The sequence below is a fragment of the Miscanthus floridulus genome, chromosome 6 (assembly GCF_019320115.1).
Source record: "Miscanthus floridulus cultivar M001 chromosome 6, ASM1932011v1, whole genome shotgun sequence".
Classification (NCBI taxonomy): domain Eukaryota; kingdom Viridiplantae; phylum Streptophyta; class Magnoliopsida; order Poales; family Poaceae; genus Miscanthus; species Miscanthus floridulus.
The window spans coordinates 125,151,929-125,223,340 of NC_089585.1; the positions used below are offsets into that span (position 1 = coordinate 125,151,929).

General features: G+C 45.1%; 3 protein-coding genes across 6 annotated transcripts; 2 read left to right on the top strand and 1 right to left on the bottom strand.

The window, feature by feature from the left end:
• The first annotated feature begins 17,225 nt into the window (after positions 1-17,225).
• LOC136456872 (auxin transporter-like protein 1) lies at positions 17,226-24,198 on the top strand. Of its 2 annotated transcripts, none has more exons than XM_066456856.1 (8): positions 17,226-17,683; positions 17,870-18,096; positions 18,218-18,403; positions 18,901-19,013; positions 19,125-19,308; positions 19,474-19,571; positions 21,526-21,991; positions 23,381-24,198. In XM_066456856.1, exons 2-8 carry the CDS (start codon positions 17,902-17,904, stop codon positions 23,612-23,614), a joined length of 1,476 nt encoding a protein of 491 aa, XP_066312953.1. In that variant the 5' UTR covers positions 17,226-17,683; positions 17,870-17,901; the 3' UTR covers positions 23,615-24,198. The 2 variants fall into 2 exon arrangements, with proteins under 2 accessions (XP_066312953.1, XP_066312954.1); XM_066456857.1 differs by having other exon boundaries at positions 17,226-17,567.
• A 4,680-nt stretch (positions 24,199-28,878) lies between these two features.
• On the bottom strand, positions 28,879-37,853 carry LOC136456873 (nuclear pore complex protein NUP62-like). Of its 2 annotated transcripts, XM_066456858.1 has the most exons (9): positions 36,190-37,838; positions 35,835-35,919; positions 35,673-35,757; positions 35,370-35,492; positions 34,427-34,504; positions 30,603-30,706; positions 30,047-30,134; positions 29,878-29,976; positions 28,879-29,171 (listed from the first exon to the last, which is right to left on the bottom strand). In XM_066456858.1, the coding sequence occupies exons 1-9, from the start codon at positions 37,673-37,675 to the stop codon at positions 29,079-29,081; spliced, it is 2,241 nt and encodes a 746-aa protein (XP_066312955.1). In that variant the 5' UTR covers positions 37,676-37,838; the 3' UTR covers positions 28,879-29,078. The 2 variants fall into 2 exon arrangements, with proteins under 2 accessions (XP_066312955.1, XP_066312956.1); XM_066456859.1 differs by lacking the exons at positions 28,879-29,171; positions 29,878-29,976; positions 30,047-30,134; positions 30,603-30,706 and adding an exon at positions 30,716-34,173 and having other exon boundaries at positions 36,190-37,853.
• A 17,446-nt stretch (positions 37,854-55,299) lies between these two features.
• LOC136459469 (pleckstrin homology domain-containing protein 1-like) lies at positions 55,300-59,328 on the top strand. 2 transcript variants are annotated; one of them, XM_066459316.1, is made up of 2 exons: positions 55,300-55,890; positions 59,313-59,328. In XM_066459316.1, the coding sequence occupies exon 1, from the start codon at positions 55,425-55,427 to the stop codon at positions 55,881-55,883; it is 459 nt and encodes a 152-aa protein (XP_066315413.1). In that variant the 5' UTR covers positions 55,300-55,424; the 3' UTR covers positions 55,884-55,890; positions 59,313-59,328. The 2 variants fall into 2 exon arrangements, with proteins under 2 accessions (XP_066315413.1, XP_066315412.1); XM_066459315.1 differs by lacking the exon at positions 59,313-59,328 and adding an exon at positions 56,401-56,645 and having other exon boundaries at positions 55,301-55,890.
• Positions 59,329-71,412: the final 12,084 nt, after the last annotated feature.

The window sequence follows — 71,412 nt, forward strand, 5'->3', positions numbered from 1 at the left end:
ATGCAGCCTGGTCCAGGGAAGATGTCCTGAGAGCCCGACAGTTCGAGCTGGGACAGCAGCTGGCCAATGCGGAAGAATACAACGATAATTTGCATGAAGAGGTTCACCTACTGCACAATCAGCTCCACCCTTATGTACCACCTGGAGCCGCAGAAATGGATCTAGAGGGGTACGAGGAAGAAGAAGAAGTGGCACCTGAAGCAGAAATACAACCTGGGGAAGAAGATGATTCTGCATCTGACCTCGATAGTGATCATGATGAGGATTAGATCACTTAGCGTGTAGTGGGAAGATTAATGTATCACCTTTATTTATGTAATGGACCTGTAGTCCAAGTTGGCATTAGTAACCAGACTATCGTGTAATGTTAATCGCACGTTGGGTAAACGTTAATGCAATTTTAGTTCCTTGTCGGTCATCACGCTTTAACTTGCATGCGTTATGAGCACGATAAGTGGTCAAATTGGCGATGTCATGTTGCGAGAATGAATTATTATGCCTCTGTTTTTATTGTGCTTTCGAGAATTTTTCTCCAGTAATTTCAGTTTGGCATGAGTACCTAATTCGTCTGCAATCTCTTGGCATCGACCCATAATCGCTTATTGTTGCAACTTCGCAGATGACGCGCACCCGTGCAGGAGCTAGCAGCAGCCAGGATGGCAACCATGATGACTTGCCACCCCCACCGCCACCGTCTGCTCAGGAATTCTTTACCCAGTTCTTGGGTAGCCAGAGGACAATGGAAGAAGCCTTGCGCCTCATCGCGCAAAACACTGCTCGTGGCCACCCACAGCAACCAGGGGCCGAGCCAAATCAGCACAGTTCATTCAAGGAGTTTCTGGACACGAAGCCTCCGATCTTCAAGGTGGCTGAGGAACCACTGCAGGCCGATGAGTGGCTGAATACCATCGAGCAGAAATTTCGTCTGCTAAGGGTCACCGAGCACCTGAAAGCGGAATATGCTTCTCATCAATTGCAAGGACCAGCAGGAATCTGGTGGACGCACTTTCTGTCGTCTCTGCCTGCTAATGCGAGAGTGACCTGGGATCAATTCAAGTTGGCTTTTAGAGGACACCATATTCCCCCGGGCCTGATGCACATGAAAGCAGCAGAATTTATGAGGCTCACTCAGGGAACCAAGTCACTCACAGAATATATGCACGCATTCAACAACTTGTCAAGATATGCTCCCGGTTTCGTGGACACAGAAGAGAAAAAGATTGAGAGTTTCAAGCGAGGGTTGGGTACCAAACTAATGAAGACTATGGCAAATTCTCGATGTGCCACGTACAATGAGTTTATTAGCGATGCCTTGACCCAAGAAAACCACAACAACCTGCATGCAGTTGCTAAGGGTCGCAAGAGGGCATATGAGGCCAGTGCATCCGGATCTTTTCAGTCAAAAGCGCCTATCGCAGCTAGGCCATCATTTCGTCCACCTGCATCCAAGTTCAGGCCTCCACCCCCGAAAGCTCAGAATAACCGGCCACAGAAACCGTTTCGTAAGGCGTTCACTATTGCCTTACCAAAAGGGAATGGTAATCAGGACAGCTCCACCGGATTCAAAAGTAATCAACCTTGTTTCAACTGCAACCAACTAGGTCACTGGTCCAAGGAGTGCCCCCACCCCAAGAGGAATGGCAACCCAAATCAGAACAATCAGAGGCAGGTGAATGCCAGGGCACGTCAGGGACAAGTGCATTATACCGCTGTGGAGGAAGTGCCCGCCGGAGAAGTTGTCACGGCCGGTATGTTTCTTGTCAACAAACACCCCGCTGTTGTTTTATTTGATTCAGGAGCTTCTCATTCATTTATGAGTCAAGCATTTGCATCTAGACATGATCAAGAAATAATTGAAGTAAGTAAAGGGGGTTTTAACATAAGTTCAGCAGGGGGAACTGTTACTACCAAAAAGATAGTCAAAAATGTACTCATCTTGATACAGGGGCGGGAGTACACCACAGATTTGATAATATTGCCGGGGTTGTCGATAAGTGTAATCTTAGGCATGAATTGGATGAAGTATCATGGTGCTCTTATTGACACTAGCACCCGTACTATCATGTTGAGAGAACCCACGGGAGGGAATGCTTTTCTAGTTCCACTCTCCCGCGATTTCGAACCCCAACATTTAGCCTGTGCTATCCAAGCCACCACCATATGTGATATCCCAGTGGTTTGTGAGTTTCCGGATGTATTTCCAGAGGAATTACCAGGTCTACCACCGGATAGGGATGTGGAATTTAAGATCGAATTAGTGCCAGGTACCGCACCCATATCCAGAAGGCCCTATAGAATGCCACCCAATGAGTTAGCAGAACTCAAGGTTCAATTGCAAGATCTATTGGACAAAGGTCTTATCCAGCCTAGCTCATCTCCGTGGGGATGTCCAGCATTGTTTGTGAAAAAGAAGGATAAGTCACTAAGGATGTGTGTAGATTACAGACCACTAAATGCTGTGACCATCAAGAACAAATATCCGTTACCCCGCATCGACATCTTGTTCGATCAGCTAGCAAAGGCAAAAGTATTCTCCAAAATTGACTTAAGATCAGGTTACCATCAGATAAAGATCAGACCGGAGGATATACCGAAGACTGCCTTCTCTACTAGGTACGGCTTATACGAGTATTTGGTTATGTCTTTCGGACTAACAAATGCTCCAGCCTACTTTATGTACCTAATGAACTCGGTATTCATGCCCGAACTTGATAAGTTCGTGGTCGTGTTTATCGATGACATATTGATTTATTCGGAAACTGAGTCAGATCATGAAGAGCATCTGCGGATTGTCCTATCCAGACTCAGGGAACATAAGCTTTATGCCAAGTTTAGTAAATGTGAATTCTGGATGAGCAAAGTACCTTTCTTAGGTCACATTTTATCCAGAGATGGAATCTCAGTAGACCCATCAAAGGTGCAAGAGGTCATGGATTGGAAAGCCCCAACTTCGGTGCATGAAGTTCGGAGTTTCCTAGGGTTAGCAGGATACTATCGTCGGTTTATTCCAGACTTCTCAAAAATAGCTAAGCCTATGACCAAATTACTTCAGAAGGATGAGAAATACAAGTGGACACCAGAATGTGAAACAGCTTTTCACACCCTCAGAACTTTGTTGACTACCGCACCAGTGCTAGCACAACCAGACATTGAAAAGCCTTTTGATGTATTTTGTGATGCATCAGGAATAGGTTTGGGATGTGTACTTATGCAAGAAGGGAGAGTAATTGCATATGCCTCTCGGCAACTGAGAAAACATGAAGCCAACTACCCTACACATGATTTGGAACTTGCAGCCGTTGTCCATGCACTAAAGATATGGAGACATTACTTGTTGGGTAATGTATGTCATATCTTTACTGACCACAAAAGCCTCAAGTATATCTTTACCCAGCCAGAACTGAACATGAGGCAACGTAGATGGTTGGAATTGATTAAGGACTATAATTTGGAAGTGCATTACCATCCGGGTAAAGCAAATGTAGTAGCTGATGCACTTAGTCGGAAGTCCCATTGCAACACTATGGAAGCACTATTGGAAGATGGATTCAACTTGCTACATCCTGCTGTACTACACAATATCACAATCAGTTGTTCGCTTGAAGGCAAAATCATAGAGCTACAACAGACTGATGTAGGAATAAGTCACATAAAGAGAAAAATGCAAGAGCAAGAAACAAAACATTTTAGATTGGACGAAAGAGGTGTATTATGGTTTGAGGACCGACTAGTGGTGCCAAAAGACCGTGAGCTAAGGAATCAGATTTTTGAAGAAGCTCACTCGTCCAAATTGTCTATCCACCCGGGTAGTAGTAAAATGTATCAAGATCTAAGAAATCGTTTTTGGTGGACTAAGATGAAGAAAGAGATCGCAGCCTATGTTGCAAGGTGTGATAACTGTAGCAGAGTGAAAGCCGTCCATATGAAAACCGCTGGATTACTTCAGCCACTGCCTATCCCAGGATGGAAATGGGAGGAGATCAGTATGGACTTTATCACAGGCCTTCCAACAACGCCCCAAGGTCACAATTCGATCTGGGTCATTGTTGATCGTCTCACGAAGTCAGCCCATTTTGTACCAGTTCACACAACATATCACGCGGGTAAATATTCTGAGTTATATGTTTCCCATATCGTGAAGTTACATGGAGTACCCCGGACCATAATATCGGATAGAGGACCGCAGTTCATAGCTCGTTTCTGGGAACACTTACACCAAGCTTTGGGAACCAAGCTAATCAGAAGTTCAGCTTATCATCCGCAAACTTCAGGACAGACAGAGAGAGTAAACCAAATCCTAGAAGATTTGCTTAGGGCTTGTGTTATATCTTCAAAAGGGTCATGGGAGAAATGGTTACCGTTAGCTGAATTCTCCTATAACAACAGTTACCAAGCGAGTATCAAGATGGCCCCATTTGAAGCCTTGTATGGCAGAAAGTGCAGAACTCCATTGAATTGGATTGAGCCCGGTGAAAGGAGATATTTTGGTATTGATTTTGTCAATGAAGCCGAAGAACAAGTACGTATCATCCAACAACACATGAAGGCAGCTCAATCAAGACAGAAGAGTTATGCCGATAGAAGAAGAAGACCACTAACTTTTGAAGTAGGTGACTATGTGTACTTGAGAGTATCACCCATGAAAGGTGTGAAGAGATTTGGGATGAAAAAGAAGCTTTCACCAAGATATGTAGGGCCATACAAAATTTTGGAACGAAAAGGAAATGTTGCGTATAAGCTACAACTACCACCAGAGATGAGTGCAATCTTTGATGTGTTCCATGTTTCGCAGCTAAAGAAATGTCTTCGAGTACCGGAAGAAGCTATTGCGCCCACCAACGTGCAGCTCCAATTGGACCTGACCTATGAAGAAAAGCCAATTCGAGTATTAGAAGTGATGGAGAGAGTAACAAGGAGTAAGATCATTAAGTTCTATAAGGTGGTGTGGAACAATCATAGTGAACAAGATGCTACATGGGAAAGAGAAGATTATCTGCAAGAAGTTTATCCCGCCTTTTTCCAAGAATGGTAGGTCTTGCAAATCTCGGGACGAGATTTTTATAAGGGGGAGGGGCTGTAACACCTCGGGTGTTAGCCTTGCATAACTTGACTTGCATAACATGAGCATGAGCATCAAGCATTCATAAATCATCATTTACAATTGAAACATCTGGTCGAAACATATGAAACATTGCTTGTTATTTCATGTTCCTTGTAACATATGCATATGATCATGTGCAAATAAATGCTAGTGTGTAATGTTGGTCACTATAACACCTTAGCTACACTTAGGTTAACAAAAGGAACCTTGTTCATGAAGGCCACATTTCTTGATCAAAGCATTTAAGTGTTATTTCATGTGTCGACCTGAATAGCTATATGAGTGACTACTACATGAAATGCTTAAATGATCTTGCAAATTGTTTTAACATGCTTAGAGTATCATCATGAACAACTTTGGTATGTAGGGCTAGGGCTAAATTGGTCATTTAGCCATAGTTTGAATGTGTATCTTGATTTCAAAGTGACATGTTTGACTAAAGTTGAACTAGGTGTTAGGGACCTTGCATGGAGGAGTTCACTAAAGCAAAGTTGTAGTGTTTGACATAAGGAACAACTTTCATTTTTATGCCATGGACTGATTTTGCTTCTAACATGCTTGAATGGGTCCCACAAAAACCAGCAAAATCCAGTTTTCAACACTTAACAGATTTTTTCTAAGTCTTGATCACTGACAGTGCTGTCAGCCCGACTTTGGATTGGATTTTCTCCCTAGCTGTTGCGAATTAGCACGAGGTGATTGAACAACATTTGTAGCTGGTACCTTGGGCTACAAAACTCATGTTGGGCATTTGCACGAAGGAGCCAAGGATCAGCAGAGATATCGACTTGGAAACGCGCTGTCAGGCCTCTCCGATCGCGTTCTGACGAAACTGCATCGCGTTTGATCATGGCCGACCGGTTTCAGGCCTTGTGCGCCGCGTGTCCCCGGCGGCGGCCGCGCGTCGCCAGCGCCCTGACCGCGCAGGCCACGCCGCGCCCGGGCGTGCCTTCTTCACGCCAACGCCCGCCCGCACTCACTCGCGCTCCATTTCAGCTTCGCCTCGGCCTCCTTGCTTCGCCGCAGCAGCAGCCGAGCGCCCTCAGCTCCGCCGTCGCCATAGCCCCGCGCAGCTCACGCCCGGCCACTCCCGCACCACCGTGATAGCTCCACCGTCTTCCCCGCACCCCGTAGCTTCTTCCCGTGACCGCTGACAGCGTTTGGTAAGCCATCGCCGCGCGCGCATGCTCGCCGGAGCTCCGCCGCAAGCCCCGTCACCGTGGCCGCAGCGCCACAGTCCCCTTCTCCTAGCGTTAGCTAGCGCACTAGGACCGCCATAGTACCCTCGTGCTTGTACGAGCCTGTGATCGAGTCACCGAGGACGCCGCCGGCGTTTTGCCGTGGTTCAGCTCCGCCGTTCCGCCATGGCCGCCGCCGCTAGTCCTAGGGTCAGCAATAGGGTCGGCCAAGTGGCTCAATAGGTTCGCCAGGTCATGTAGGTCCTACCCTGATGACCTCACCGCCGGCGAAGCTCGCCGTCGTCGAGCCGCAGTCGCGCAGTGCCCAGCAGCGCCGCTGCTCTGCTTCGGGTCGATGACATGTGGGGTCCCCTGACCACCGGGTCCCACCTGTCAGCGACTGCAGTAGTGAAGGATGGCTCATTTTGATTCCAGTTTTTGATTTGTTTTGTTATTTTTGTATCTGCAGTTTGCTAACTCCAAAAATGTTGAAATAAATATGGTTGTGTTCCTTAAGAAGTGTAGTATTTAAGAAAAATATGTTCTTGAGTTCAACAGTAGAAATTTCTGGAGATTTAAATAGGGATTTCAAATGTGCTTTTGAATGCATTCAAATTTGTTCATTTTATATCTAGAGTTCCTGTGCTCCAAAAATTATGAAATTTTTGTGGTAGGCTATTCTTGTCATACCTAAGCTTGGATAAAAGTTTGAGGACCAGTGCATGTGTAGATATATAGTTATAGATTTTTCTTTTATAAATAGTTAATCCTTGCATGAATTTTTATAAATTAATTATGAGTCCAAAATTCATGAAATTTGTTGGAGGTGATACTAGTACCATATGGATGTTAAGAAAAATAAGAAATCTGTTGCTTGACACTTTTCAATAGGATTTTCCATTTATGCTATTTCAAGCCTTGCTTCCTTATCATTTTTGTATAGGATGTTCTACTTAGCAAAATGACATGAAATTTTTATAGTAGTCCTTTGATAGCATTATTAAGGCTCTGTAAATTTTTGAGAATTTATTCAGCACATCTGTTATATATTTATTATTTAACCTAGATATCTAAATAAAATAATAAAGGCAATTTAATAAATAGTTTGGGCTTTGCCATTATATTATCTTAACTATGTTTGGTATGTTTAAACTGTTGGTAGGTTCTAAGTTGTCAATTTGTGAATAATTACATGAAGTAGAGGTGTTATTACTTTATATTGCATGTTAAGTCATTTCCGGACTGATTCTAGAAAATGATGAGTTGCATGTTGAAACTGATGTAGACTGTAAAAATGGTTAATAACAAAGTTGTAGAAAATTTGATAAGCTTTCCAGAAAGTCCAAGATCACTAGATTTGGAATTGTCGAACTCCAGTTATGAGTAAAACAAATAGATACTGTTAATGGCATAGTCGATGCTTTATAGAAGTAGTTAAGTAGTAAGCGAGAAGAGATATGCACCTACTTAAACAACGTGATGCACTTGTTAACATATATGCATTCGTAATACTCATACCATACTCATGCATCTAGGATCGGAGGAAGAGATCACGTTGCTGGAATTCGAAGAAGCCGAGGAAGGGAACCCGCAGGAGAATCCGCAAGTCCCCGCTCCCGAAGGCGTGGAGCAGAACCCTGAAGAGCTTCCAGAGTGCCCTGACCACCGTCCTACTTCCTTCCTGCGAGGCAAGCCCCGGAGCATTATAAGTCTCCCAGTAATTTACAAATGTTTACTTACGTATTTATGATTGATGCATTAGGTTATAAGAGTTGAATGAAACCACTTGATGCATGTACATTCCTTGTCCAGATATTAACCCTTTAACCGGTATAGGTCCAGGATCGAATTTATGCTTAGCCATGCTTAGACCGGTAGAAGTCGGGTGATGTCCTGTCACCTGCGAGATATAGGTGGATACCGGAGCACGGTTGGCTATATCTGCTATCGTGGAACAGAACCATGTGGTAAAAGTAAATTGAGACCGGATGGGAGGTCGATAGGGAAACAACAAGGCATGGAGGTCTTGGGTGTGGACTTATCCCCGTCTGTGTCGATCAAGGACCGTACCGTTGTTGGAACTTCTGACAAGATTGAACGCATGCCTCTCACTTAGCTGGCCGGATAACTCGTTCCGACCGCGAAGCCGAGTAATTCAACTCAGGCCGGGAATCGTTCTGTTGTGCGCTCCTTCCGGGGAACGATCAGACTGAGCCCAAGGGCAGGTTTGGCCTGAGCATCCTGGCATCTGGTGTTCCAGATTGTGCGGCGCAGTACGAACCCGCGAAATGTGTACCTGAGTTGTACCAAAGGTGACCTAAGGCTATCGTGGCTGGTAGACCTGGGTTTGTGTTAGGAATAAATTCCCAGCTGGTTGAAATCGATTCGAATCGCCGTCTCTCCCGGATAGTGAGAAACTTGGCTAGCTCCAACATCGTAGTAATTGTGTTATGAAACATGATGGTTCAAATGAACATGGAACTACAATACTTGCTATGGTTACTATTGTCTGATTCTAAATAATATACCACATGTTTGGCATAGGATAGTTGCTAACCTAGAAATGGATAGTTATAATTAACTTGAGAAAAGAATCACAACTGTACAACGGTTAATTGCCTTTTTCGCAAAATGTTGTCAAGTTACGCCCACTTATACAGCCGTGCATAATCCTTGGAGTCATTTTATTTCTGGTTCATGACGGGTAAGTCTAGCTGAGTACCTTCTCGTACTCAGGGTTTATTTTCCCATTGTTGCAGATGGCACTGTGTATCATGGTTATTGCAAGAGTTGCTTCTATCCCGCTGTGGATGAGGAGTAAGCCTTGGGCAGGCTTCCTTAGTAATTCCTATCCTTGCTTTTGTGGACCGTGATCTGGTTTGGCACTGTAGTAAACTATGTTGGAAAACTTTATCTCAAACTTATTTGCTTCCGCTTTGTTTATCAAACTTGTTTTGTAATAACTTTTATTCGTACTCTGATGATGAAACGTATCTGTGAACCTTATGTAATATGTGGCATGTATGTTGAATCCTGTACGATCTTGGTTGTTGTAAATCGTTTATCGAGACCCGTCGTGGTACTCGACGGACTACCGGATTTATATGGGTTCAAGTATGACAGTGCGACCGCTTGCGGATTGCCATTATACTTGTATTCTTATAAATTGGTCGGTTCTGCGACAGTGCACATGTGTTAGCATATTTTCACAAACATTTTCAAGGGTGTTAGCGTTCCACTAGATCCTAAATGCATATGCAATGAGTTAGAGCATCTAGTGGCACTTTGATAACCGCATTCCGATACGAGTTTCACCTCTCTTAATAGTACGGCTATCAAACCTAAATGTGATCACACTCTCTAAGTGTCTTGATCACCAAAACAAAATAGCTCATATGGTTTATACCTTTGCCTTGAGCTTTTTGTTTTTCTCTTTCTTCTTTCCAAATCCGAGCACTTGATCATCACTAGGGCATCATCATCATCATGCTATGATATTAATTTGCTTCACCACTTGAAGTGTGCTACCTATCTCATGATCACTTGATAAACTAGGTTAGCACTTAGGGTTTCATCAATTCACCAAAACCAAACTAGAGCTTTCATGTGGTCGTGGGAGAAGAGTGGTCGAGACGGGCCGTGGATGCTGGGCTGCGGCCTGTTGGGCCGCCCGAAGTGCTTCATAGGCTGCGTCGTGGGACACTCTAGATATCTACCCCAACAGTAGCCTCCGAGCGTCTTTTATAATTAGAGTGTAATCGTGAGGACGCTTCTTCTTCGCAGCGATGCTCGTGCGGACATCTTCTTTTAGTCCATGCGCGTGGTTGCGACGAGCTCATGCTCGGACCTTGAGGACTTGCTGGGCCCTTGGCGTTGATTATTCTATTGCACAAAACTCCCCTAAGGGGCCGTTTGGAACAGAGGAAAACTAAATGAAAAGTAGAGGAATTGAATCCAGAGAAAAGATTTAGAGAATTGTTGTTTGGAATGGAGGAATGAGTCCCTATGTTGCAAAGGAAAGGAAAGCTCTCCTTCACAAAACGGAGGAAATAAAACATCCACCGTGAGCTCTGGTTTTCGTGTATGCCCAAGACATAGATAGAGAAAAAGCAATTAACATGTTACTTCCTGTGTTTTTCCTGTGTTATGGATTCCTGCGTTCCAAACACCCTTCTAGTTGTTTCTCATATTTTTCCTTTCATCTATTTTACCACTCCACACTCACCCTATTCCTACGTTTTTTTCCTATTTTCATGTTTTTTATTCCTGCTTCCAAAGAGATCCTAAACTAACATGTAACCATCCCATGGATCACTAGTCGTCACAAAAACTGGCTGGGCGGCCGGTGAGCCTTTGGCGTCAGTTAAAAGGCCGGCCTTTTTTTTTTTAACAACCGACCGGTCTTTTAGTTGAACCGAGCAGGTAAGGCTACGGACCCCTAATTTACCATTTCTCTGCTGTGTGATTCCAGAAATGAAATTCTCTGAAGTACATACTCCACATACTCAAATGGCGTGGAGCCCAGGCAGCCGCTTAAGCACGAAAGTAAATTGCTGAGCGATCATACCCGCCCTACTTTTCTTGAAAAAAGCATTTTGTTTATTCATTCGTCCCGCAAAGAAGGCCGATCGGAGGAATATAACTTTGAGGCTGCACTCGATGATCCCTTGAACCACCCTCTTCATGATTAGCGTGCTAATGAACCCGCCCCATCCCCGCCAAAAGCTTTCTCCTCCCGCACGGCGGCCACTAAACAAGGACGGAGTTTCACTCCACCGATCAAATCATGATTAGTGCAATGCTCGCGCCGGTATCCGTATCCGTCTACTCTGACTCCCGGACTGTTGGCTCTAACTTATCAACTATAATCTATAATATTTTCTTCTCACGATAAAACAATTCCAACCGATTTATCTACGGGCTTTAATACCATCCCACGGCGCCACCAACCTCGCACGCTTCGCTGCTGCAGCTCGACAGCTCTCGCTTTGCACTCCGCAGCTGCAGTCCACGCTTGCATCATAGTCCGTACGGACTACGGAGTAACAGCCAGCGATAGCTGTAGTACGAACGAAAAGAAAGCGGGTGGAAAATTTAGTGCGGCAGGACACGCTTTCTGCTGCGGAGAGTACTAGCAGGGCTAGCAGCTGGTTGATTGCAGCGAGCGGCGCGCCGTACTGTACTTCGGCCACATTCTGATAATTGTATACTTACTGCTTTTATTAAAAATATGAATTTAAGGTCATAGGTTGCGCTCTTAATTATTACTATAGCACATTTATCATTTATGCCTGCACCACGAACATTTAAGATCAAAAATAGAGCTTGAGGTAGATTTATATGATGGACCAACAATACTAACCTCAAGGGGCCGTTAATATTTAAAACTACTAATAGTTACTGTTTACTCAAAAAGAATCTTCATAGGACATGGAAATCATAGACTCATAGTCACCTTTAGCTTGCACTAGTCTCCGTTACCCTAGACATTAAACTTTTTTTTATATGTCTAGTAGTTTTTTCTATAAAAAACAGAATGCATATAATTATACTAAGAATATAGATATATCTTTCGATGAATAATTCATATAAAGTTAAAATTATTTGTATTAACAGAATTTAAACAATTTGCTAGTGTCATTTATATATGAATTGTTAATGGAATACTTTTGTGATTATACTAAAAAAATAAAAGTATGTATTTATCACTCATGTATTGATCTGTTTGATGGCACATCTTGTGTATTTACATTATGTTGATTTTTACATACTAATAGTGATAGAAGTGGTAATTTGAAAAAATGTAGATGTGTATGTTATAGTTACTTAAACATTTTTTCATAATAGCATATGTTCGAAATTTATATGTGAAAGGTTCATCTGATATTTAGTTTGTTTTTAATAATGGTATAAGTTGTAAATGTAAATTTAAGGGGTTACTCAAATTATATTTAGTAGGCGGGTGATTCAGATGCATTTCTTGGGGGTTACTGTAGATTATGTTTCATAGTGACATCGCAGGGTAATTTATATGCAAATATAGTATTACTTTGTGTTGTTTTTCATAGCGATTGTGGTACTAATTTTTTAGATGAAAAAATAGATCTAATGGCCTCTATTATTAGTGATGATCAGAGTTTATCATATGGATGGCTAGATCTTTATGTTTTTATGAGAATTTCAATATATAAATTTATCTATTTTTTGTAGCGTGCCCGGTGAGGATAATGTGGAAGCTCCATTGGAGACCCAAATTAGTAAAAAAATAACAAAGCTCATAAATTTACTACCTCCATCCTATATAACTTAACGTCTTATAATTTTTAGGACAAATTAAGACATGTGAAATACCGACCCTATTAATTAAGGATTGTAGTTTTTAAGTGAGACGGTAAAAAGTGGTTGATTTAGCTAGAACGACATGTTTTTTAGGCAAAATTTGAATTGAATGCCAAGTTTTTAGGACGAGGGTAGCAGTATATTATGCAACTACGTTCCATAATAAATCTGTCCCAATATTTTTTTTCTCAAACAGTTAGTTAAATTAGTAAAATTTGACCGTGGCTAGTGCGTACTTTTAAATGTTTATTAAGGGAGGAGATAGTAGTACTTTCCCGCATAGCAAGACTTGCGTGTGAATCGATAAATCGAAAGAAAAGGTACCACCTGTCAGCTTTAAGATCCCCAAATAAGTGTTTCAATGGTATTTATGCCGATCAAACTTTTTTAGATTCAATTATGTTTATAAAAAATATTAGCAACATTTGTATGTTCAAATAGCACAGCAATTTGTCCGAGGATGCTATTGAAATTGATTTCTTTGTTTTTTTAGTAGAATTGATTTCTTTGTTTCACCAGCATTTGAACGCGTAGGTTTCAAGTATTTAGAATCACAAATAGACAGTATAGTAAGCGGACCCATGGTCCACTCATAACGTCCAAGAGTTTAAAGGGAGAAAGCTCTCCAACTACCCCCCATGCAACCTTTGTGAGCAACCATATATGGGACCTTTTGTATACTTGTTGTCTTCTTCAGTTGGCAACTGCTTATAATACTAAATTTTGCTTCTCATTTTAAATATACGGGGGTGTATTTGTAGACCTGATACGATTTGCTGAATATATGCTGACGACACCATCTGTCCATCTGTTTTCAAACCTGCTGGTTTGCATTTTTTTTTTTATGTTTTCCTCTCCTGAAAACCCGTCCACAGAATTTATGCACGACTCTTTATGGACAGGTTATACATAATCAAAGCTTTGCAGGATGAAAACAATTTTGTGGAGCCTTGTTTAGATTGCAAATTTTTGCAATCTTGTTTCGTTTGTATTTGACAAACTTTGTCCGATCATGGACTAACTAGGCTCAAAAGATTCGTCTCGTGATTTACGACCAAACTGTGTAATTAGTTACTTTTTTACCTACATTTAATGCTTTATGCATATATCCAAAAAATTGATGTGAAGGAGAGAGAGTGAAAAAACTTAGAACTTTGAGGCAATCTAAACCAGACCTGGATATGTTTTTTCTTTCTTTCGAGCAGGCAGGAAGCCACTGCATTTATACTGAATGATGTGATGATATCACCCACTGTTGAACAGTAATAAGCATGATTGATGTACAGCAGAAGACCTTGCGAATAAATACGTCAATAACTCTTAGCTGTAGCGCCTGTATTTCTGCACAAAGATACTAGTACACCGGAGTTGAAATAATTTGTTTGACTATCTTATTCCAGAACGTAACAGCCGGTTCGCTTGAACTTATCCGTTTATCCGTTAGAATCTACAGTATTTTTCTTTCACAACCAAACAGCTTCAGTCGGTTTATCAGCCGGCTTTAATACCAGCCGAACATGTCCTAATTGTAACAAGATTTATGGAGGAAAGTGCGCTTGCTCTTTCATTCGCCAATCTAAATCCAAAAGGTGCCAAGTGAAAATAAAAATGGAAGAACTAATCCTAATTGTACTTGCGCAAATCACAGAAAAGAACAAGAATGGGGAGTCACAAAAGAGTTGCATTCCCATGTATTTCGGTACGTACAGACAACTCTCTTTCTAGAAGGTCGGAAACGCAAAAGGTTATTGTACATGTCATCCACGAGCCTTGGCCGTTACATGGAACAGACCCAGAGGGAAAAGAAGAAAAGGGCAAGGTGTGCAGTGTGTCATCATGTTGGCATCTTGGCAATGCAGACTGTAAAACGACAAACACTTGCGTGGGTCGTCAAGCATGCAGCATGCGTAGCAACAACCGGCGGGACGACGCACCGTCAACCAGACTGTAAAATGCAAGCGAGAATCATAAAATTCGCTCACGGTCACAATGGCTGGTGGTTTCGTTGCTTGGAAGGGGCTACCGGTCGTAGTGTGCTTGGCAAGTTGGCTGTGCCTTCCAAGCTCCGATCCAACGGCCTGGGACGCAATGGCAGGTGATCCCTCTGCCGGTGCCGGTGGCTGGGGCCCTGGTTTCAGTCCCCTCACCAACCCAAAGAAAAAGAAGGGCATCGTTCAGTGTTGCGTCAGCCATCGGTAAGTTGTTCAGCACTGCGCGCACACGTTTTTTCAGTCACATCTTCTACTGTGCCAAGCAACCTCCCGTGGATGGATTGGAAGGGATAAACAAACCCGTTTGGCTGGCCTCTCGCGGGCTTCGGCTTCTGCACTGTAGTCGGGTGGCCTCCCACGGGCTTCGGCTTCTGCATTGTAGTCAGGTGTCGACGTTTGGTCGGTCTTTCATGGGCTTTGGCTCGGTGTTTATAGGAGCCAGAGTCGTAGAGGTAGAAAAACGAGTTTCTCCGATTGTGTGAGTGAGAGAGAAAAGGAGGAGAAAGAAAAAACAGCTGTGGTGAACACTAACCAGTATCAGCCGCCTAGCGGACGACAAAGCCGCCCGAGCCCGGCCAAACGGGGCAGGTGCCAACGGGCTCTGGGAGTCTGGGCCTCAGACCGTGTGAGTTTGAGTATCCGTGTCTTGTGAGGAGCAGGCGGAGACTTTCCAGCGGACAGCGGTTGCTTCCGTCAGTCATTTTTGCAGTCCAATCAACCCATGGCCGTAAAGGGTTTCTCCGAGTTTACCGCTCTCAGAAAGGATAAATAATTTACGTACGAGTACAGTACTCCCGTCAGTCATTTTTGCTGTCCAATCAACATTGATAAACAGTTCGTCAAAAAAAAATTGCAACTATGACACTGCACCGGTCAAACTAGCTCAAAATTAAACTAAATTTAAAATACTTTTATCATCTATTCAAACAAATTTGTTATAGGAGTATATTCTATTACTAATTTAATGATGCACATTTTGTATCTATGAGTAGGCCATAAGCAACAAACAAATATTTTCTCCCTCTTTGTGCTATCTCTCACCCACCTTCTAAGTCTAGGACGCTCGAGAAGCAATGCGCCCGCTTGAGCGACTCCGCTGACAACGATGGCGAGGCGGAGCCCTCCGGCGCCCATCCTTCTAGCATCTGAGGTCGATTTGGCGAGAAACGAAGTCGATCCGACTTATCCGTGGTCTTGAGGCTCGATTTGGGCGGAGCCGTGGAAGGAGTGATGTAGAAGTATAGGGGAGACGAGGCCACTAATGGGCATGTTAGCTCGGAGGAATTCTGGATGAATGTGGATGGTTTGGAGAAATGCTGGGGGAATTTGTGAGAGAAAAATACTGTTCCGAATAAAAAAAATGGATCAAGCCAAATTTAAGAGCACGTGAACGAGACCAATGTTGTACATACAGTCGACTTGGAATAGGACGAGAGGCGTCGGGAATGAGAGGAGTGGCTAGGCTATTTTTATTTCTAGTTGGCCCACTTATAAAGTCCATCTAGACCATGAGCCCGGTTCGCTTGGCTTATAAACCGTATTTTTTCAGCCAACGAACAGTATTTTTCTCTCGCAATAAATCTGTCAACAGTACTTTCAGTCATGCCTTATTAGCCAAACGAACAGGGCAATGTGTGGGTCTGAAAATAACTAAGAACTAATGCGTAGTACCTAGATATGGAGATTACTTTGTATGTATACATTGTCCATGCCATAAAGGTCGTACCGGTACTTTCGTGGTTGACCCCTATTTTTGTACATACCCTATTAGGTGGATGTTAACTTCCTTAGTTATGGAGTGGCACACAGGAAATTATCTAAAAATAAATAACACGTGTACGAATCTTGTATTGAATATTATTAGATTCATTACAAATGCAAAAATATTAATAATTATGATATCAAAATATATATTTCATAGCGTTGTTAGATTCGCTATGAAATATATATTTTCATATATCTATTTAAAATCATAACCATTCATATTATTTTAAAAATTGATGAGTAAAACCTAAACTAGTTTAACTTGTACGAGTTCTAGAGTGATATAAAAGAAATGTTCACAGCATAATGTTGATCATCACGTAGAGTACTTTGATAATATAAATATGTCGTTTTTGCATTCGAAGGTCCATCTATATATGTGTTATACGTTTATCATTGCTAAAATCTACCACTTTTTCTGTGATAATCGGGATCCACATCCAACCGCTTGGATTCATCCACCATGTATTCTTGTTATGGAAGAAAAATAGGCCAACGATAAAATTTATATTAATCTCTGGAATGTTTCTTTTTTTTTCGTGAGTAGAGCATTCAACTTCTCTATCAGAACAACTGTTTTCATATCTCAAGAACAACTATTTTCATAGATTGGAATATTGTAAATCTTACAGGCTTTTACCAAAAAGATCAGTCCGCAAATAAAGAGCAAGCATTTATCTGATAATTTATTTATATCCATAAGAAGGGAGTATCAGAGAGGAGAGAGAAACTAATAAAAAAACAAACAAAACTGAAGAGCGAAATGTGAAAAGGCCGAGAAAGAAGAAGGCTCGCCTCGGCAGTCTGCAAGCGGCTTGCTATAAAGCCGCAAGTGGTATCGTTTCTCCCTCACCCTCTCTCTCTCTCTCTCTCTCGCTCGCTCGCACGGTCTCTCCCCGAATCACACACACAGGCAGGCAGGGGCTCCGTCTCTCTTCCCCATCGCCTCACCTACGAGTGATAGGCGCGCGCCCCCTCTCTCTCGCTAGCCCCTCGCCATTACTCCCTCATAAAGAAAGAACAGGGCAAGGAGGGAGGAAGAAGCTGGGCCGGGGCAAGAGGAGGCCCCCGTCCGTAGTCTCACAGCTCTGAGACTCTGCAACTCCGGCTCGCCGCCTGCCTGCCTGCCAACCGCGCGGCGCGGCCACCACGCTAGCCCCTCGTAGGCGAACAGAGCCTGCAGTCGATAGCACAGTAAATTCCGCGGCATTCCATTCCCTTCCCTTTCGAAACGCACCCTGCATTTACTGCACGTCGCTCGCCTCGCCCTTCGGCCATCCGCGATCTTCAAATCTTTCCCCTGTCAAAAGGTTCGTCTTGGCGTTGGTGGCGGTGTTCTTGTTTGTTACTTTTTCCTTCGTTCGCGTTCGCGCCTCGGCTGGTTCGGTGGTTCCTTCCTTCCTTCCTCTGTGTTCTGTTTCTGTACGGGCTGTGTATTTTTTTTTATTGTTGTTTGGATCTTGATCTGGTCGGCTGAATACGTGCTTCTCCCGCAGCGGCCGGAGACGGGAAGGCCGGGCGCTTCAGGATGGCGCGCGAGCAGCTGGAGGAGTCCATCGTGGCCGACGGCAACGGCAAGGAGGAAGAGGTCGGGGTCATGGGCATCGGCGCCGCGGACGGCGCCGACGACCAGCGCGGCGGCGGCGGCAAGCATAGCATGAAGAGCCTGCTGTGGCACGGCGGCTCCGTCTGGGACGCATGGTTCAGCTGCGCCTCCAACCAGGTTGGCCTCACCTCACCTCACTCATGGCGGAGCGCCGCCTCGGCTCATGCAGCAACATGGACAGAGCACCACCGACTGACACTGAATTTCTTCTCTCTTCCTCTCGGTCGTGGTTGTGCAGGTGGCGCAGGTGCTCCTGACGCTGCCGTACTCCTTCTCCCAGCTGGGGATGCTGTCCGGCATCCTGCTGCAGATCTTCTACGGCTTCTTGGGCAGCTGGACCGCCTACCTCATCAGTGTCCTCTACGTCGAGTACCGCTCCCGCAAGGAGAAGGAAGGCGTCAGCTTCAAGAACCACGTCATCCAGGTATGGCTCCTCCTCCTTGCTTCGTCGTCGTCTCCGCTCCACTTTCTCCTCCCCGCCATAACATGTGTAACTGACTACAGTTTCGTCCCTTTCCATCCGGGCTCCGGCTTTTTTGCCAGAAGAAAAAAAAATGCTTTTTTTGGGGTTCCGTTTGGTCGTTATCGATCCGCCGTGGCTGCAAAAATGCCGCCTTTTTTGTGTAAACGGGAGAGAGGGGGTATTGATCCCCCGGCCCCTCGTCATGCGCCGATGATATACATGCTTCTGTTGTGCTGCGCATGCTTGCCATTTTGCCAAATGAAAAGTGAGCCATTCCATGATCCTTATCTCCGGCGCAATCGGAAGCAGCTCAGTTTTCGCAAGTAATAACAGACTGGGATTTAAGTGTCATGGTTTAATTAAGGAGTCGTTTATTTACCAGAAGATACGAACTTGTTGGTAAGACTGTAGTAGCGTCCCTGATGGAGTAATAATCTTGTGAATGTGATGTTGACCAGTGGTTCGAAGTGCTGGACGGGCTGCTGGGCCCCTACTGGAAGGCGGCCGGTCTGGCCTTCAACTGCACGTTCCTGCTCTTCGGCTCCGTCATCCAGCTGATCGCCTGCGCGAGGTGGGTCGCCCGCGCTCTGCTTGCTACTGCGCATCCATCCATAGCGTGACAGGGGAGCTGAACGAACCGTGGTGAGACTGAAGATCTCTGTGTGTGTGTGTCGTCGTGCAGCAACATCTACTACATCAACGACCGGCTGGACAAGCGGACATGGACGTACATCTTCGGCGCCTGCTGCGCCACCACGGTGTTCATCCCGTCCTTCCACAACTACCGGATCTGGTCCTTCCTGGGGCTCGGCATGACCACCTACACCGCGTGGTACCTCGCCATCGCCGCGCTCATCAACGGCCAGGTGAGCCCCCAGCGCCATCGCCACCGATCCAGGAGAGCGCCATCCCACCACACGCACACGCACGCTGTCCGATTCCTATCCGTCTCTCTTGGCAAGCAGCAGGCTATGCTATGCTATTATCTACCAATGATTGACTGTCGCCGTCGTCCGTGCCGACGCATGCAGGTCGAAGGCGTGGCGCACACCGGCCCGACCAAGCTCGTGCTCTACTTCACCGGCGCCACCAACATCCTCTACACCTTCGGCGGCCACGCCGTCACAGTGTAAGTCTTTTCTTCTTTCCCAAACGAACTCAAATTACCAACTGTTAAGTACGTGCTACACTTCTACTGCAGCTTTAGCAGAATGTTAGTAGTTAACTAATACAACTACTAAGTTCGTTGTTTAGTTATTAAAAAATACTCTGAAGTTACTCCCTGAAGCAGAGAGAGCTGCAGAGGTGAAGTGAGGTTTTCACCAGCTGCAGCTTTTGCCTGGCGCCGGGGAGGACATCTCCGGATCGGAAACCTGCCTGCCTCTGGCCTGGTTTCCATTCCAATGGTCCCCCTCCCTGCCCTCTCCATGGTGGGCGAGTACCAGACCAGTAGCAGTACCACACTGCAACAGTGTAGTTAATCCTAACTACATGCATGATTGTGGCTTTATTTGCAGCTAGCTTATCTTAGCTTGCTCCACGACGTGCAGATCCCCATGAACAGTCAGGGCCACTTATATATACATACACATAAAAAAAGAACTTGTAGGCAGGGTGTTCTTGCTCAGTTGTGCGTGGTGGGAACCAGCTGCGGCCTGCGGGTTAGCCTGCAGGCATCCAGCGATGAAAAATGCAGTGATGTAGCTGCTAAAGCTCGGTGCGCTCATGTGCATCTGTGTGTGGAGTGATGCATCCAAAAGGGTCCCCCTACCCGTACAAGATATAGCCTATGAGGGGTGGAGAGAAAAGAGATGCAGGGTTAGCCACTTTGCATTAGAATAGGCGGCTTGAGGATGATCCCTTTATTCCCATTAGTCGTTCGTTCATTGCTTGCCCGAGCTTTATCTATTCTATTGCTGCCCTGCCTGGATTATTGTCATCGATCGATGGCTGTGGCTGTGGCTGCGGCATGATTAGAGGCCATGCGAGGAATAATTAGCAGCAGTGGTGGTGCTCTAGTGCGGTGTTCAAACGCCCTGGTCTTTAGTGGGCGCCGTTGGGTCGGGAGATCTGGGAATTTTCTATCTCCCCAGCTCCGCCATGTGGGTGCTTTGGTTCACTGCTTGTTCTAGTGCAGCAGGGGAAATGGGAAAGGAAACCACGCTTCATTGAATTCAGCTAGCACGGAGTTCACATCATGCCCCTGCAGGCGCAATTCATTCCTTGTTGCCCTCATGCAAGGGGCGACATGATGATGATAAGCTTGCAACCATCCATGGATTGGGACATTTGGTACTTAGGGCTGTAGGCTAGCCAGGGAAAAGCCTTGCTTGGTGGAGCAGAGGCGACACATGCCCACTTTGAGTAATGCATCTCCTAAAAAAAGAAGGCGAGCGAGTGTCTCTGTGCATCTTGACTCACAGAGTCACGGTGCGCTTCACCCTTGCTGGATTCAAGCAATTGCTTCAGAGCTTATGCCAGTTAGGCTGTAGTTACTGCTCTGGAGACTGAGAGTGATGTGACAATTAGAGTAGTACTACTAGCTTAACATGCATCACGAGGTCTTCCTCAGCTGGAGCTGAGTGTGTTGGCAGCAGCAGATGATTAGTTTACTGGTAACGGCCTTATTTGGCCGCATTTGACGGGTACTCCACTCCATCATTTGACTGGAGGCGCTTGCATGTGTTGGCGAGAGCTTGCAAGATTCCTCCTGCCGCCAAGATCTTTGCAAGTATCCTCCTGCTGTGCCAGTGCGTCACTGGGAGAAGCACTTGCCGCGCCGGATTCCCTTTTGCTGTCGTCGCGTATCATTTCATCAACTACTAAAGTCGCGGCATCATTGACTCGCATATGCAAGGCCGTTTTGTCCGTTAATTTCTCCTACTAGTATTTGTCTCTCTATACATATACACATACACTGATGATGTACAATAACTTTGTTAGAAGGGAAATGATTTGTGAAGCCAACAGCCAAGAAGAAAGAACTATATTGATTGAATGCAGGATTGCAGTAGGTAGTCAGTTTTGTCTGACGAATGAACGAAAACAAGCTAATCCTACTTGTTTGTTTTATTGTTTCACAGGGAGATCATGCACGCGATGTGGAAGCCCGCCAAGTTCAAGTACATCTACCTGCTGGCGACGCTGTACGTGTTCACGCTGACGCTGCCGTCGGCGGCGGCCATGTACTGGGCGTTCGGTGACGAGCTGCTGACCCACTCGAACGCCTTCTCGCTGCTGCCCAAGACCGGGTGGCGCGACGCGGCGGTGATCCTGATGCTGATCCACCAGTTCATCACGTTCGGGTTCGCGTGCACGCCGCTCTACTTCGTGTGGGAGAAGGTGATCGGGATGCACGACACCAAGAGCATCTTCAAGCGCGCGCTGGCGCGGCTGCCCATCGTGGTGCCCATCTGGTTCCTGGCCATCATCTTCCCCTTCTTCGGGCCCATCAACTCCGCCGTCGGCGCGCTGCTCGTCAGCTTCACCGTCTACATCATCCCGGCACTGGCGCACATCCTCACCTACCGCACGGCGTCCGCGCGCATGGTAAGTGCTCTTGACCACCGACCCATTCATTCGTTCATTTCGTACGTACGTGCATGCATTTGCATCCGTCGTTTCGCTTCTTTAAAGTGATCCATCCGTGACCGATCAAACGCAAGCTTCGAGCCCGTACGTGCTTCACGTACCAGCAGAGAAATTGCTGTTTGATGGCAGGCAAGATGAGATGCTGTACCAACAACAACAATGGCATCGTGTACCCTGGCCGTGCGTTGCATTGCCGACTGGTACGAATACGAGTAGTGAGCAGTGACACAATCCGTTCATCCCATTGTCTAGTGCAGTACTCCTAGTCCCAGCAGCCGTGCACCTGTCACGAACAGTGGCAGGATTGGAACACACACGCAGCACAGGCCACAGAATAGACAGTGGAGATCCCTGCACAGGCAGCAGCAGGCAGTTCATTCATGTTAAATGCACAGAAGCACCGCGCGCCCGCCTACAAGGGCAAGGGCAAATCCCCAATCATTGAATCCAGCCAACAGCCACATTAATTCGAAGCCGGCCCCGCCCCCGCGGCGCCCGACAACGATATGGACGACGATGGATCGGGGTGATCGGATCACCCCCCACGTCATGATCACCCATTCACCCCCATCGCCTCGGCAAATGCCAGTGGCCATGGCAGATCCATCTGCCGGCTGCTTCAGCCCCGGCCGAGCGGGCGGGGGAGGCCCGACCTTTTTTCGAGTAGGGCACGGCGGCGATGGCTACGCTCGCGTCCTCCGGCGTGGGTCAGTGGAAAGCAACCGTTGTTGCATATCGCTGACGTAGCGCCGATGCGGTGCTGATGTCCGGTGTCGTGCTGTCACGGAAGGAAAGACCCTCCTGGCAAGGCGCGCGACGGTCGGTGGTCGACGTCGCAGCACTGGCGCGCGCGTCTGGATGCACTCGGCCGCTCGCGCTCGCAGGGATAGAGAGATGCCGCGGCCGGGCGCGCGCCAGCAGGCATCGTGTGGGGGATGGCCTGGAGCGCGAGAGATGGCTCCTCTGTCTCCATGGGATGGCGATGGAGATCTCGGTGCGAGCTGGAGGGTTCCTTTCCTCGCGCTCCTTTTCCCCCAGCTTTATTTCCGAAAGGAAATCGAGCAGGGGCCTTGAAAATGCCCGGGAAAAAGATGGTACTAGGAACAACTTAAGCCGGGTACGCGCGATGCTTATCTTCAGCCTGTTCGCTTAGCTCGTAAACGATCGTAAATTTCCAGCCAGGAACAGTGTTTTTCTCTCACACCAAACCAGCCAGCAGTAAATAATTCCTGTCCTACACTTGCACAGCCGTGTGCTGTACGTGTGTATATTGAATTCTGCCTCATCATATCAGTGCTTCTGATGATCGAATTCTGACTATGCTTCACTGAAAAATGAATGCAACAGAACGCCGCGGAGAAGCCACCGTTCTTCCTGCCTAGCTGGACGGCGATGTTCGTCCTCAACATGTTCATCGTGGTGTGGGTGCTGGTGGTCGGCTTCGGGATCGGCGGCTGGGCCAGCATGGTCAACTTCATCAGGCAGGTCGACACGTTCGGGCTGTTCGCCAAGTGCTACCAGTGCCCCAAGCCGCCCGTCGCGGCGACCGTGCAGTCACCGGCGCCGTTGCCGCACCACTAGAGCGCCCGCCCGCGCACCGTGATGGCAGCGCCGGCTGGAGGCACGGCAAGGAGCTCCCCCCACTCTCCCGCGCGCGGCCGGCGCGTCGCTTGCATGCAGCCAGTGATAGTTGCTAGGTTTTGGTCGCCTTGTAATATACAAGCCTCCTCTTCTCCCCCCCTACTAGGGTAGTAGAACTCGATCAGCAGGTCACGCACACAAGGCGGCTCGTGTCTCGTCGTCCCTGCCATAAGAAGATCTCGCCCCGATCGATCGGTCCGTCGCCCTTGGTGCCGTTTTGTTTTTGTTTGGCTTGCCACCAGTATTAAGTGTGAGTGATGGTCATGGCATATAAGGCTCGCTAGCTCGCTTGCGCTCTCGACTCATGTGATGTGAGAGCGAGCGGGAGAGTGACGATTCCATAATCCATATGATATGACATACATATCCTATAGGGTTCATTAGTTATTTTTTTTTTCTCTTTCTCCTTCCTTCTCCCTTGATTCATGGAGGTCGGTCCATGTTGTGTAGCGTGTGGGTAATTGTAATGGACTGGACGATTCCTCATGCTAGCTAAAGGCAAAACACAGTGGCCTTTGTTTATTGCCCTCACCTCGCTTTGGAGCTCCTGTATCCTCTTGGGTTGGGGCTGTAAAATGTTGCGATCCTTAGCAAGCTGCGACGCGCCCTTTTGCTTGGGTCGTGCCGCTTTTGCCGGGCTTCTTCGAAAGGACCACAAAGCGATGAATGGTGGCGACGGATGTTGCGGCCGCGTCTTGGGTCGGCGCAGACCATAATTACACGCACTCTTGTGGCCTTTCTGGATCGTAAAAGGCCTTGGTTTTGCGCATAGTGACACCGTGTCAATGGTCACTCTGATTAGCAGCAGCAGCAGCAGGTCTAATCATACCATACTCGTACAAGCCGGGTGGGTAAGCCTCACTTTCAAGGATTGGACTCCACTGCCACCACACCACTAGCGTGCTGCGTACAGTACGTCGTACTGCTGCATTATTGGCTTCCGGGTCACCGCAGCATCTAGACTGCTACCTATACGGACCTTGGTTACCAAGATTGCGCTTTTAATTCGCCCATGTGACCGATTGCAGCTGGGGAGGTGGAGAATGGGAGATGAGATGGATTCCCTGACCTTCTTCCCTCGGGCATCAGCCTCACATGGAGCCGGCATGTGCCTCCTTCACCGGTTTCTCTCCAGATTTCCTTTTGCGAGTTGCATGCATGTATCTGTGCTCCAAGTCCTCTCAACACTTGCCATCGGGCGAGGCACCGGCGGTGGTGGCCGCGCAGAGCGGCCATGTGCCGTCGACTACTTCACAGGTGGTTTAATCTAGCACCAAGTAGCCGTTGATGACGGTTTTCGTTTTGATTTGATTCCGAGTTCGGAGGGTTTTCCGCACATGGACATGGTTTGGTTTAATAACGCTCCTCCGCTCGAACCTCACAGTTCACATGCAGCTCACACTTGCCGTTGAAAGGAATCCCATGATGAGTTAATGAGTTGTGCTTAGTGCTTGCCGTTTGCAACGGATTTGCATTTGCTGATGACGCTAGAAAGATATTGCTAGAAACCAGCAGTGAGTGTAGCGTGCTAGAAACCAGCAGTGAGTCTGTTTTGCCTGATTTGTCGGTCATGAAGCTAGCTTGTCATTTCAGGTGAAGGGAGACGATACCTTTCTGTCAAGGAGGAAAAAACTTATCCTGATTGTACGGAGCCGATCAAAACCACGCTAAGGAATGTTAGCAAGCTCGGCTGATCCAGTGCGCAGTGAATTTCGGCTGATTTCGGTTGATTCAATAGTGTTCTGTGAGAGAGAATAAGCTGAAACAAGCTAAGAGTAGATCAGCCGAACACGCTATCACGTCGCTTTTTGCACAGAAGGGATGAAAGTGAGTTGAGATAGCAATATAGCATCCTTTTTTTTTTAACCAAGCAGCAATATAGCATCTTTACAGAAGGTTAGCGTGCTTTCGGGAAAGTATCGTTGCGTAATGCAAAAGAGCTTGGAGTTTGATGGGCCCTATTAGAAGCGGAACAGACCTAGACAGCCCATTAGTCCACATTATATTGGATCGCCTCTTGGCTCTTATGGAAATGGAGTGGAATAAGAAGCGACTGGAATCATAATTACAGTCGACCGAACTGCTTCATCAACATTTAAAAGAGGGCGTCGGTTAGTTCTTCATGTTTATGCCCCATATTGAACGCATAAAATTATCTAGGCTGTACATCTCTAACAGTGCCTACGAAAATCTCTAACAGTGCCTACGAAAATCGTATCCGTCTCTACCTTTTTTATAACTATACTAGCAAATATGCACGTGCGTTGCAACGGGAGAAGAAAAATTACCTTATTATTATTATAATTCCATAATTATATAAAGACCACTATAGTCAAAATATAATCAATAAATTATCAAATTGATTTTATTAATGTAAAAAAGGGCTATAGTTCCAGCACCAACAACAACAGTGATTGGGATCTAGCACCAGCTGTCCAGCGCCAGTAGGGTTCAGGATTGGTTGCTCTTGTTTTCTAAACAAGGTTCAATGCCATCTGGTTCATTTGAGGCTGAGGGTCATTCGCTTGGGATTTGATTGGAATTTATTTGGTTCACTTGCTATGCTATGTTCCTAGTCTTGTTTAATGGGTGTTCGATTTGATCCAAGATCATTGATTCGGAATTTAATTCAATTTCATCTAGTTTACTTCAGAAGGTTGGATGCCATCAAGTCCCATGACTTTCTTTGAGGACCCATAAAATATGTAATCCTAATATCCGTTTGAGGTCAGTAAGGAGCTAGTTGTTGTCATGTCAAGAATTAATCTTGATTATGACGACGATTCCCGTATGGTATCTCTAATCAAGGATATGTGTCCAAATAGTAGATACATGTATAACAAACTGCTCAATATTTTGGATCTAGCTTAATTAGTTAGACCATTAGCTAATTTAGGTTATAATAAAAAATAAGTTTTATTTATTATTAAAACTATATCACCAATTTGGTGATATAAACATCTGTTTATTAGAGACGGGTGAACCGATAAAGGGTTTAAAGATTCATAATTGTATATATATTCCATATTATTATCTTTATCTTTATATATAAGAAAAACGAGAAAGAGAAAAAAGAAAAAAAAACAGAAAACAAAGCTGTGTGGAGGGAATGCACCCGCGACGCACGGACTTGGTGACTGAGCACATGAGAAAACGAAAACAACAACAACAACAAAAAAACAGGGGCAAAACAAAATTGTACGGACGGAAACGACATCGACTCGGTTGCGGGCTTGTGGCGGATGCTACCGAAGACGAAGGATGCAAGACCAAACCGAGTCATAGTTAGGCTGAAAGGCCACCGATTATGGGCTGGACAAAGTGAATACAGATAGAACCTGGACAGGAACAGACTGGAACGAAAAAATATACAAGAATACGGGATACGGGAGGGAGAGGCAGAAAAAAAAAGTATGACAGAAATTTTGCCTCTTTATTACTAGGGAGAAGGCATAGATACACCAGTCTGTAGTTGACCCTACTTCACAAATAGCGTGTCACGATACATCAAAGAAAAAGAGGTCAGATGACCTTAGCAAAGAAACCGAAACACGATACGTACGGCAACGAAAAAAACAAAGGGTCAGAGCCGGAGCGCGGGGTCGGGTGGCCTGAGGAACTCGTTTTGGCCGTCTCGACACGTTTGGCCATGGGCAGAGAGCTCGTTTTGGTCGTCCCCTGTTTCGATTTGATACACTTCCCAGGCTCAATTTGAGCTCGATATAGCCGTGGATGGTGTGGACGAGGCTATCATCGAACTCAATTAAGGTGGCGCTGAGCTTGGCTTTGCTCACGCCAGAGTCGACGGCCAAGCTTGCCAACGAGCATGCGGGAGCATCCATGGCCAACCAACCTGGGCGTTGGGTAAACGGAAGCAATGGGAATGTTTCCCTTTCCTTCTAGAGCATCCTGCTGATCGGATCACTGTTGCATGCGACATACCGCCCAAATTGGGTATAAACTCAACCTCCACCTCAAAGCATAGTTCGATTTCAACCTTGACCTATGAAATTAACACACACTCCAACTGTCGAAACCAGACAAACTTGATTCTTTTTCTGATTTTAAAATAAAAAAAATCTGATTTGATACCTAAAAATTCATAATTATTTTATTTAATAATTCATAAAAATATGAAACTAGTTTTAGTTTTTTTCTTCTAAAAACACCATCTATCTATTAATGTTGTATTTAAAGTTATTAGGATCTTGCTTGTTTTAATAAGCACAACTACGAGCAATAAAGTAGTAGGAACAGGAATAAACCAATTCCAAAAACCTATATATAGATCATAAACAAGTAGAGAACATTTTTAGGGAAAAAATGGTACTAGTCTCATTTTCTGATTTAAAATAAATTATTTATGAATGTTTAAATAGTTAATCAAATTTGTCCGATTTTAAGAATTGGAGTGTGTCCGTTATCTAGTTTCATAGTTTAAGGTTGAAGATCAAACTACCACATAAGTTTGAGGTTGAAAATTTTATTTTACCCTAAATTACCTCGTTAAAGGTCCAAAAGCACTTTTAGATCCATTAGAGCTAATAGTCAACATTCAGCAAATAGAGAAAAGTCAACTAATAGCTTTTTTACTAGCCACACTTGCCTAAGGTTGGTTATGGCAAATTGTGGCTAGTAAGTAGTAACCAAATAGCCCCCTAGGTCTCCAAATATAGCCATCCTCTATTCCCAACTTCTCACTAGCCAAAGACGGTGAGTGAGGCTAACTCTATGAAGTGTTCATAGAATATAGAGAAGTTGAAGGATGGAAAGATATAAAGAGCAATTTATATTCAAATGGCTCTCCAAATAATGATTGAGAGATTGAGTTTACAAGAGACTCTTAGAGATGCTCTGGTGAGTCCAGTTTGAATCATGTCTGATAGGTACTAACATGTTGTTTGGTTGTAAGCATTGGTAAAACAAATGTAAAGAAATTAAAGCTGTGGACGTTACGGCAACTCATGCGATTTGAACCGATATCATTTCCATTTGTGTTACTGTTCTACCAACCAAACAGCACGTAACTTTTAATTAGCCAGATAGTTCATTGAGTTACTAGTTGACTACTAGATATAGTGACGCCCTATATAGATCCAAACATACTGTAATCCTGCTAGCGAATCACGTCCAGGGTTAAACAAACCGAAGTTAGCACTATCAGTTCACATCCAAGGTTAACAAACAGAAAGCACGCTGAAAAATGACTAACCAAACAGCATGATGTGACATTGAATGGTATCAATCCAGAGTGAACCAGCTAGAGCTGCATGGCACCAAAGTACCAAACTACATGAACTGGTAGAAAATAACGCGAAACCTTGGCTGGTGGAGCAGCAGAATAACCAAGCAAAGAATGCTTACTAAGCCTCGATCAGAGCAGCAAGCAAATGACGCGAATTAATCAGCTTAACCAAAACCTGGGAATCCCAGAGTCACGTTCAGCCGAAGAGCTGTTGTTGGGCAGCCTCTGTATTCTGCCAGAGAACTCGTTAACCTAGGCCAAAAAAAACATATATCAATAATGGTTTCACGGCAGCAGATTAGACAATTAATTCCACTGAATAATCACTAATCATGCTGTTCCAAAATAAATGCATTTCTGGCTATGCAGCTAGACAGATACTTGTCTAGGTGCAGACGGTGGGAGTATTAAGAATCATGTGCATGAGATCATGAATACATCTAACATCATGCAAAGAAAAAGATGAAATAGATCGAGTTACTCTGGTTTTGATCAAAGGCAAAAGGATGGTATATAGATCAAGTTACTCTGGTTTTGATCAAAGGCAAGGGTGGTGTATAAATCAAGTTACTCTGGTTTTGATCAAAGGCAATCAATCATTTGTGAAAAGGCAGGATTTGACAGAACAGTGTATAAAAGTATCATCGGTAGCACAGAATCAGAGAATAGCATGCTACTTCCTGCCAACATCATTGCTAACATATATATACACTTGAAAAACTTATGATTTGTAAGAATGGCACAGGAATAAAATGGATAATAAGACAATAAAATAACTGTGCAGAAAGCAAGGTACCACCTTCCAGACTCAACAGGAAACACACTACAATATTTTAGGCCCATAATTTAACAAGCATTTGTTAAACAATTTGTTTTAACAGGACACCTGTCAGGTTTGAACATGCCAAACTGAAAGAAATAAAACTAAAAGTAATTATAAGCGGTTAAATATCCTGACCTTCTCATCAATCCACATCAGGGAACGCAGTTGATTATCGAGTATCCGGACCGCAACATCAAATGGTGTCATACTATTAGCGGACTCGAGCTCACCACCCTGAAATAGACAAGGGGAGTAAGAGATTGCTCGTGACTGAATAGCAAGTCTATTAGTACATGACCGTTACCTGAGTAGCATTCATAGTCTGAATGATGGATTTTACTTGTTCTGTCATATGTTGCAGTTCATGCTCCACAACTTCTGCTTGTTCATACCTTGGCATTGAAAAACAAGTTTAGTTGGAGACACAATCACACAAAACAAACTATACATGAATGATGGTAATTTTGGCATTTTCTATCACAAAATTAACAGTGTAGGCTAATTTAACGGAATAGGACAAATTCTGTAAACTTTTGTAGTTACTCCCTCTCCCAAAATCTGGACAGTTATTTGTCCAAATTCATAGTTAAAGTGTCAACTATTTTTGGGATGGAAGGAGTATATAACACCAGTGCAAACAGGCCATCAAACAAGTATAAACAGGTTGTCTGCTATTTATATACGTAATATTCAATTCAGTTCCCTCAAAAATAATATGGACCATGGAGGTCATTTTGAGAGACCAAACTACTGATTTTCTTTCCAAAATGAGTTGAACTGTGTTTTTTAAACTACATTCACCTAGATTGGAGTAAAACTATAAAACTCAGACAGAATCAAGATAAGTTTATTGAACTAACATAGTATCTCTTGCTGAAGCAGCCTCATCTTCACGAAGTAACATTCGTTCATCCTGGAATATGCGTTCAGCTTCCTCCTCCATACTCTGTAGAGCCTTGTCTACCTGCAATTATAAAACAAGTTCTTTGCAAATTAGAAGTTGAATGATTCAACCTCTCCAGAGTACATACCTTTTGGCTAAGCAAGCACATCAGATGGTCAATTAGTACTAGTTAGTACAGAGTACAGACTGCTGAAATAATATGGACATATCCAGTTCAATTGGTAGATTAGAACAGTAGTTTGATTCACACTTAATGGGTCAAGGACTCAAGGTCAAACTGGATCAAGAAAGCAGCGATAATACAGTAAACTAGAACTAGTTAGTACAGAGTACAGACTGCAGAAATTGTATTGCCAGATGTGGTTCAATTTGTAGATTTAAACTATACTTCGATTTGTGGATCTCAAGGCCAAAAATCCAAAATGGATCATGGAAACAGCTAAATTGTGTATCCTTGCCCATTTCTTCGTGATAGTAGAAACTATTCTCAACATTTAAAAAAAACAAGGCTAAACTACATAAAAAAATTGCAAGGGCACTGATTCGAATATTTTGAATAAAACACGATCACTAAGCAAGGCACGTTGCCGATGGTATTGCAGGCCTTGAATTCATCTCAAAGGAATCTCTAGTCTAAAGCAAAATCAGGATCACATACAAGGTCAAAAAAAAAAAGAAAAAAGAACTTCCATACAAGGATGCTCATAAATCTTAAGAGTTGAACTACCACGTTTGAGTTCAAGGACTTTATTAACTCATTCAAAGTTGCACCATTAGTTTCAGCAGGGAGATGTTAAACAGACACCTCATGTCTAATAAGCTATACTAGCCAAGCCAAGTAAGGCGTAGGCCTATCAAATAGCCAGCATCGCGTTCCATGGATTTCTTTTTAATTGTATGCACAATTCAAATTACCAATGCAATTTCTTTCTAACCATTGGTTATCCTGACTTCTAATTTAAGTTCAGCATAAGTCAAACTAGAACAAGTATTGTATTACTGTTAATTAGTACATATGCCAAGAAACCTTGCATTTGGAAGTTTTGTTCAAGACTGTTAAATTAGTACATATGCCAAGCCGCCTGTTCGCTTGCTCGTAAACGATCGTAAATTTCCAGCCGGGAACAGTGTTTTTCTCTCACACCAAACCAGCCAGCAGTAAATAATCCACGATACGATACGGCCTCCCGAACAGGCTGAAGGGATCCAGCATTTGGGAGCTCATTCTGTTCACAACATTGAATAGAAGTGAAGCAAATCTGAACTTCTCATTGGCAAATGATTGGTCAACCACAACTAAGACAACCAACAACAACAACATAGCCTTTCAGTCCCAAGCAAGTTGGGGTAGGCTAGAGTTGAAACCCACCAAGAGCCCCAAGTCACGGTTTAGGCACTTCAATAGCTGCTTTCCAAGTACTCCTATTCAAACATAGATCTCTAGGTATATCACAAGCTTTCAAATCTCTTTTTATTGCCTCCCCCATATCAATTTCGGTCTTCCTCTACCTCTCATATTATTAGCTTGGCTTAGGACTCCACAATGCACTGATGCCTCTGGAGGTCTCCTTTGGACATGGCCAAACCACCTCAACCGATGTTAGACAAGCTTTTCTTCAATTGGTGCTACCTCTAGACGATCACGTATATCATCGTTCCGAACTCGATCCATTCTTGTGTGACTGCAAATCCATCGCAACATACGCATTTCTGCAACACTCAGTTGTTGAACATGTCGAATCTTTGTAGGCCAACATTCTGCTCCATACAACATAGCCGGTCTAATCGCCGTTCTATAGAACTTGCATTTTAGCTTTTGTGGTACCCTCTTGTCACAGAGAATGCCAGAAGTTTGTCGCCACTTGATCCACCCTGCTTTGATTTTATGGCTAACGTCCGCATCAATATCTTCATCCCTCTGTAGCATCAATCCCAGATACCGAAAGGTATCCTTCTTAGGCACTACTTGACCTTCCAAACTCACATCTCCCTTCTCCTGTACAACTCCGCCAAAGTCGCATCTCATGTATTCGGTTTTAGTTCTGCTCAATCTAAAACCTTTAGACTCAAGGGTTTGCCGCCATAACTCTAGTTTCCTATTTACTCCCGCCTGGCTTTCGTCCACTAACACTACATCATCAGCGAACAACATACACCAAGGAATATACCCTTGTATGTTCTTGGTAATCTCATCTATTACCAAGGCTCATCAACTTAATTCACCAAGAACATACATCATCAGCGAAAAAACGATGACTCTCTCCCATAACTTCATAGTGTGGCTCATCAACTTAATTCACCGATAATTAGTACAACTTTGAATATCTCCCTTGTTCTTGTAGATTGGTACCAATATGCTTCTTCTCCACTCCTCAGGCATCTTGTTCGATCGAAAGATATTGTTGAACATCTTGGTTAGCCATACTATAGCTATATCCCCAAGACATCTCCACACCTTGATTGGGATACCATCAGGGTCCATCGCTTTGCCCCCCTTTCATCCTTTTTAAGGCTTCTCTGACCTCCGATTCTTGAATCCTCTGCACAAAGCGCCTGTTAGTGTCATCAAACAAGTCATCCAATTGAACGGTGGTATTCTCGTTCTCACCATTGAACAATTTATCAAAATACTCTTGCCATCTATGTATGATCTCATCCTCCTTCACCAAGAGCTGCTCTCTCTTATCCTTTATGCACTTGACTTGGTTGAAGTCCATTGTCTTCCTATCGCGAGCCCTAGCCATCCTATAAATGTCATTCTCTCCTTCCTTCGTACCCAAACGTCGGTAAAGGTCCTCATAGGCCCGCCCCCTTTGCCTCACTCACCGCTCGTTTTGCAATCTTCTTTGCCACCTTGTACTTCTCTATGTTGTTTGCACACCTGTCAGGATACAAGCGCTTATAGCACTCCTTCTTTTCCTTAATAGCCTTTTGCCCATCTTCATTCCACCACCAAGTGCCTTTCGAATCGCATCCGCTCCCTTTGGTCACTCCAAGCACCTCTGAAGCAACCTTCCGAACGCATGTTGCCATCTTCTCCCACATGTTGTTTGCATCACCTTCATCATTCCAAGGGCCCTCTTCAATGACCTTTTCCTTAAAGACCTTTGATGCCTCCCCTTCTAATTTCCACCACTTCGTTCTAGCAACCCTAACTTGTTTGTTCCCACGAGCTTGCACCAGAAAGCGGAAGTCAGCCACGACCAGCTTGTGTTGAGCGACCACACATTCTCCAGGTATCACCTTACAGTCCACGCATGTTCGTTTATCCCTCCTTCTTGTAAGGACAAAGTCGATTTGACTAGAGTACTGGCCGCTACTAAAGGTCACTAAATGGGACTGTCTCTTACGGAAGAAAGTGTTAGCTATCATCAGATCAAAAGCTATGGCGAAGTCTAAGACTTCCTCTCCCTCCTGGTTCCTACTACCATATCCGAAACCCCCATGAACCGCCTCGAAACCTGCACTTGATGTACCTACATGGCCATTAAGACCACCTCCTATAAAGAGCTTCTCGCTACCTACAACTAAGACAACCAAAAAAAACAAATTCATGGTAGGTAAGTCAAACTACTTATGTGCAGATAACAATGGGGGGCATAGTTCAAAGAGGTGAGGTCTTTGGCATAGTATATAAATACTGTACTGGTATGAAATAATGTAATGTCAACAGATAACCAATTACAGAAATAAGGAGAGAAACAAAAGCACAGAACGAAGGATAAAGCTACAGTCAATAAGAGTAAAGGAAACGTATAAAAACTTAGCAGAAACACAAACCTCTCGCTGATGAGTTTCTATCAACTCAAGTTGACGCTCCAAGCCTGTTTGTGTTTCAACAACTTTAGCCACCTCAGCCTGCAAAAAAAATGTACATACTCAGTAGTACAAATATCATCACAACAAAATCGTGCATAAACATCTGCAGAAGGTAAACACTAATCTGAATCAAATGAATTCACTGAGACAGTTGGAATTCCTTGAGAAACCATCGATTTTCCTGTTGTTTGGATTCCTTAAGTAATGATAAGTATGAATACTTGTTGAGCTTTTCAGACCTTCAGTGTTCACTAATCACTTGTTAATAAATCGATGACCTAAACTCCATTTCACTTGCCAATAACTTCAGTGAATGGAAATAACATATCTTCATCCACTTTCAAACTCCATATCCCACAATTTTTGTCCCATCAAAATCGATGACCTAAACTATGATTGTATAAGCTAATAAATCTGATGTTATCAAGATAAAAATCAAATCGAAATAAAGAATGTTGAATTTTAAATGGATTTTGCTGTGCCGATTTTGTATTACTATTCCAAAACTAAGTCACACCAGCAAAACTTTGCCCAGTCAAATCTCCACGAGGAGATCACCTAAAGCTCTTCTCATCACATTAACCTAACAATACACAATCCAGAACTGGGCAAACTGCAATTCAGGTCTTCGTATTACCAATATTTGTGGAACTGGATTGAACTAACCCTTCCTGGCCCGCTATAATCTCCTCATAACAAAGCATATAATATCATTTATTTTAAACATTATTTTAGAAAACGGTACTCAATAACAATCCATAATAAGCACAAGCATATGTATAACCTTGCTAATCTCCTCACTGCAAGAGCTCAAATTTGAAAATTGACAAATAGTTTGAAACCCCTGGTAATAATACAATGTGGCAGGCTGCTCGAAAAAGCGATAATAAATGAAAACACAAACCTCAAGCCTAATAAGAACATTTCTGTTTTGCAGAATTCTCTTATCCCATTCAGCTATTGCGGTGGCATGTTTCCTGAATTTCGCAGTACGGTCTTGAAGCTCATTGTTCCAGTCCCTAATAATCTACAACGCAGACAATTGTGTGAGGTATATCTCAAAAGTGAAATAGTATCAAACTGGTTAATTACAGAAATGAAGTATTCAGGAAGCACATTCTCTAACCTCCAGAGCATTGCCAATAGAAAAAAGTAATTGCCAAAGTGAAATTCAGCTAGCTGCAATTTAAATAGATAAGTGCAGTACCTCGTCAACGCTTTTGCCAACAATTTCTGATGGTAGCTTAGGTGCCTGGGACGCTGCTGGAGAGATAGATGTAGTAGTAGTCGGACTGCACAGAGAAAATAAAAAATATCAGTTCAGAATGAAGAATTAGTAGTAGAAATAGACCAGGGGAACTTGTACAACCCTGTGCTGCTAGCTTGAACAGCTGAGGAAGTTGCCTGAGTTGTGGTGCTGATGGCTGATGTGCTAGCAGCAGCAGTAGAAACACCTATAGTATAAGAAAAACATATAAGCATAATGGTCAGTATAGTGCAGGTACAATAATGATGTTGGGATCTGAAGCAACGATGTAGATTCATTTGAGATGTTATTATGCTCTACAAACTGGATTCTGTAACTTTAAGTGTGTGATGCTGTAACAATGAAGGTATTGGGACCAAATCCAGAAGCATAATAATTGGTTCAAATCAGACACGTAGGCATGGTAACAAAAACGCTGAAGAACAATTGCAGATGATGAATAACCATGTAAGCTCACCAAATGCCAGTGTGGGAGATGAGGTAGAAGCTGGTGTAGTTGTTTGAAGATTAAAATTTGGAAACCCCGTTGTTCCAGTCAAAGGAGCCGTGGTTGTCATGCCTGCAGATGTAGATGCACTTGTGACAGTGGTGGTAGTGGCAGTAGCTGCCGCTGCTGATGACGATGATGGCGCCACTGCAAAACTGAAACTACTGGTAGAAGCAGCTGGGAACAATGACCCAGATGTTGCAGAAGCTGCAGCAGCTGATGGCACAGTGGAGGCACCAGTTGCAGACACGGAAGCAAAAGTTGGTGTCGAAGCTGCCGAAGATGAACCAAACGAGAATCCAGGCGTAGTGGCAGACGAGCTACCTGCTGCACTGGTATTAGAGAACAATGAGGGAGCAGGTGCAGCCTGCGAAGTGGCCAAGGAGAAGCCAGTGGAGGGCGAGGACGCCAGTGTGGTTACTGTGGTGGTGGATGTGCTCTTGGCGAAAGCGAAGGCAGGGCTCGAGGAAGCAGATGAGAACAAGGAAGGAGCCGTGTTCCCCGTAGCCGCGCTTCCTGCTGACGGTGTAAAGCCAAACGATGGGGCGGAAGCGGTTGTTGCTGGCGAGGAAGAGAACCCAAAGGATGGCGTGGTGGTCGCAGCAGGCGCTGGAGAAGAGGCGGTGGTGGTGCTGAAGAGGGGCGCGGAGGTGGTGGATCCGAACAGTGACGAGCCAGTGGAGCCGCCAAACCCTAAAGCCGGTGCTGATGTCGCGGTGGAGGCAGTGCTTGACGCGGCCGCCCCCGAGTTGAACGAGAAGCCGACTGATGGTGCCGGGGCGGCGGGCGTGGTAGTGGTGGAACCGGACGCCGACGAGCCAAAGCTAAAGCCCGTGGCGGCTCCAGAGAAGAGGCTTGGGGTGGACGCAGCAGAAGAGGCGGCGCCGAACAGACTAGATGTCGCCGACGCGGAGGAGGTGGCCCCGAATGGGCTCGGTGTGGTCGCTGCGGAGGAAGTCCCGCCGAATAGGCCCGAGGAGGTCGCTGCAGAGCCGGTGGCGGACGCACCGAAGAGGCCGGGGCTGCTTGAGGCAGCGGAGGCGGCACCGAAGAGGCCAGGGCTGCTTGCGGCGGAGGTAGCAGCGCCGAATAAGCTAGGTGTTGTTCCGGCGGAGGATGCGGGCGTTGCGCCGAAGAGGGATGGCGCGGACGCGGCCGATGAGGCGGCCGCCGTGGACTGACCAAACGAGAAGGGGGTGGATCCGAAGCCGAAAGTGGGGGAGGAGGCGGGCGCGGCGGCGGACGAGGCCCCGAACAGGGAGGACCCGAAAGTGGGGGCAGAGGAAGCGGCGGCGGAGGGTGAGGAAAAGAGGGAGGAGCCGAAGGTGGGGGCAGGGGAGGAGGCAGCCGCCGGCTGGGAGAAGGAGAAGGCGGATGGGGTGGAGGAGAAGGAGAAGGGGGAGGAGGCCGTGGAGCCCGCGGCCGCGGAGCCGCCGAAACCGAAGGAGGTCGCCATGGCTGGGCGGGGGTGATTTGGGCGAAATTTTAGCGTGGTCTTGCCGCTGCTGGCTCCACGGCCGAGCGGCTTGCGGGGCTTGGGTCGTCTTGCAAATGCAGCGCAGGAGGGCTCCGGCCTCCGGCTTCTCTTTGGTTGCCTTTTTGTGGCGCCTTTTGAAATCCTTTGAAATAGGGTTACGACTTAGCAGAGGGAAGAGAGGATCTGAGGGCAAATGTTATGGCTGGTGGCTTAGTATTAATTTAGCAAGATTATGCTCATGTAATATTACAGTAATTCAAGTTTGAACTTGTGTGATACTATTGGAAAATTATTTTAAACGTGATGTTTGAAACATTTTTAGTCAGTCATCACTTCTACAAAGAAAGGACAACGAAGAGTAATCGCATAAAAAATAATAGACTAATTTTCTTAGCAATAATATTTTCATATTAAAAATATCAAACCAATGAGATATATGGGAGATATTACTTCTTTATGGATTTGTGGGGAGAATTTTGTACATGCACCTAATAGCAAACCAATTAGAATTTTGTAGTGGGTATAAGTGTTGAGTACCTTACAAAATTCTGTTATCAAAGTAGTGGGTAACGGTTGAGTACCTTATGAAACCGAAGGTGAGGTTTGATGTGTTTGGTATTCTCACGTGTGGATAGTTGCTCTATTCCTACCTCATTCAATCCGCTCACATTCTTATGGTGTGTTGAATAAGACTAGCTACAACGTTACCGATGCTGAAAAAACATCTCGGTATGCCACCTCATATCGATGCTCCAAACCATATATGGCCACAGTGTCAATATCGATGCTTTACTGTATGTGGGACCCGAAGTTTCAAAACCGTCTCCTTCCTTTCGAAGTCCTTCGCGCACTTGACCTTTCCCTTGCCATCAACACCGACGCCCTAGTAAAATCCACCCAAATTGATCTCCATCCACAAATCAAGGCCCTCCTTCTCCTTCAAATCTTGAATCCATACTACTCCAAGGTGGATCTGCTCGAAATCGACCCCTGGAATGACCACTTCGCACCTGCATAGAAGGATAAACATCGGAGACGTCTTCTCCTCTACGCCACACCGCGGGGGCCGTGGTCACCCGCGCTATGCCGAGCCGCGGAGCCCGTCATCACCCGCGCCTATATGCCATGACACGGGGCTACCGTCGCGCCACACCTGTAGACTATGCGCCTACGCCGAGCCACAGAGGCCGCTGCCGACGCCGCACCTATGCACCGTGCTGTGGGGCTGCCGTCGCGGTGCGCGTGTACGCAGCCGTGGAGGCCATCGTCGCCTATATGCAGGGCTCGCCCAGCTCCCGATGACGCAGCACGGCTGAATGGTGTTGGTGGATAGGAGAAGAAGGTCAGTGCTCACTACTCACTGCTCAGCGTTCGTAGGACAAATAGCCAGTTGAAAAAAAATTACTCTTTCAACACAGGGAAGGAACATGCATCGGGTAGACAAAATTTGAACTTGGCATTAATAGCCACAATGATCGGCACCGATGCTCCAACGCTCTCTCTCCTCTTTCGGAATCGCAGAAAACCAACGTTGTGGGTAGTCTAAGCGCTAGGTCATGCTGAAATGTGGGGCCAAGGCGTAAACTACATGCCTTAGTGCACTGTCTTGTGTCCCTGTAGGATTGCCCATTAGCAAACAAATTCAACTCAGCTTTCAAATTGAAAGAGCCGCTACGGGTCATCCGGACAGCTCACGAGGACTATCCGCTAGTCCCAAAAAAATCCAATTTCAGCAGTGCATACATATAGCTTTACAAATATGAGTTTCTATGATGCAAATCCTCATGGTAATCATAATCAACAAGTCGGTGCACACGAGTTATAACACATGCATGTGAAAGGGATATAACCAGAGGCGAAGCCAACAAAAAGCTTCATTGAGGTCTTCAACGTTGTAGTCTAGGATTTTTTATGTTATACACAGTGCTATAGTGATTTCTCGCTGATTTTGTCAAAAACCATAGGGGTCAGCTAACCCCAATAAAGAGGTGTAGCTCTGCCCCTGGATATAACAATAAGATAACAATAGGTTCTTAGAGCATCTCCAAGAGATTCTCTATATCCTTTCTAAATGCTAGGAATAGAGATTTTGATGAAAAACTACCATCCAATAGCTTCTCTAAATGGTTATCCAAATATAGCCACCTTCTATTCTAGATTTTTCGCCAGCCAAATATAGAAGACGAGAATGACTCTCTAGCGTGCGCACGAGATAGAAAAAAATTGTTAGAAAAATGAAAAGATATAGAAAGCAATTTGTATTCAAATAACTCTCCAAATAAAGATTTAGAGAATGAGATTTAGAAAGGCTTTTGAAGATGCTCTTGGATGAACAAAAGGGGCTATGGTCATGGTAGGGCAGATCAAAATAATCCGTACCTGTAACACCATCGGTGTTACACCCGAAATCATTTACTAAAACATGTCATGAGCATCATGTTTATATGTTAGTGCATGTGATAAAGTGCGTAGATCAATTTCTTGTAACCTAAAATAATTAATAAAAATGTTAAACGAAAGTTGATTCAATAGCTCATGTATATCAGGTAGGGTTTAAAACTAATTTTTATTGAACAAAAACACTATAGAACATATGTGTAGCGCTTAAATAAAGTTTGGAATATGAACTTTGTAGATGGAAATGAAATACTTGCCGTAGAAAAAATAATATTCTAGCCAACATTTCTAATAGCCTAGAAATACAATTTGGAATCAAGTTCAGCTCAAAGACTTAGATTTTTAAGTGTATAGATAGCTAGAAAATGCCATATTTGGCAATTTATTTTGTGAAACTAGGTTAAGAAAAGGTGTTATTTTTAGCTCGGGTTGTAGCCTTATATGCCATCTTAAGCATGGTGAAGATGGTTTAGGTCCAGAAGCAACTGTTTAGTTTTATAGGCGCTTTAAATTTCGTGCATAGCCCGGGTGAGCGCGGTCACCACACCTCGGGGGCGCGACGTCGCCATGCTTGCTCGCTCTGTGCGTGCACGCGCGCTACCGCGCGTGTTCGGCTGCTTTGACCTGGCTGTGGCCTGGCCGCCGCTGGCTCCTGGCGCGCGGAGCCGCTGCCGCTGCTTGCGTAGCCTGACGGTGCTGCCGCACTGCCGACCCACCCGCACCGCGACGCAGACGCTGCCAGTGCCGTCGTCTCGCCGTCATGTTCGTGCCTCCCTCTGCATCTCTGCACCACTGCCGGCCCAGTGCGATGCTGCCTCTACCACGCGCACGTGGTTGGGCTCACCGTCACCTTGTTATTAATGGCACTACGGCGGCGGGCCACGTCGGTCATGAACGCACGTGCCTGTCTGCTAGCGTGTAGACGTGGGTCTCCACGGTCGCATCAAACCACATCTAGCCAAGGTGCGCACACGTCGAGCCACCGGTCGTACCCCACCACTCTCTCTTTGTTCTCATCTCTCTGCCGTCGTTGGGCCACGCCATCAATTAGCCACCGAGTGATCACCTCCATTCAATTCAGCGCATCCATGTCTTCACCATTAGGTGCTCTCATTTTCCGACCCCACCAAGCCATAAAGAAGGCGCTGCCAAGCTTCAATTTTGGAGTTTTCTCGCCGCCGTGCCGATAAGGCCACGTCCGATCATGGATGTGGGCAACCCTCCTACCGTTCCTCACCAATTCACTTACACCACTAGTTTCATCTTGCCTCCCTCTTCACCTTGCGCACGTCAGTGGAACCGCTACCGCCTCCCCATCGTTGCTGACGTAACCGTGCCGCCACGGTGCGTCGCCGTACGACTTCGACTCACGTGGTCAACCCTCCTCCGTCATCCTCCGCCCCAACCGTCACCTCGGCCTGATCTATGGGTAGCCTCCTGATGCTCACGCGCTAACCAATTAGACCTATAGCTACCCTAGCTCACTGGAACAGTGGCACCGCCATCGCGGATGGCCACGCGCCGCTGCAGCCTTTCGTAGCCAGTCGTGTCACCCCGCACCACCGCTTAGCATAGCCGCTCGGGTCAGAGATGGTGACCAACCCCTTAGGTGGTTTGTCGAAGGTCCTAGGTGGTCGGCGCAAACACGCTGTGTCATCGGCCATCACACCGCTGTGAGCTAGGTCGCTGGGGGTGTGCATGGGGGAATTCCAAGAAGGCCAAGGGGTTAAGTGAGAAGGCCTAAGAGAGGAGAAAATAGTGTTAGTACTTAATTGTAAATTAGGAGAAGTTCGAGGTCTCTTTTGCAAAATTGCCAGCGAGCGCGGGCTTTCCCCGACGTGGGCCGTCTCCGCGTGGGCTGGCCTCGCGTGAGCCGCTGTAACACCCTTGATGTTACACCATAAATCATTTACTAAAATATGTCATGAGCATCATGTTTATGTGTTAATGCATGTAATAAAGTGTGTAGATCAATTTCTATAACTCGAAACGATCAACTAAAATGCGAAACAAAAGTTGATTTGATAGTCATGTTATATCACTTAGGGTTTAAAACCATTTTTATTAAGTAAAAATGCTATAGAACATATATGGGTCACCTTAATAAAGTTGGAAGTACAAACTTTGTAGATGACAGTGAAATATTTACGGTCGAAAAATAATGTTACTAGATAATATTTCCACTAGCTTTGAAATCACAAATGGAAATCAAATCCAGCTCAATAACTTAGAAATTTTCAAGCCTGCCAACAGTTAGACACTGCTATATTTAGCAATTTATTATGAGAGATTGGGTTAAGGAGTGGTATAGTGTTATAGCTCGATTTGGTAGTCTCATATGCCATCTTAAGCATGGTAAAGACGGATTAGGTCTAGGAGCAATCGTTTGGTCATGTTGAACTTTTTAAAATTTGTGTGTGTCACTGTCTCGGGTTGGTTGGTGCGGGGTGCACGATCACCGTGCGGTCTTCTCACACCATGCACATGGCCATGTCCTGCGCGGTCAGCCGTGCCACCGCGCTTGGTCGGTCGAGCCGCCTGAGCTTGGTCGAGGCCGGCCGCAGCAAGCCGTTGGCCCTACGCCCTACTGCCTAGCCTCTCGCTACCGCCATGGGTGCGGCCGCGCTGCGCTGCTATCGCGTTCACCACTGCTCCTCACAGCATGACATTACTGCTACCGTCGCATCATCGTTGGGTCCACGCCGGTCCGCTGCACCTCTACGCTGTTGCCGGCCCTATGCTTGTCACCTCTATCGTGAGCATGTGGCGAGCCACCATCACTATGCCATTTATGGCACTACGGCCGTGTGGGCCACGCCGGTCGGGCACACACACCCTCGATTAGCGTCGATGCGTGGGCCTCCTGGTCCCACCGCTCATGTCCTGCCAAGGCATGCATGAGCCGAGCCCACTATCACGTCGTCTCTCTCTTTCCCTCTTCTCCCTCTGTTTTCCGCCGCCGTCGCATCACGTCGTGGTGAGCCAGAGAGCGAGCACCACTCATCAATTTCTTTTGCTCGTGTCTCCACCTTCACGCCCCCTCTCTAGCCGACCCCACCCCACCTTAACTCGTGCCACGCTAAGCTCTAATTTTGGAGTTTTGCCTTTGTCATGCCATTAAGACCGAACTTGGCCACGAACGAGGACAGTCACCCACCACACTATTCCACGCCAATCCACCTATCTCACGAGCTTTGCCTCCACCTCCACTTCACCCTGAGTGCCTCGCATGCACCTCTACCGCCTCACCATAGCTGCTAACATGGTTGCGCCATCTTGGAGCGCTGCCGCACCCCTCCGATCGCGCACAGCCAGCCCTTATCCGCTGACCGTTCCCTCAACCACCACCATAGCCGTGATCGGGATAAGCTCAGGTTGCTCACACACTAGCCAATAGCTACGCAGTGGTCTAGCATGGGCGATACGGCCGCGCCAGGATCGCACATGGCCGCTCGCCATGGCCACCGCTCCTGCAAGCTCCGCTGCTCCCGTAACTTCATCTATTGTAGGCACTAGGACCGTAGATGTAGGTCGACTCGCTAGCGGGGCTGCTGCGTGCCTTAGTTGGTCGACGTGACCGTCCATTGCCACGCCCACCGCGCTGGCGTGCGCGGGGATGGCCGAGGACCTTGCCGTTGTAAAGAGGAAAAAGATCTGATGGTTTCGTTGCAAAGTCGCTGTCTTTAGAAATAGTAACATAGACTGCGGGTTGTGTTTGCTCATAGCCCAGGGGCGTTTTTGCAAGAGTACCAGCGCGCGCTTCCTCATTGTGGGCCGCCTCGGCGGGTGGGCTGTGCCATGCCTGTGGGCCGCCGCACGCTCGCGCCTACGTGCGTTGCGTCGCGTGGGCCGAAATCAGTTTAGTTTTTTCGAAGAGAATAGAAATAGCTTTTCATTTGTATTTCTGAGCTGAACTTTGGTAATTAATATAAAATCATGTATGTATCCAAAAATTATGAAACCAATTTTGTTAAGTTTCTAAAATTATGCTATATTTGTTAGTGTATTTCGTTTATATATATACTTGTCGATACCAGAAGCTATTAAATCATTTGAGAGTGCTTAATATTATTTGGTTAAATATTGTAGGAATTTTTGTGACAAAATGGTGATAGCTTTTGCTCTAAAAAAATTACAGTAGCTTCATGGTATTATTTTGTGCTCACTGTAATTTTTGTAGCTTTAGAATAGACTTAACATAAGGGTAGTTAAATGCTCTTTGTTTCAAATATACATTAAATCATTAGTAGAAATAGAGATATATCTTTCATTTGTAAAGCTAGGTGTTTGTTAGTTGAACCCAACACTTTATTTGATGAAAATGGTAAGTAGTTAGTATCTTGACCATTAGAGCTAGCTTAGCGGCTTAGTAGATGTATTTTTATTTTAAGAATTATTGTTGCCAAAATGCTAAGTGTTGCATCATCATCGCATGCATGTAGAGAACGAGTTGACAGAGATCGTGACCATCGGAGTCTCGGAGATCACGAGTTTAAGTAGGTGATCAAGGAGTATGAGGAGGAGATCCTCGTGCAGGAGGAGGTTCTAGAGCCGCCACTGACTAACTTAGCCCAAGGCAAGCCCCGGTGCATAACCCTTATTTTGAGTAATCACTGAATATATATATATGTTATGTGCATTTACGTTACAGGCTTATTATTGAAACTATATGCATAGATAACCTACCTATGAGTCCTACTAGCATAGGTCGAGTAGCTGCTATACTTAGGCTATCAGTAGCATGAGTAACCTGCCGTTACTCGTAATAGGTGATTATTATTATCACTCCCTTGATAAAATAGTGAAAGGAAATGGAGACCTGGCAGGGATATGGTATGGATATTTTATCATTTATTTTCTCAATTATCTTATCAGGATGAGCTGATCCTCCAACCGTCATGCAAGGTCCAATGCCCCAGGCTCGAATGTGTCAACTCAATTTAGAGGTGAGCTCGTTCTTAAGCGATTTTTTTTATACTTTTGAGAATAGACTACTACCTAATAATGTTATCTTGCTTAGGAACATTAGAGAGGATCATGAAGGACTTAGAGGACATGGTGGAGATGAAGATGACCAGTAAGGACGTCCAACAGAAACCGGAGGCTCGGTCCAACATGATTTCGAGTTTGTCTCGTCCTCTAGGACCAGTCTGCCTTAAACTGGTCACCCAAGACGTATTCGGACTCCGTTTTTGACGATCCATATATGGATGGAAAGCTAATTTGATAAGGAAGCCAATCCAAGTGCTCTCATATCAAAAGCTCTTCGGAATTAACAGGAATCATCGAAACAAGTCAGCATCCAGAATCTGCCAGGGTGCTACGACACCATCTTTTGGTCCGTTGGACCATGTATCATATTTGGGCCCATTAGGAGCGTGTCCAGGGGTCTTGCACGACTCTATAGTCTTAATAAACAGCCACTACCCCTCCATTAGGGTTTGAATTTTACTTAGATTATTCTGTCAAGAACAGTTTCGTCGTTCATCGGTTTGTGAGACCCCAACTTTGATAGATTAATCATTCATCTGTAATTTGGTTGTATTCTTTCTTATTCTTGCTTGTGTTCTTTATTGCGCAGGTAGGGATTAGCCTTCTTAGCGAGGTCAACCTAGTCCGAGACTCAGTTGATAACCAGAGGAGTTGCGGTGCTAAGATCGTAGGGTTCGATCTAAAGCCGGATCGGTGTGTCATTCTCCGCCACAATGATAGTTATCATCACCTGACGGAAGATCGGGATCCCCGTTCCCATTAGTATTGGTGGGTGTAAGAGGTTATGTCCTATGGCCAACGGGGCATAACTTGGTTATACTGTTTTCCCTGTCCATGTCGGTTAAGGACCAGCCATTGCATTGGATTCTAGTCAGGTCACAGACTTAGTATCCTGAGCACATACTTGTTTATGGAGTAGGGAAGGCTCATTGCTCTCTTGTCGTAGGTTCTGACTCTTTTCAGACCGACTAATTGGAGGCGGGGATGGTGGAGATCTAAGCACCACGCTGAGTCCAGGACTTAGGTGTGGGGGCTTGGAGTCTAAGTTTGGACAGAAACCTAGACCCCTTGACAGGAGAGCGGTGGGTTGGTCCTACTTATGCCTAAGGTGCAAGCGGGACGTGTGTTTTAGGGTACCCAGCTAAGCTACATTGATTTGTGAATTGTCGTGTAATATGGTACAACTTGTCTATGATCTAGCACCGTAGTAAGAACTGGAAGATGAAAGATGGTGAAATGGATATGATTGCTTAACTCTTTCTTGAAAGTAGAACAGGTGCTTATATAGAATGGTTAGCTAACAAACTAATCATGACTGCTAATAAAACACATACATAAGGATTTACTACTAGTATTGCTTTTTACAAAAAGGAAACCCAACAAACCATAAAGGCTATCATATCCTTTGAAGTCAGAAAAAGTATTTCCACTAGTCGGGTAAGTCTTGCGAGTATATTATGTACTCAGATTTTATTTACCCCTGTTGCAGGTGCAGCTTGAGGAGTAGCTGTTGTGTAGAGGATTCTTCTGGTGGACACAGACGGATCCTTGTATCTTATCGTTAGATGTTTATTGTAATTCTGCCATTTAAATTCCGCACTCTGTACTTTGTATTGTAATAATGTATTTCTAAGAATTCTTGTTGTATGAAATGGACTAAGAATTGTAAACTTGTTCTTATTATTAGATCCTAGAGAAAAAACATGGATTGTTCGAGTTCTTTCTTGGGGTGTGCTCGACGAAACCGTCTGATATAGCTTGCTTTCGGGGTGCTTAGTGTCTGGTGGAAGACGGGCGCCTCCGAAGGTATGTTATTTCGAGCGGTTCTGCCATAGCCGCGCCTGCGGGCCGCTGCGCGCGCTTGCTGTGTTGCGTGGGCCGCTCGTGTGGGCTGCGCAGGAGGATCCATTTTTCTTTTTTCATAAGGAATTAGAAATAATTTTCTAATTTAATTTATGAGTTGATCTTTGGTAATTAATACAAATCATGTAGGTGTCAAAAAATGGTGAAACAAATTTTGTTAGGTTCCAAAAATTATGCTCTATCTGTTAGTGTATTTAGTTCATATATGTACATGTTGATACCATAAGCTATTAAATCATTTGAAAATGTTTAATTTTGTTAGGATAATTATTGTAGAAATTTTTGTGGTAAAATTTGTGATAGCTTTAGTCCTAAAATTTTGATAGTAGCTTCATTGTATTATTATATGTTCATGGTAATTTTTATAGCCTTAGAATAGACTAAACATTAGGGTAGTTAAATGCTCTTTGTTTCAATATACATTAAATCATTAGTAGAAATAAAGATATATACTTAATTTGTAAAGCTAGGTGTTTGATAGTTGAACCCAACACTTTACTTGGTAAAGATGATAGTTAGCTTAGTACCTTAGTCATTAGAGCTAGCTTAGTAGCTTAGTATGCGTATTCTTAGTTTAAGAGTTGTTGTTGCCTAAATGCTAAGTGTTGCATCATCATCACATGCATGTAGAGAACGAGTTGGCGGAGATCATGACCACCGGCGATCACGAGTTCAAGGAGATCATCGAGGAGTACGAGGAGGAGATTCTCGTGCAGGAGTGTGGTAGAACCGCCTAAAATCGTCGAGGAGTACGGAGGCGCTTGTCTTCCACTAGACACTAAGCACCCCGAAGGTGAGCTGCACCGGACAGTTCCATCAAGCAAACCCCATAGGGAACCCAAAAATCCACATTTTTCAACAGAAACATAAATAGGAGAATAAAGCTTACAACATTTTAGCCATTTCTAACAACACTTTCCATGCAACATCAGAGTATAATATTTATTATTTATAACAGCGGAATATAAACATGTTATCAGAGTTTTAGCAGAAATAAAATCATTTAATGACAAGTTAAACATTAACATGATGATCCGTTATATATATCATAACAGGTTATATAAGTTTTTCTATTATAAAACATTTTGGGTGGAAGTTTTAAATAAACTCTATGTCTCCAACGTTAAGGAAATCCTCGCTGAGCCCACCAGGAGGTTTCCACACACAAGTGTCAGCTCCACATGTTCCTAGCACTTGCAATAGGGTAGAACAAACCCTGAGTACTCAATTGTACTTCGCAAAGTGTAGCTGTCACGAGGAAAGAAAAGACTCTAATGATATACAAGGCTATCTGGCTTATGGGTTGTTGCATATACAGGAGCATTACTAAGCGTGCATCCTTATATTCAATTTTATTACCAGTCATCATTAGTTCATTAACTAACAATTCTATGTAGACACCTATGCTACTTTCAAGCAGGTGGTAAGCAATCATAACTATTTTACTATCTTTCATATTCCAGTTCTTACAACGATGCTAAATCATAGCCAAGTTGTACCAGATTACCCGACGATTCGTGAATCAATGTAGCCTAGCTGGGTACCCTAAAACACACGTCTCGCCTGTACCCCAGGCACAAGCAAGACCAACCCACCACTCTCTTGTCAAGGGGTCTAGGTCCCATCCAAACTTGGACTCCAAGCCCCCACACCTGAGTCCCGGACTCAGTGTAGTGCTTAGACCTCCCCCATCTCTGCCTCCAATCAGTTGGTCCAAAAAGAGCCGAAACCCACGACAAGAGAGCAACGAGCCTTCCTTGCTCCCATAAGCAAGTATGTGCTCAGGATAATAAGTCTGTGACCTGACTAGAACCCAATGCAACGGTCGGTCCTTAACCGACACAAGCGGAACGAGTGCAATCCGAGCCTTGCTCGAATACCTAACCAAGTCCAGATCCAAAGTACCTTTCTGCTCGGTCTCCAATTAGCATTCGTATATATATCCCAGGTGATAACAATATAATAACAATAATAATATATTTTCTATCTCTCGCGAGTGACAGGCAATCACTCGACTTCTACCAGAGTTCTGTAGCATAGCAATCTATACGATCCTATTCTACTAGTAAAACTCATAGGATAAGGATATATATATGCACGTGGGTTTCATTCAACTCCTTAAAACTTAATGCACACGCGTAAAATAAAGTGCAGAATAATAGGGGTTATGCATCGGGCCTTGCTTGGGTAAGATATAATCAAAAGTTAGCATTCCATCATGGTGACATGATCATCAAGACACCATCTTTTCCGCTACCTCGGCCAACTCCACGATCCATTGTTGTTCCTATTATGATATACGTGGATGCAACGCAGAGACGCAATTAATCAATAGTAACAGCAACTCTATAATATGATTATGCTCCATGAGCTAACAAGCTAGCTTAATAACTAACGTACTAGTCTACGTATCCACATCGCCAAGTAAGGCTTGTTCCAAAAAATGTTTTCATTCTACAAACCCTCAATTATTTTTGACATTTGATTGGTTAACTATATATTTTCATACTCGGGCTCATTTAGTTACCTTAACAAACTAATTCCTATGGGGCTACAAAAATTATAGTGAGCACCTAATATTGTTAGGAAACTACTGTAAAAATTTTAGGGCCAGTACTTCTACCAATTCATAATAATAATTCCTACAAGTTCATGTTTTACCTATTTTAAGTGCTTCAAATTAATTAGTCTACTCTTGAAAAATCTATGAAACTAAGTGAACAAAATACGTTATCAGGTAGGTCATGATTTTAGGAACCTAACAAAATTGGTTTCACAATTTTTTGTTAGCTACACAAATTTTCCTTGAATTTACAAATTTACCCTAGAAACTAATTTGGAAACTCTTTAGAAAAGGAAAAGCCGGTGGCCAACGATTTTGGCCCAGCAACCTAAATGGGCCGCGACGGGGAGCCCGTGCGTGTAGTAAGCCAGCCCAACAAGTGGCCAGCGACAGGGCGCTCGCGCGCGCCCACGCACCTTTTGCAGAAAAACCCTCAACGTAATAGATTATCACGCGGCGTCACTGAGCACTATTACACCAGAGACAAGCTTTGCACTAAGGACCCCGAATGTTTTCGCCTTCACAATGGGGAGGTCCCTGCTCTACCCCGCGTTCGCTGGCATGGTGACTAGCGGCATGGGCGGCTACGTTGGGCACCCTGAGCTCGCTACCATGGGGTAAGGAGCCAACATTTGCCTACTGCTAAGCGCGCACTCCTAGGTAGCGGTGGGGAGCTTAATGGTGCACTACCAAGGGCTAGCCTCGGTGATGGGCAGAGCTATGCCACGGTGTCCTCGTTTCGGCGACCTAAGGCTCTACCGAGGTGGTGGTGGTGATGGATGAGCACCAGTAGCTCACTAGGGTTCATGTTGCGGTGGTGGTTGAGGCAGAGGAGCGATGAGGCGACCCGGCTACATGCGCCCACACCTCACGGCGGCATGCCGAGCGTGACACCGGTGCGCCACCACTCCAATGGTGGACTCCTTGGACAAAACAACACGAGCACCAAGCGGAGGGGGTCAAGGTGAGTTTATGGTCTCAAGCAATCGAACTACTATCGCTCCAATCCTACCTCTCTCCCTAGTTCTAGGTCATGGCGGTGACCATTGCTGTCGATGAAATATGGTCGGCAGTCCACCGAGGGGGTGCCCGTGGTGGTAGATTATCGATAGACGGTGCGAGTAATCAGGAACCAGATGGTGATACAAGATGTAGAGACAGCGATTTAGACAGGTTCGGGTCATCTGATCGACGTAATACCCTACGTTCTGTGTCTTTGGTATATTGTATTGAGATGTATACAAATTAACCTATCCTCTAGGGGACCCTTGTCTCTCCTTATATACTCCGAAGAGATAAGGTTACAAGTAAAGTATCTAATTTGGTACTATTACAATATCTAGTACAACTTGTAATCTTGATGTGTACGCCTTGATCTTACGGGCCGGGCCACCTCGCATGGTGCGGCCCATGTACCATCTTGTGGTACCCGGGGGTATATCCCCCACAGCTAGTCCCCGAGCGCCATGTATTCTGATGCGACACGCCATTTTAACCTTCTCCGAACAGTGAGGCTTGAGTTATTGACATCTCTGACCACCGTTGTTGTCGGAGAAGTAGGTTGTTCGAAGAATGTATGGTGCTCTTAAGAAGAAAGAAAAAGATTTTTGTCCCGGGAAGTGTGCCTACTTGTATTTCTGAAAAGAAATGTAAGTGCGTCTTGAAGCGTAGCATCTTTGATCATCAGAGGCGTAGTGGTCAAAAAACAAGCACATTCACCACAAGGTGAAGTGTGCCCACTTAGTCCCCAAGCCTGGTAGTAGGTGACGTAGGCACGTGGTGCCAGGGTCTAAAAAGAATTCCTAGTTAAGTTGAGAATCCAATCGTCGTACAGGCGATACGAGATGCACCGGCAGATGCATCGTACCGATGTAGTCTCCGAGCTTGCTGGAAGACGAGGTATGAGCCTTGTAGCAAGGTCTAAACGAAAAAGAATATCCCAACTGTATGCGAGTCGCCAGTCGCATGTAGTTGAGACGCAAAGTCCCTGAGCTGTGGTCGGAGAGTGGTCAAGGCAGTCCCCGAGCACAGGTCAAGGAGCGAGCGACGAAGTCCCCGAGCTGTGGTCGGAGAGTGATCGAGGCAGTCCCTGAGCACAGGTCGAGGAGCGAGCGACGAAGTGCCCGAGCTGTGGTCGGAGAGTGATCGAGGCAGTCCCCGAGCATAGGTCGAGAAGCGAGCGACGAAGTCCCCGAGCATAACTCGAAATTCCTGCAATATAAATATGTAGAATGGTAGTACATGATATACAAAATAATAAATTATGGAGAAAAATCAGCGGTGAAGAAACAACGCTCAGCAGTCATTTGCAAATGAGCATGATGTGATAAAGCAGTTGGTGCTTTGTAAACATTAGTGTTAATATGAAGTTTGTGTTTATACTTAATATAAACCGCCTGACCAGTTAGTATGTAGCTGAGTCTCCAGCCCTAGCTAGCCCGTGAACCATAACGTGGGGCGCGGAGCCCGTGCACGTGTAGGAAGAATAAAGCGTCGCTAAGGAGCCACTGCCGACCACCCATAACGCAGAGGGCAGACGCTCGTGCACGTGTAGGGAGGAGCCAGAGACAGGGCCGTCTCTGTAGGCATCGAGCGTCAACGTGACTGGTCGAGGATTTACATTAAGTATAGTTGTATGTTATATTTAAGATGGTATACATGGACAAACGTTATTTGAAGAATAATCATGACGAGGACGTTGTGGAGAAACGTCGTAATGAAAATTATATTAAATATAAATATTAGAAGTGTACTTATCTTTGATAGAAATCTGGTCGGTGGCGATGAAGTCGTCCGGTCCTCGAGCTTTCCGACCTGTCATCATGATGGTGGTCGCAGTTATCGTAGCGTCGTTCTTCGCGGCAATCATTATTGCGACGTGGTCTGGTGGTCGATGTGGTCGAAGCTCAGCGGAGCTGCTCGGGACATGGTCGACGTGGTCTGGTGGTCGAGGTGGTCGGAGCTCGGTGGAGCCGCCCGAGACGTGGTCGGAGCTCGGCAGAGCCACCCGAGACGTGGTCGACGTGGTCCATGGTCGTTGTGGTCGGAGCTCGGCGGAGCCGCTCAGGCCGTGGTCGACGTGGTCGGAGCTCGATCAGTTCGGTGGTCGGAGTAAGTAGTCCGGGCGACGTCGTCCTTCTACGGCTCGCTTGGTGGCTCGGGTGGCTTAACGCAGTCGAACAGGTGCGCGGAGTCGTAGGCGAGCCCGCATAGTCGATCCCATGTTAGAGGCAAGTCACGAGGATTTTTGCAGGCGTGACCGGTGCATGCGTAAGCACGTATATGCAGAAACCAAGATTAATACGTCGATCACTTTTGGCTAGCTTGCTTGGATCATGTTCACGTCATGGTGATGTGAGCCACGCATAATTTGCTTGCTTGCTGATCAGCTCTTATCCGACTAGCGGCTCTCTCTACCACGCAATCCCGTGCACCCACGGCAATCCCGAGCTGGACTACCATGTCGACAATGGCGTTGTATGCCTCAACACGACCTTCTTGCCATGGGGCGGCACGCGCTCATGCATGGCCAGGTGACCCGACGGAGGCGTAGTGTTGAGTGAGAGCGAGAGCATCGCGGCCGTGGGCTCCTGATCGAGCGTGACCTTGCTGCTTGTCTGACGTACATGGAAGCTATAATTAGCTTGCATGGTGGTGTAGATCATGACGTGATGCCATAACGCTGCTTTCAAGTCTCGTCGTTGACGCATGCCGTGGCTGAAGCTTTGACTTCATATTCGCCAACACGAGATGCACGCGGGACAGATCTCATTGCGAGTTTTAAGATCGGATCTGATAAAATTTGCTGCAGCTGAGGTCGCCTGGCTTCTAGCCGACTTGCTTCTTGGTGTTGGTCCCAGCCAACATCCAGGCGAGTCAGAGCTGGATGCTTGAGAGGTGAAGTCCCGCCGCAGGTAGCCGGACGGTTGTTGTCGCCGTAACGTCGAGACCGTAAGGCTGTTGAAGAACGCCGCCTCAGAAAGTCAGGTTGCCACGAACGGCGTTGTTCTTGAGGTCCCATCTGGTTCGCCATGGATCAGCACGCACAACCCCTAAAGACACGATGAGATCCCCCACAATTGCCCGCGGTGAGCAGAACCTCGAATCGACACGATGAAGGACATCTGCTGGGACTAGGTACAGTAGGGGCGACTAGCTGGCTTCCTATGCTACCTACTGGCATGAGGACATGGCTGAAAAGCCTTGAGCTCGGCGAATTAGAAAGGCGGAGGCGTGGGGTTATGGCCAAGACCACGTCAGAGGGCACACGGGTGAGCTCGAGAGGGTTGAGCGAGTTAAAGCGAGACTCTAGTCGGTGACGGCAGCGAGCTCATGCACATAGGCGATGAGGCCCGATGATTTGGCATGACACGCATAACTCAAAGTGACCAAACCTGAGCAGAGCCCTCCATGGCGGCTAGCGGTAGGGCAGAGAAGCGTCCCATCGCCCACTGGAGCCGAAGCCAAAGACCTAGACGCGACGACATAGGATGGCTCAAGTGCTCGACGTGGTAGGTGCATTGAAGGGTGAGGCGAGTGCCACATCCGCCGAGTCCACTCCGCCGCGGCCATGACATGCTCTGCGCATAGCACCATGGCCATTCACCTAAGCATGACGTGCACGTAGCAGCGAGCCAAATCGTAGATGATGCGCGACATCAACCTCGTGCGTGAGCTAGGCAACGGCAGCGTCCCAGCCACGGCCTGAGCCCCAGCACCAGTAGCGCCCCGCGCGTGGAGACCACGAGCCCAGACCGAGCGGCTGCTATCCGTGGCGTGCATGAATTTTAAAGCTCGTATGTTATATTTGACCAAACTCATACAAAAAAGTACTAATCTTTATCATACCAAATAAGTACTATTAGATTGATTATGGAATAAAATTTTATTTTCTACCTATTCGGTGTCATAAATATTAATGCTTCCTAATGAGCTTGTCTGGTCCGCATGCCCATCTTCCTCACGCTGGCATATTTTTTTGTTTGAACATGTGTTTTTTAAGAGAGGGTGAGCGTGGCGCAGAGCGAGGGGCGAGGAGGGCGCAGACGATAACCCTTTCTATTTTTTTTAGATGTATATAAAGATGTGTCAGTTGTAGAAGTCGGATATAGTAACCTCATAGATCAGATGTCCAGCACAACAGAGAAAATTTAAGATATGTTAATAAACAAAGTCTTGCTGAATGTATAAATCGACAGAGATCATGACATCTAAAAATGACAAGTTAGGTTATTCATGCAACGATAGTTACCAGGTTCCTCACACGCTAGCACTCTACAACGAACAGTGTCAGTCTTGGGGCGACACGTGGGCATCTGGAACGTCACCTCGCATGCTTCTCTGAGGTGGCGGCAGCGTCCCTCTGGATTTCGCTGGGCTGGAGATTGGTCCGTCCAACTTGAGTCGATTTTTGTTCGTTTCCTTTTTAGCTTTTGTTGATTTTTTTAACAAGCTTTCGTCGAGTTTGAGGGGGCAACAAGAACGAGATCAAGTTAGGACACGGGGTTTGACTGAGGTCCGAGAGGAGCCATACGGAGGGGTGATGTTTTTTTTTTAGAATTTTTTATCACCGGCTAGATGATTTACTTTAGAGTTTTTTTTAGGGTAAGAAGATAGATGTAGAGATAGAGATATAATTTTATTTGTACTTGACGATATATTTAGCAATTTGAATTATAAAATAACTCGATTTAAATAAACAATAAAAAAAAAAATTCTACAAGGAAATTTGTCTCGGGTCAGATCTCTGAACGCTGATCGCTCAGTCGCAGCTTGCAAGTGCCCTCTCTCGGCTAGATTATAACGCGGACAATAATCCAGGCGACCAGGCGTCCAAAACCAACTCCCTTAATTCGCGAAAAAAAAGGAAGGTAGTCGCCCACCCGATCCGATCCCCAAATTCTCCACAACCCCATGGCGGCGAGCTTGTGGCGGGCGGTGATGGGCACCGGCGCGGCGTCCACGGACGCCACCGACTCCGCGGGCGGCGGCGTCGAGTTCTGGCGCGCCCCGGAGCGCGTGGGTTGGCTGACCAAGCAGGGCGAGTACATCAAGACGTGGCGGTGGCGGTGGTTCGTGCTCAAGCAGGGGCGGCTCTTCTGGTTCAAGGAGTCGACCGTCACGCGCGCCTCCGTGCCCCGCGGTGTCATCCCTGTCGCCTCCTGTCTCACCGTCAAGGGCGCTGAGGACGTGCTCAACCGACCCTACGCCTTCGAGCTCTCCACCCCGCGCGAGACCATGTACTTCATTGCTGACACCGAGAAGGAGAAGGAGGAGTGGATCAACTCCATCGGGCGCTCCATCGTCCAGCACTCCCGCTCCGTCACCGACGCCGAGGTCGTCGACTACGACAGCCGCCCTGTCGACAAATGATTGATTTGTGAGCAAAAGGACCCGTTACACCTGTAACTCTGCAGCGTCTCTATGCTACTTTAACTCTGCAGCGTTTCTATGCTACTTAGTTTCGCACTTGTTATTGTTGTTTTGTGGATATGATCTGTGCATTTGTATAATATTTTGGTCATTGGGGAATAAGTTCGGGATCATGTATAGCGTGCTATCTGATACAGTACTGCAGATCGGTTCTCTACGTTCAAATTTGTGCACTGCCGTTTGATTTGTTTGGTCAATTGTTTATAGTATTTGGTTACATTACACCTCTGGACGTGTGAACTTTCAGCAATCCAACAAGAAAATTTTCTTGCTGCTTTTAATTTGCTCCTTTGAGTGTCATATTAGCTTAGACCCATGACATTACTTGATTGCTCCTGTTGTCTTTGAACCATACTTGAATTATATCTCATTTAGTTGATGAAATCTTGGTTTGCCTATTCTAGCAACTATGCTTCCTTGACCATGATGATCTCAGAGCAATTATCTGCTTATTCAGGAAAGACCTCTAAGATTCTGTTGTCTTCTGCGCAAGCATTTGAAATGCACCGGGCATTGGCTTCCTATACTGAAGGTCTAGACTTCAGTGTTACTTGTGAGCTCATATCCTCGATTTGTGTTTTGAAAGCCATGTTGATGAAAACGGATTAAACTGTTGTGGTTATCTGTTCATCAAAACAGCTAGAAACGCCGTTCTTATAGTTTATTTGCAGATGATTTGGTAAGTCAGCGGATTGTCTGCCTCATCTTTAGGGTGTATAATGTGCTAATGACCTCAGCCTTATTATGTCAAAGGTGGATGCTATCATGCTATAACCCAGTGATCAACAACCCACGCTAATTTGCATGGTTGTGCTTAATTCACATTTAACTTATGCATCAAATATGTTCGCAATGAATCTTGCAATTCTTGTTCTTAGTGAGTTAGTGTCGGTGCAGAAAGTGACAAACTCGTAAATATTTGTAGTTTTGCCGTACGTTGTGATCGGATGTGGCCTAGCACTCAATGACACATCAGGCAACGTGCCCTACGTCCAGTTTGAGTCGGTCGGTGACTTTATTCTTGAGCCCAGGTGCTCGAAGTTTGCTGTGAGATTACAAACGGAAGGAAGTAAGATGGGAGGTGCAAGAGGTCTGGTCGGACTCTGGTCTGAAGGGCCGAGAGTGACGGGAGCTCCGTTATGTGCTAAGTGTTCGAACGTCTGTTGTTCGTTGGAATCCTTGGCCGTTCGGATCATTGGAGCGTGTTTCAGTTGTCGTCCGATTCCTCCCCTGTTGGGAGAGCGCATCCCCTTTTATAGATGAAGGGAGCGGCCTTTACAAGTGAGAGAGAGAGTGAGAGTACGTATGCTACTAAGTCTTGTTGCCCACGCCGTCAGGTACAAGATGATGGCAGGCGCCCATAATACTGTTTGTGTCAGACGCATGTGGGAGGTTTTACCGTATTCACCATGTATGGCAAACGACGACGCCCACGACACTGTCGATGCCCAGAGGCATGTGGGGGGCTTTTACCGTGTTTGCCTGGTATGGGAATTGATGGCGCCCACAATACTGTAGGGCAAATCGTCGGCGCCCACAACACTGCTTGGGTTCTAACATGCCTGGAAGGTTGCAGGGCACCCTTCTGACATGTCCTGTCGGTATTGTCATGCAGGTGTACAGGGTACGGTCCTTGGTTTTGCGGTTGATTTGAGCGTCCTGCTTTACTTGTTCCGCCCGTTTCCTGGTCCTCACCGAGCGGGCGTCCCCGGTCGGTTGGTCCTAGTCGGCTCCGACTGCGCCAGTCGTAGAAGAGCTGTAAGCAGAGGTTCGGTGTATCCCCGGTCGGAGACGCGGGTCGGAGTCGGAAGCGTTGTTGGCTAGGCCTTTCGGTCGGAGAGGCGGGACAGAGTCGGAAGCGAGGCCTTCCGGTTGGAGAGACGGGCCAGAGTCGGAAGCGAGGCCTTCCGGTTGGAGAGGTGGGACAGAGTCGGAAGCGTTGTTGGCCAGGCCTTCCGGTCGGAGAGGCGGGCCGGAGTCGGAAGCGGACGTCGTTCCTCCTTGGCCAGACCTTCCGGTCGGAGTTTGGATCGCCCTTCTGGCCTGTCGTTAGGTTTTTGGGCCGGCCCAGGAGTTGTGCGTCGTTCGCAACGTCGTCTACTGAGCCGAGCTTTTGCTGGGAAGCAGATCCATGAGGAACCCTAGGTTTATGAACCCGACAGTTAGTGTATCGGTTATTATTATCTCTGTTTATTTTGTTCTGAAATGCTGTTATATTCTCATGTATGACTCAAGGATACCTTTTGCATTGCATGTCTGTAAGACTATTGTCTTACCTGTGACTGTAACATTGAATTCAAAGTGTCGAATATTAAGACACATTCATCCTCATATTTGCAACAGTTTAGAATGGGGGACCAAAGATGATAATAGGTACTACTCTCTCCAGGCCCTAGTCTGAGTAAAAAAATACTTGTCATTTTGGGCATAGCATATAACCTTTGACCATTTTTCTACTCGAATATATTTACAATCTAATTAATATATGAAATTATATAAGTAAATATCAAGGAAAACCTGCATGTAGGACTTATATTTCCAAGCTAAATATTTTAAAAGGTTGTTGATAGTCAAAGTTTCACATATTTGACTGGATCTTGTCCAAAAGGCCAAGTATTTGTGACTGAAAAGGAGCATTATTTGATATTGAAGCATGTAAAGAAAGTTGTCAGCAAACCAAATGGTCTGCATCCAGTTGGAGAATGCAAAGACAAGTATAATAGCTAGGTCATTATCTAATTGCAAACTTCTGCTGAGTTACACTAGTTAGACCGCTGGAGTCTGGTGGCAATGACACCCAGGTTCGAAGTCTGGCTTAATCTTCTTAAGAACAAAATCGGGACGATGTCTCTCCTGGTCAAGTTTTTAAGGCTATTATCTAATTTTGATGCTTGTATATATCATGTGAACCTATTAACATAGGTTTATAACTCTTATCCAAGCATACTTGTGGTTGCCTCTTTTGTGAATTCTGTCAACAACAACAACAAAGCCTTTAAGTCCCTAACTCTTTTGTGAATTCTGTCAAATATAAGTTTTTTCATTCCTTGTGGAGATTTGTGCCCTCCTGTATACCCAGGGTTTCTTCATACAATTTAAAATCCAGCGTTGCTTCTGCTGTATACCATGTTACGAGTTAGCTGCCACATGTATCCAGCAATACATTTGCCTCCAGAATCTCAAGGTTTTTGGGCTGGTACTTAAGTTTTAGTTAGCTGTTGCTATGCTGCCGCATGTGTTGCTTTATAATATTTGTCCCGAATCATACTGTCCTTATTGGAATTTAAGTCGTGAAGCTTGTGAGAAACATTTGGAAATCTGCTGTTGATGCTATCTTAATTCCTCAGAGCTGGTCGTTTTCCTTTTCAGATCCCTCCAAATTCCAAGTGAACTTCTGCCAGGAAGCACAAGGCCAACATCATGTCTTATCTTCCCTGGACTTGATCAGATAGTCTACCTCTTCTTCATTGTTTCGTCATGCATCATCCTAATATGGCAGAGCTCACGTTCGTCAGACTGGAGCCGCTCATGGATACAGCATGTGGCAGAGCTCACGTTCATTTGCTCTGGTTTCTTGTCCTCTGGTTCCATCCTTCCTGTATTGAATTGTAAGCATGCCTAAAGTATCCTTGTGTCTGCGCGCAGCGCGTGTGCTTGCGGAGCACAAGCGCTATCGCACGCACGGATGACATTTTGGATGGCTAAAACAACGTACGCCCATCGTTAAGCCATAATGCGTACCTAACACTGTCTCGAACAAGGAATTCATACTAGCACCCAAATGACCAAACCTAAAATATAGATGGTAAGAGACCCAAAATCAATCTCCAACAGAATATCTATATGAGAGATCTATTTTAAGTTGTCTAAGAGCCACAAACCAAATATAGTCATCCTCTCTCCTAGAAACTCATTTGCAGAAAGGATTCTCTTTTAGGTCTAGTTGTTGGAGAAGATGCCGAATAAGTATTAAACCTTTTGCCTGTAGCGCTACCCAAAGAACGAATGAGTCTTGTATTTTGGGTGTTGTTATTGGAGATAGCCTCACATACATGGATCATACATGACTATGACGTAACGCGCGCTTCGCTGCGCGCGCGAAAGCGATTAGCATAGTCTATCTCCAACAACAACGCCCAAAATATAAGACCCATTCGACTTTTGGGTAGCGCTACAGACAAAAGGTTCAATACCCATTTGGTATCTTCTCCTACAATAATATTCAAAAGAGAATCATTTCTGCAAATGAGTTTTCAGGAAAGATGATGCTCATATTTGGGTTGTGCTTTTTAGACTGTCTCCAACGATCACGACCCAAAGTACAAGACTTATTCGTCTTTGGGTAACGCTACAGGCAAATGGTTCAATATCTATTTTTGGTCTTCTCCAACAACAAGACCCCAAAGACAACCATTTCTGCAAATGGGTCTCTAGGAGAGAGATACTCAAATTTGGGTTATGTCTCTCCTGGCATCTAAAATAGGTCTTTTATATAGGTACTCTGTTGGAGGTTATAGGTATTGTGTTGGAGATTCATTTGGAGTTTAGGTTTCGCAATGGGTCTTCCGTTAGAGACAGTCTTAGATAATCTAAAATGGATCTTCTATATAGGTATTCTGTGGGAGACTGATTTTAAATTTTTTACTACCCATTTTAGATTTAGATGTTTGTATATAAGTCACTCGTTGAAGACAGTCTTTTGGTACCCACAACGTGAGTCAGAACCGATGCCGAAACATGGAAAAGTCACTCTGGGCATCGAGTAGCGCCATTGTGGGAAGCGGATGCTGAGTTCAAAAACATTGGCACCGAGGAACCTACTTGCGTCGATGCTGAGAAATAAAAAATTACTTCTTAGCCGGCGTTTGCTGCATGCTCATGCGCAGGAATAAAGATGGTGCTCTGACGTTGGACCCTACAAGCACATGCATGTCGATGCTGAACACTGTGATGTTAGAGTGTTTTTTCAGCATCGGCTGTGATAGCTTTCTCAGCCTCGACTACGCTGTGGGTACTCTTAGGTCACGTACAACTGAGAAACCGCTCGATGTCTGCTCTACGGTACAGAGGACTAAATAGACAGCTCATACAATTCATAGATAGCTATTGTCTATTAGGCTATCCACAAATCATTTAATATTTGCACGTAGCCATGATCAATTATGAATAACATTTCTATATACCATTGTATTGCTAATTGATGCAAAACAAATCCTTCAAAGTAAATCATACATTATATATATAATATAATATATTTCATAACTCAAATATAACATACGATCTTCTTCCCCATAAATCAAATATGATTGAAACATTTATGTCTAATTTTCTTTATTTCCATAGCGTTGCCATATGTGCTCAACAAGAAAATTCCTAAGTTGTCTATGTGTTGACCGTGCTTGGATAGCGGAATTCCTTCTAAGCACCTCCGCGAAGCATGGATTGGAGTTATCACTTGTATGCACTTCAGGCGGGAGCACTATGGTCGCACTTGTATTCTCATTCAAATCCAAGGAAACTCTAACCAATTCCTTCTCATCCTCCACTATCATATTGTGAAGGATAACACAAGTTTGCATTACGTTGATAACGTCCCCCTGCTTCCATAACCTTGATGGTCGACGAACAAATCAAAGCGGGATTGCAGTACGTCAAATGCGCATTCGACATCCTTTCTCGCTCCTTGCATCAATTCAAACAATGTCTTCATCCGTCTGAGAGGCTAATATTGTCTTCACGAAGACCGCCCATTTTGGATATATTTTATCAGCGAGATAGTAGCCCATATCATATTGTGTTCCATTTATAGTGTATTGTACCCTTGGAGCTTCCCCTTTTAGGACATTGATGAACAGTGGTGACTTGTTTAGGACATTGATGTCGTTCTGAGATCCGGCGGTACAAAAAAAAAGCATGCTATAAACGAAGATTATGAGATGCCACTGCTTTAAGGATCATAGTAGGAACACCTTTTGTCACCACGTGTGAACATGCCTGCCCAACCTTTCGAACAATTCTTCCATGCCCAATGCATACAATCGATGCTTCTCAACATTCACTTGTAGGAGGGCGCAGGTACTCTTCACCAAAACATTCAATCACCCCTACGTCAAATTTTCCTAGAATCTCCAAAGAAGTGCTTGCGGCAATTTTTAATACCTCATCAAGTTGGTCAGCCGAGGAGCCGTATGATAGCATCTGGATTGCCGCGGTACACTTCTGAAAGGGTGAATGTCCGTCCCTAACAGATGCATCAACTCTTCAGGTAAAATAAGGATCCCAATTGCTAAGAGTTTCCATGATGCGTAGGAATAACGGTTTATTCATCCGAAACCTTCTACGAAACATCTCATCGGTGTAGATAGGATTTGCAGAAAAGTAATTAGCAACAAGATCATCATGACCTGCTTCTCAATTCCTTGGTATGTACCTCCTTGGTCCACTTTGTTGTCGTCGGCGAGTCTCGATGTCGGCCTTCAATCCATCTCCAATCTTCCTCACAAATTCTTCTACAATTTCATCCTCCGCTAGGAAATCTTCCATGGTGACACCTCTGTAGGATCAAAGTCATCGCCTTCTGGTAGATCATCTTCATCATCGGCTGGTGGATGTGGTCCCATAATACTAGAAAAAAACAACTACAGATCCTCCTATGCCGACTGAATGGAGTCAAGCCACCTTTTTATAGTCTGCAACCTATGACTGGATGGAGATTCATACGGACACGGGAGATATGCAGTCGGTGGACAGTTTCACAAGGAGACAAGCAGACAGTGGACTATTTCACATAGGATACATGCAGGTGACACTACGGGACAGTTTCACATAGGAAACATGCGTAGACAACTGAAAAATCAAGTGACATGCAGGTAACTAAAAAATCATGATATGCAGGTGACTGAAAAATCAGACGTTTGACACATTCACAGAGGGAGACATGCAAACATTTGACACGTTCACACAACAGGTTCCATACAGTAGGTTGCATACAACGCCAAAAAGGTAAACAGCCTGTGCATACCAAGGCAACAGGACACAAGCAAAAGACAGGTTTCAAGCAAAATTATCATGCCATCAGCTAATTACTAACAGAACTAGCAGAATTTCCCTACTGTCCAGCAAAAGACAACTCACCATGGCTTCCTCTTGAAAAATTATTAGCTGTCCTATGATTGAAAACATTTAGTTATCAGTTATCAACTGTTGTATAACTGAAAATTAGAATTGTAGAATGTGTGCATACCTGACTAGATCATTTTAGGAAATAAATTCTTCCTAAAAGACTTCATGGCAGCAACACGCTTAGCTTTTTCTTCGTCAGACATTGAACTTGTATCTTGAGAGATAAGAGAGTTGTAAGCTTTCTTCGTCAGTCCACCGATTAATCTTGTGCCATCGATCCTGGCTTGCTTTGAATTTCTTTTCCTCCATGATGGAGTAGTCTTGTTGTATGACTTAACAACATCACCCTAATAGTGCTCGTTATTCCTATCGGCACCAACGGATGAGTCTGTTGAATTTTTCAACCAAGCACTCATCAATCTCTTGTCAACTTCAACAGCCTGCTGGTCAGATAAAACTTCCACTTCTTCAGATGAACTTCCTCCATTGTTATGTTGTGGTGCATCCATTGAGGCAAAACACCCACCAATGTCGGCATGCCTTGGTGCCTTGAAAGGTGCATAATGAGATGGACCACCAACGAAATGTGAATTCTGTGATAAATGGGGCTGCCTGTTGATTAAACTCATAAATCCACCAGGGGGGATGTGAGTTGTTGTCCCTGCAAGATTGATCACAGCAAGCAATTCATAATTTGGAAACTAAGCATACTAATGATGACAGCAAGATTCATGACACCTCCTGATTGAAAAAATAGAACAAAATATTTTTCTCAGTTGTGATACACAAACCTACATTTCACTCAGTGGGTTCAGTGATACAACACAAACCAACTTCTCAGAAAGTAGCTAATGATGGCATGTTTAATTTACTTCACACCAGCCTGTGCATACCAAGGCAACAGGACACAAACAAAAGACAGGTGAACTGAACAAGTAGCAGAACCATCAGAATTTCCTTGCTGTCCAGAACTAGCAGAATTAGGTAGAAAGCAAAAGACACTAACAGAATTAGTTAGAAAGCATAAAGGATCATGATACAAAATAGAACTGGCAGAATTTCGAATTAAATTTCCAACTCAATTTACAACTGAATTTCTTAACTGAATTTCTAACTGAATGTGTATGGAATAAATTCTAAACTAAATTTCTTACTGAATGTGAGTCTATATAACTGAATGACGACAACAAGCAGCTTATAATTTGGAATAAACCTTGGTTCATGACAACCAAGGAGCAACACATCTAAACTTACGAATCAACAAATAGATTAAAGAGAACGACAAGTTTTGGGGAATTACCATGCTGTATCCCAACTTGAATGATGCCCAAATGGAGGTGAAATTAGACTGATGGAGCCACATCTACCCTGTGAAGAGCCAACAACGCCAAATCCTCCCATGGAGGAATCCATCACCACCGCACCATGTGAATAGCCGGGGCCGACTGGATAGCCACGTTTGCCATGGACTGGTGAAGAGTCGATGTCGTCTGCGAGGGATTGGGGATGAATCAAAGCTGCTGCCGCCACGCCGTTGATGTGACCAGAGGGGTTGGGGTGCTAGGGCCGAGCTGCTTCCGCGTCCGATGAAAGTTGCCGCCGCGACGTTGCTGAGACCGGTGCGGGTGGGTGCAGGGGCCGAGCCGCTTCCGCGAGGAAGTCTCCTCGCTGCCGCTTCCGCGAGGAAGTCTCCTCGCTTCCGCGGGTGGGTGCAGCTGGATCCACGCGGCGTCGACTGGAGACATAGCGTGTCTCATCGATTCTGTTCACATAGCAAAGATGACCACTTCTGTAACACCCTTGGTGTTACGCCTTAATCAAAACACTAAACCATATTATGAGCATCATGTTTTTGTATTATTGCATGTGGTAAATGAGAAATTAAATTTTATTGCACTGATTCTCGAACTGAGCTCTAATTTATTCCTTGTCCAAATACTCTCCAGCATAGCTCGACTCACTATTGTCATCCTAATCCAGCTCCATCTCTCGTTATTCATCTTCTTTATAATCCCCATAGCACACACAAGGCACATGCTCTACTTAGCCCACACAGCACGCACACAATGACGACCAACTGTAGCAACAGTATCGCACATGCTATGCATTAATATCACTCGCAAGCTCGGCCCGCTGAGCACTCCGCTTGCATGCTGCTCAGTTACTTTGCAAGCGAAGGTCAGACACCCTTGTTCCGCACGACAACACTGTAGCAGCGCAGAAAACAATGTTTACTGTGGAAGCACTGTTCATCTGAGAAGCACGTCGCGCACACACAACTACTTTTGACCCGTGGTCTCCTCCTCCATTGATTCCTTGAGCGTTCGTTTGCCTCTGCATGCCCCAACGAACGTCGTCCTTCTTTAGTATGCATGTTAGATAATCTTTGATGATCCAAGGAGATGAACTTTATTATGATGAACAGGATAAACATAAATATCTATGAGTATTGTTAGAATATAAATAAATTATTAGAGAGCACAGTATAAAAATGATTCACGGTGGGTTCAATGTTTATCCACGAATGAACTTGTAAACACTGTCCTTCGGAGTTACTAGCATGTAGTAATTTGCACACAAGCTGCCACCTTTTGGCTTCTGAAAGTTGCCAGCCACGTACCATTGACCGGTAATTAGAGCAGTGCTCTTCTGTAGCATGAAGTCAACACTGTCCACTACGTCTTGCACGTCTTGCATAGTTTATCGTAGAAAATACTATTGTGGTCCATGCCCCATATGCCTGCTCTCCTCTCCTCCTGATGACTGATGAGATGAGCCTACTAGCTACTACCAACTTGCACTGCTGCATGCCTATATCATATGACTCCTCATAGTACTGGAGTAGCATGCATTACATTACCTGATGATGAGTCATGGGTCAATGTGCCAAGGGGTAGCGCAGGGCGACCTGCATGAATGAACCAGCGCCCACCGCCAAGCACGTTTAGCCCAAAGCACACTCCAGTCTTGATGTGCTCGTTAAGTCCAAAGACCACTCAAAGTCCATCATTGAATTAATTCTCTCAGGACCAAAGACCCACTCCAAGTCCATCACGTGAAATCCAATTTACATGACCAGCTAGCCAAATGCCAGCTCCACCTCCAGCTCCACGTCTCCTGCCTATAAAGGACACGCCTAGTCTGCCGAGCTGTTCCGCTCCACTGATCATTCACTTCTCTCAAATCAAGTAACCATCATCTCACATCCAATTCACCGCTTCGTGTTCTGCCATTTCCAAGAACATGCAAAGGTGCGAATAGTTCAGTTGGTTAATCAAGCTTATTGGCCTCCTCTAATAATATCATTTTCTTCATCTCTAGAGCTCATTTGAATTTATTTATTTATTGTGAAATAAATTTTGTTAGATTCCTAAATTCATGATCTATCTGTTAGTGTAGCTAGTTCGTGTAGTCTAGTGATACCTTTAGGGTTACTTTATTATTTTGAAATGCTTATTATTATTATGGTTATTTAGAGAATGAATTTTTGTGATGCATGGTAGCTAGTGCACCTTGTTTTATTATATAGTAAATTGATATTAACAATAAGGATGCCTTTAGTTGCTAAGATAATACACGAAATATTTCATACCTATTTAGTGGGAATAATAGGTAACTTTGCGTATTAGTCATTAGAGTTAGCTTAGTAGCTTGGTAGATGTATTCTTATTTTAAGAGTTACGATTGCCTATATATTAATTATTGCATCATCATCACTGCATGCATATAGAGGACGAGCCACTGGAGATCATGATCTTTGGCGAGCAGGAGTATGACGAAGTCATCGAAGAGTATGAGGAGATCCTCATGCAGGAGGACGTTCCGGAGCCGCCCGTCACTGACTTTGCTGACACCGCGCCTGCCCAAGGCAAGCCCTAGTGCATAACCCTTACTTTGAATAATAACTGGATATATATCTATGATGTGCATTTACGTTACAGGCATTTTATGGAAACTACATGCATAAATATATCTACCTATGAGTCCTACTAGTATAGGTCGAGTAGCTGCTATGCTCAGGATATCGGTAGCGTAAGTAACCTGCCGTTACTCGCAAATAAGTGATAAATATGATCACTCATGATAAAATGGTGGAAAAGAAAATGGTGATTGGGCAGGGATATGGTTGGGTTTTGGTGGCTGTAAAGGGTTGTGTCCTGCGGCCAACAGGGCATAGCTCGGTTACACTTTTTCCCTGTTTGTGTCGATTAAGGACCGGTCATTGCATAAGGCATCGTGGGCAAGTCACAGATTTTTTGTCCCGAGCGCATACTTGGGTATGGGCACATGAAAGACTTGTTGCTCTCTTATTGTGGATCCGGTTCTTTTCGGACTGACTAATGGGAAGAGGAGGTGGTGGAGGTCCTTGCACCACACTGAGTCCAGGACTCAGGAGTGGGGGCTTGGAGTCTAAGTTTGGACGGGGACCTGGACACCCAGGAAAGGAGAGTGATGGGTTAGTCCTGCTTGTGTCTATGGTACAAGCGGGACGTGTGTTTTCGGGGCACCCAGCTGGACACATTGATTCACGAATCGTCGGGTGATCCGGTACGGATTGTCTCGTGTTTAGCATCGTAGTAAGAACTGAAAGTTGAAAGGAGAAGAAATGGAACTGGTTTCTTAACTCTTGCTTGAAAGTAGAACAGGTGCATATATAGACTGGCTAGATGATAACTTAATACGGCTGATAATAATAACATAAATAAGGACTCACTATTAGTATTGCTTTTTGCCAAAAGAAACCAGCAAACCCTAAAGCCTATCATGTTCCTTGGAGTCGGGAGATTATTCCCACTAGTCGGATAAGTCTTGCGAGTACATTGTGTACTCAGGGTTTATTTACCCCTGTTGTAGGTGATGCATGAGAAGTACCTTGTGTGGAGGATTCTTCTAGTGGGCTCAGATGGATCCTCGTCCCTATCGCTAGATGTTTATTTTTAAATTCCATTGTTTATCATTCCGCATTCTGATATTTAGTATTGTAATAATGTACTTTTAAGAAACTCTGATGTATGAAATGGATAAGTATTGTAACTCGTTTTCATTATTGGATCTTTGGAAAAAATGTGGATCTTTTGAGTTCTCCCTTGGGGTGTGCCCGACGGATACCGCTCGCTGTAGCTTGCTTTCGGGGTGCTTAGTGTCTAGTGGAGGACGAGCACCTTCATAAATGTGCTATTTCGGGCGGTTCTGCCACAACTTCCAACATAGCCTACAAAAGGCAAGGACGCAAGCAAACTTAGCTGATTCTAGTAGCGTGCTATACTGTAGTCAAGCAGAACAACTTCAGAATTGGAAATGAAACTAAGAATTGGTTTGCTGGCAGTAGCACAAACTGTGAGCCTGTTCGCTTGTTGGTTTCAGCTAGGGCTTATCAGTCAGCTAATAGTGTTTTCCTCTCACAACAAACCAGCACCAGCCAGGGTTATTAGCCTAGAAACCAACCAGCGAACATGCTTATAATATTAGGCAAGATAAAGATGATATCCCAACAACAGATCACGGTATCCAATTTGTGTTGCCCCAAATCATGGGGAAATTATATGGAAGTCTTGATCTCATCGATCACTTAGCAATCTTAACATATATGGATCAAGGGACGATCAACATGATGGTACATTGCCGTAAAAAACATGATGGTACATCATATGGTCATTGTGTACCTAGAAGTACTTAATGTAGATTTTGCTCCAGTGGGAAAGGAGAAAAGAAGGGCTACCACTACACGAAGATGTTGAACTTGGCTGTGTGTATGTCTTCATGAAACTTGGTTGTGCCTATGTCTTCATGAAGCCCAGGGGAAAAGGTTTAACTGAAATAGTAGCAATCACCCAATTAGCTCAAGAGTGATGGCACCACAGATACTCATTGGCGAAAAATAACCATGTGAAATTAGAAAAAAAATGCAGGGCCACAGACTGAAATACAACCGGCGCATCCGGTCACCTTGATTTTTCAGTGAACAGAGAGCAAACGGCTCTATTTGTGGGGGCTCTCTATTTAAGCCCTATTGCCGGTTCTAGCTCACTCTCTTGGCCAATTGCATTGGCATAGCACCTTTGTGAGCTTAGCCAAAGCCCTCCCACTCATCTCCATCATTGATTCATTATCTTTGTGAGATTGTGAGTGAATCCAAGTGCATTACTTGAGTATTTGCATCTAGAGGCACTTGGTGTTCATATTTTGCTGCGGGATTCGCTTGTTACTCTTGGTGGTTGCCGCCACCTAGATGGCTTGGAGCAACGAGGATCGTCGAGTGGAGGTTGGTGATTATCTCCGGCTCCGATCATGGTGATTGTGAGGGGTTTTTGATCTTTCCCCAGCGGAGAGCCAAAAGGTACTCTAGTAAATTGCTCGTGGCTTATGTGATTCTCATCTTGTGTTGGTTGTGCGACACCCTATTGAGGGTTTGAAAGCTCTAGTTTAGTTTTGGTGAATTGATGAAACCCTAAGTGCTAACCTAGTTTATCAAGTGATCATGAGATAGGTAGCACACTTCAAGTGGTGAAGCAAATGAAGATCATAACATGATGATAATGATGCCATGATGATTATCAAATGCTTGGACTTGGAAAGAAGAAAGAGAAAAACAAAAAGCTCAAGGCAAAGGTATAAACCATATTAGCTATTTTGTTTTAGTGATCAAGACACTTAGAGAGTGTGATCACATTTAGGTTTGATAGCCGTACTATTAAGAGGGGTGAAACTCGTATTGGAATGCGGTTATCAAAGTGCCACTAGATGCTCTAACTCATTACATATGCATTTAGGATCTAGTGGAGTGTTAACACCCTTGAAAATGTTTGTGAAAATATGCTAACACATGTGCACAAGGTGATACACTTGGCGGTTGGCACATTTGATCAAGGGTGGTGAAGTTTAGGAGCAAGGGTAAGAAACTCCACCGGTGGAGTGTCCGTCCGTAGAGTGCGGACAGTCTGATGGTGCCACTGACGCCCTAGACAGAAAAGATGGAGGTCACTAGAAGTGACTGAACGCTGGCCTTGGTTGGACCGGTGCGTCCGGTCAGGTGTAGCAGCGAAGACGCTAGCATCGGTCAAACGATCGGACGCTGGGTTGCTCTACGACCGAACACTGAAGGGTTGCGTCCGATCGTGTTGTCGGTCATCACAGTAAGAAGTCACAGTGTGACCGGACGCTGGCAAGGTCCGGTCAAGCATGGCCGGATGCGTCTAGTCGGCAAAAATCAGTTTTGGAACCTTACTATAAATGACCGGACGCTGGGTGTTCAGCATCCGGTCAACTCAGGCGCTGTGTCCGGTCAAGGCAGATGACCATTGAAGTCGAGACACGTGGTTGACTATGAGCGACCGGACGCTGGGGGCTCAGCGTCCGATCAGCCCGTGTTATACCCAGTGAAGGGGTATAACGGCTTTATTTCGTGGGGGCTTCTATTTAAGCCCCATGGCCAACTATAGCTCATACCTTTGGCCATTTTATTAACATAGCAACCTTGTGAGCTTAGCCAAAGCCCTCCCACTCATCTTCATCATTGATTCATCATCATATTGAGATTGGGAGTGAATCCAAGTGCATTGCTTGAGTGTTTACATCTAGAGGCACTTGTTATTCGTGTTTCGCTATGGGATTCGCTTGTTACTCTTGGTGGTTGCCGCCACCTAGATGGCTTGGAGCAGTGAGGATCGTTGAGTGGAGGGTGGTGATTGTCTCCGGCTTCGATCGTGGTGATTGTGAGGGGTTCTTGACCTTTCCTCGTGGATTGCTCTAGTGGATTGCTCGTGGCTTGTGTGATCCTTATCTTGTGTTGGTTGTGTGGCACCCTATTGAGGGTTTGGTGTGTGATGCCAATTAGCGCGTGAACCTCCAAGTGAGTGAATCGCCACAATGAGGAGTAACTTGTCGGCAAGCAAGTGAACCTCGACAAAAAATCATTGTGTTCATCATTGATTCCGAGGTGATTGGTCTTCATTGTTATTCATCCTTGTGATTGATTGGTTTCTTCATCTACACGGCGGTATAACCTTCTTGATCACTCTCTTTATATTACTGCAAACTAGTCGTCAAGCTCTTTAGTGTAGCTAGTTGTGAGAGCTTGCTTGCTTGGATAGTGTGGCTCTTTAGTTAGCCTTTGAGAGCACACTAACATAGGGTAGTGTCATAGCTATTGTGTGAATAGATACTATCTAAACTAGAATTGTGATAGATGGCTTGCATTTTGAGTAGGCTAGCGCAACACTTGCTTCGCCTCATAATTGTCTAACCATTTTGTTAAGTATTGTTGTAGAATTTTTTATTAGGCTATTCACCCCCCTCTAGCCATTAGGACCTTTCAGGGTTTGACATATGATGTCAATTAGCGCGTGAA

What these genes read in the sequence shown, in the direction of transcription:
- LOC136459469 (XM_066459316.1), top strand. Translation starts at nt 55,425, where the DNA reads ATGGCGGCGAGCTTGTGGCGGGCGGTGATGGGCACCGGCGCGGCGTCC.
- LOC136456873 (XM_066456858.1), bottom strand. Translation starts at nt 37,675, where the DNA reads ATGGCGACCTCCTTCGGTTTCGGCGGCTCCGCGGCCGCGGGCTCCACG. An exon ending in TAGAAACTCATCAGCGAGAG is followed by an intron (nt 30,707 to 34,426) that starts GTTTGTGTTTCT and finishes TTATAATTGCAG; the next exon opens with GTAGACAAGGCTCTACAGAG. An exon ending in GCTTCAGCAAGAGATACTAT is followed by an intron (nt 30,135 to 30,602) that starts GTTAGTTCAATA and finishes TTCAATGCCAAG; the next exon opens with GTATGAACAAGCAGAAGTTG.
- LOC136456872 (XM_066456856.1), top strand. Translation starts at nt 17,902, where the DNA reads ATGGCGCGCGAGCAGCTGGAGGAGTCCATCGTGGCCGACGGCAACGGC. An exon ending in CCGCGCTCATCAACGGCCAG is followed by an intron (nt 19,309 to 19,473) that starts GTGAGCCCCCAG and finishes CGACGCATGCAG; the next exon opens with GTCGAAGGCGTGGCGCACAC. An exon ending in GGCGGCCACGCCGTCACAGT is followed by an intron (nt 19,572 to 21,525) that starts GTAAGTCTTTTC and finishes ATTGTTTCACAG; the next exon opens with GGAGATCATGCACGCGATGT.